This window comes from Scardinius erythrophthalmus (assembly GCF_964197995.2).
Source record: "Scardinius erythrophthalmus genome assembly, chromosome: 17".
Classification (NCBI taxonomy): Eukaryota; Metazoa; Chordata; class Actinopteri; order Cypriniformes; family Leuciscidae; genus Scardinius; species Scardinius erythrophthalmus.
In genome coordinates, this window is record NC_138237.1 from 3,412,371 (window position 1) to 3,484,459 (window position 72,089).

Sequence of the window (72,089 nt, forward strand, 5' to 3'; positions counted from 1 at the left end):
AACGACTGAAACCGCAGTTACAATAGCTTAATATGTGTGGGAGTGAGAGTGTTGCTATAGAGAGTGACGATATTGTACTGCAATGTGTAACACTTCAAAGTCAAAACCAAATCAAAACTAGTTAGCACATTAGTAATTCAAAGGTTTAATGACAAGATATGGTTATGGTTACACTTAAAATAGTTACAAAATAGATGTATGAGATGATGATAACTTATACCATTAATCTTACCCAGCATATGAGAGAGAGAGAGAGAGAGAGAGAGAGAGAGAGAGAGAGAGAGAGAGAGAGAGAGAGAGAGAGAGAGAGAGAGAGAGAGAGAGAGTAAGTAGTAAGAGACAAAGAAAAGAGGAGGTAAAGAGAGAGAGCCCCAAGAATAAGAAGTAGGAATGCAGTCTGGGAGCCCCTTTCACACAGTGCATTGATCCCGGGAAATTGCCAGAGTGCCTTCTGTGTGATCGCAAACACATCCTGGGATTGATGCCGGGATCGATCCCGGGTTGGAGACCTAGTAACATTGCCGGGATCAGTCCCGGAACGCACTCTGTGTGTGAACAAAAGCTATAATCAGTGCCGCAAGGGGTGTGTGATAGTGAAGACGCTGAAGCTGAGGTAGTTTGTCAGCTTAGTGGAACGGTGTGCAATGCGCTAGTTTAGTCATAGCACAATGACAGATTCAGTTAACAAATATTATTCATATTTATTTGTACATGAAGTGTAACCAATGTTATTCTTTCATTCGACAGTACAGATTCATTACAGTGAAATATATTCTGAAAAGTCATTCTAAAAAAAATCACTTCATTCCAGTTTATATTTCTGTATTTTATTAAACTTGTACTACATTGTGTTCTAATAATAAATAATTATTATCAGTGTTAAATCATAAGGATTTGTAAAACTTCATTCATAGAGAGAGAGAGTGCGAGTGTGTGTGTGTGAGAGAGAGAGAGAGAGAGAGAGAGAGAGAGAGAGAGAGAGAGAGAGAGAGAGAGAGAGAGAGAGAGAGAGAGAGAGAGCGAGTGTGTATGTGCACTTCGTTGTGAGGTGCACTTAGGCCATCCTTAAAAATATTCTTGTTTGTCGTAACCCGACCGACCCTGTCAATTTAGTACCGACCCAATTATTATTATTTTTTTCCCTTTTAGTCCGACCGACTTGCCGGTTGTAAACTTGCGTTAAGACCGACCGATTTTTTTTTAACTCTTCAAACAACTAATACAAATCCAATAAAATAATATTAGTTATTAAGTATTGTGAATATAAATTGCTTAGACATACATACAAACATAAGCTACGTTCTTTCTTTTAAATAAAAACTTGTGGCGCGTCATTATGTTTACACCATTGGTTTACGCATGTCTCACTACGGCCTGCAGGCTAAGATCGCTTCGTTTCATTCACTGTCAATGGTTCGCGCTTGGTAATGATGGCTGCGGCTTTACTCTAAAGATGATTTCATTTTTATATGTTGTTGAATATGGTTTATTAACCTAAAAAATAAACGTGTGAAAGCGTTATAGGCTATAGGCCAGGGGTGGGCAAACTACGGCCCGCGGGCCACATACGGCCCGTTAGGCTGTTTAATCCGGCCCGTCGAGTATTTAAAAAATTGTCTAAAGATCGCATTCATTTTGCCTTTTTCTTGCAATACTTTGCGTTATGCGTTGCATATATTTGACAATCGGAATATCAGATATTTCATGCCATAGCTAGCAAATGTAAAAAAGGAAAAATGACATAAAAGCAGATCATCATTCATTCAGCGCTGTTGTGGCTGCGGTGTGTCACGTAACAAGCTAGACGCGTCACCATGGAAACCAAACAGACAGCGCATAGACTTGGTGCACGTTAATGTTTATTTTTTTTTTTTTTAAACTCACAGAGAAAAAAATGTTCGGTAACCGCTTGCACACATGTTTAGTTTTTCCTTTGATTTGTCTGCTATTTAGTTTTGCTACTCTGGATTTGTGGATGTATCCTCCTTTATCGCCCGGCTTTCGACTAACGTTACGCTCCCCTGTCTGCCATGTACAACCCGGTTTTGTTCATTAAATGTTCTGATCTGCCTTTGCTTTTTATGTTTTATTTTATTATACTTAAAATAAATTTGTATAATCGTTTATTTCGTTTTTTTTTTTCACAAATGTATGACTTTTGGAAGTGCAAATTGATTGCCATGCAGTTTTAATAAAGTTGAATTAACGTAACCTTCTGTCATTTTTACTCTTCTAAGTGTACACTTAGGTTTTTTGTTTCTAATTTACGGTTAGGCCCATTAAATAATAATAAGGATAAAACATATTTAAAAAGTATAGGCTATAATTATCAAACATCTGACTAATTAAAAATTAACCTCAAAACATAACATATGCTAAATGGGGGATATCTAGCATAAAAAAAATGTATTGTCAGAATGTCGTCTCTCAGTTGTTGAATTTCGCGCAGACGTTGCCACAACGTAAATGTGTTTGCTCAGCCCGATCTCATGAAAGTTCGAATACCACGAATTGTATTTGTAGTTCTTATGAAACGCAGTTTTCGCGTGCATATGATACGCACTTAAAGGGATAGTTCGCCCAAAAATTAAAATACGGTCATCATTTACTCACCCTCAAGTTGTTTCAAACCTGTATGAATTTCTTTTTTCTGCTGAACACAAAAGAATATATTTTGAAAAATGTCGGTAACCAAACAGTTGATGGACCCCATTGACTTCCATAGTATTTTTTTTTTCCTACTATGGAAGTAAATGGGGTCCATCAACTGTTTGGTTACTGACATTTTTCAAAATATCTTTCAAATTATTTCAAATATTTTTTTAAAATTGCACTCCGCACCCCTAATCCTAACTAATGGGTTTACAGTGCGCAGCATATGCACGCAAAAAATATATATTTTTGGCGTATAAATGGTACGAGAAATTTAATTCGTGGTATATATACGCACTTTCATGAGATCGTGTTTCATAATCTGCTACTGAGCCGGCCCTCTGTCAAATTTTAAAACCCAGTGTGGCCCTTGAGCCAAAAAGTTTGCCCACCCCTGCTATAGGCTATGTCATGTTTTAGTCAGATATGACGACGCTAATGCAACACGCATCGCCGCAGATGAGAAGCTGAGCATCAACGTGCTATCGCAAATCAAAGTGAAAGTAAGTCGCAGATGCTTAACACACGATCATCTTCATTAAATGTAAAGAAACGAAACGATCTTACCAGGGCTGTTTCCGCTTTCTCTTTATTGCGGGCTTTTATTCAGAAATTTTAGCTGTTGATCAGTAAAATAATGTAGGCCTATCTCATAACTGTTGCTTTCGGTGCACTCCATTAAAGCCTGCATAGCCTATAGCGGGAATTGAAGATCGGTTATATCCGCAAAAAAACAACAACACACATTTTTAGCCTATAACCAGTTGTAAATGGAATTGTTTTGATAAATCAGATTGCAATCCGATCTGAGAAAACGCAAAGTGGCCTGGTGTAAACAGCCCCTACATCTGTGAAAAACGTCCGACCCCGATTTGTTGTTTTTTTTAAATAAAAAATATATACTTTTTTATATTATTTTTTTATATATATAAAAATATAGACCTACCTACCGACCCTTTTTTTTTTTTTTTTTTTTGCTGTTACTGCAAACCAAAATATTTTTAAGGATGGCCTTATAGTGAAAGATCGTGACATCCGGCTACTTTATGTGTGCTCACTATAGTTAAAAAGGCTTATACATTTATTTATTTTTTAAACCCTGCAATAAATCAATTTCTCAAAGAAAGAGCACAGGACATCATCGTGCACAAACTTTTCTCCTCGTTTATCTCTGCATCCCTCTCTCTCCCTCATCCCTTCCCTTTATGGGATGATTATAGTCTCAAAAAGATTAACACGTGTAAGCACACTTATTAATGAACTTGATACATGTTGCAGAAATGTTTTATCCATGCCTTTCAACTTGCGTGTGCAAAATTCTAAATTGAATGAATGTGAAGCAATTTGTACAAATAGAGACATTTTTGTGAATACAAATGTTTTCCTTTGTATTAGTGTATCATAGTTTGCGCATGCAACACAGAAGATGTGCATGTGTGGATCAGGTGACACGCGTGCATTCATTGACGTCTCCTCTGAGTCGATCTCATTTGATTCATTTGAATTTTGAGACTTTCTTTTCGCGGTTTTTAAGCATTTCACAACCCACACACAAACAACTACAAATGAATAGGCCTGGTGCTAATTATTAATGTGTGCACAACTACCCATCTATTTGACAAATTCACAAATGTGTGTCACTACATTTAAACTAATACAATACAACTTGTGTGTGCAAAATCCAAAATCACATGAATGTGCAGCATTTTGTACAAATAGAGACATAGTTGTTAATACAAAACCTCGATCTTGTATTAATGTAGGCCAGAATTTGTGCATGCAACAAGTAAGATGTGCATTTGTGGATCAGGTGACACGCGTGCATTCATTGACTCGTTTCTGAGTCGATCCTATTTGATTCATTTGGATTTTGAGACTTTCATTTCGCAGGTTTCGCTTGCACGATCCACACACAGCTGTCTGAGAAAACCTGCTACCACTAGATGGCAGTATTCTGCTAAAACAGACAACGGCAGCATAATAAAGCGTTCTTCCCCATTTAAGACGCTTAATGAGAGTGATATTGAAGCACCACATTTAGTACACAATATTGGCCTACCTTATTAATAAAGCATACTTTATAGAGGCAAACAGATTACATCAGATTATGAACAACACCCAAAGAAAACCACTATAAAACGCTTAACGTGCAATCGCGCGATGCATGTTCAATAAGGTGTATAAGGCTACTGAGTTTAAATATCACCGTCTTACTGCACTGACGTTAAGCTTTTTCTTTATAATATGCTCTATGGGAGGAAAACTATAGAGCCTACAGACAAGAGCAGGGCCGGTGCTAGCCATTTGGGTGCCCTAGGCACAAATGCTTGGTGGTACCCCCCCCCTCCCCCTCCCCCTCCCCCTCCCCCTCCCCCCTCGCGACACGAATGGACCAATTCTACAAATAAATAAATCTCCAGTTAACTGACAGAGCATTCATTTCGTTCGTTTTTTAAATAAGATACTAGCGCTGAAATGTGTTTTTTTAAATCAAGTGCTCGTTGCCGCCGCGATCAGTGGCACTATGGATACAGAGTTTTCTCGCGTGGCTCGCGCACACACCGCACTGTTTTCACTCGACGCGCGCTTCAATCGCAACGCAACGGATTGAAGCGCGCGTCGAGTGAAAACAACTTGCGAATACTCTCTATTCATTCTGTTGAAATCACAAAACATAATGCAAACGTTTGCTTGTCCCTGCTACAACCACTGATGAACATAATCGTTTTGATGAGAGAAAAAAAACTATACGAGAAAAAAAAAACCATACAAGATCGGACTCGAACCCACACCATCTGACACGGCTGGCGAAAGCTCTACCACTGGACCATTGAGATACAAGTTAACGTAGTTGGCGGATCTATATATTGGGACTGACAACATGTATTAGGCTACATCTCATTAAACGTCATATTAAACCCCATGTAACCTACTATTTAAATCGATTGCTGGACATCGTAATGTTATTTGCGTCCATCGTCATTGAATTTTGAAATCAGATAGAGCCGGCCAGAGCGCTGCATAATAAGTAGCCATGCCGGCTTATTCAGTGGAAATACACACCGACAATGACACGCCCCTACTGCGTGCTAGAATCTCCGAAAAACAAGCCGATTTCAAAATCAAAATGTACGCTTTTAAATATACCAATACTGCTATCTCAAACATGCAGAGGCTTCTTCGTGATCTCAACTAACAGATTCTGCAAAAAAACGAAAATCACCAAAAAAAAAAAACAACAACAAAAAAAAAAAAACGCTTCTTTTTTTTTCACGACCCAGATTTTTTGGTGCCCCCCCAAGCACTTGGTGCCCTACGCGCAGCGCGTGATGTGCGTGTGCGGAGCGCCGGCCCTGGACAAGAGCCTATATGAACGCGACGCGCGGCGTTTCATGTTAATGGCATTTCCCTTCCTGTTAAAAAAAAATGTTTCGCAGTTGCGTTCATATTATGCTTATTTTTTATCTGACTACACATAATATTCATAGTATGCAAGCTTTGGAATTTGAAAATGTCTGTTTTTAAATGTTATAGACGATTTTCACAGTACATTTGTTTTCCCTTGACCCTTAAGCCATTGTTATAGGCTAGTCTTACTATAGCACGATTAGTTTTAACAATATGCAACCATTGTATATCGACATGAAATATTAATTGAAAATCAACTGGCCCTACGTGTGTAGCTGCATATTTGTACATGAGAATGCTTTGACGCGCTAACCACGGCTCGTGATGCACAAGGGAACGTCGGCCAATTCCACTGCGTTAAAACGTATAATTTGTTTTCATTCAAATTACTTTTAATATTTAAAAACAGACATTTTCAAATTCCAAAGCTTGTAGAAGGTTCCTGTAAGACGGATTTACAAGTAAAATTTGGACAAGTCTTCCCTTCATTTTTAAATTGCTATTTTTAAATCTAAATTGAAAACTTATTTTTATTCCCTGGCATTTTAATGATCTCCTGATGCTGTTTCTGCCTGTTCTGTTTGGTTGTTTCTATGCTTTATTCTGTTTGTTTTTACTTTGTTCAGCACTTTGGATAGCCCTGCTATGTTTAAATGTGCTTTATAAATAAAATGTAGCTTAATTACTTTCTTACTTTACTTCATGTACTGTATGTAGCCTGTATTCTGCAGAAAAATACTGTAATTCACTAAAAGGGTTTTTTCATGTTCAAAATGGCTGTAGTAGGCTATGTTCCTAGTGACTAGACTGGCTTACTACAGGTGAAATTGTCCAAATACCGCCCTTGCCTATTTACAGTAAACAATATTTTTTTTAACAAAAATTACTGTAATTAACCAAACAGGTTTTTGGTGACTTACTAAAGGTGAATAATGCAACATTTCACCTGACTATCACTAACGTAATACAACCTTTGGAACATGAATAGAAAAACAATTTACAGTAGGCTAATTTAAAAAATCGTACTGTTCAATCGGGATATTGGCTGGACATACAGTAGGCTAAGTCAGTCTGCCCACTAGGCATTTACCACAACCTTGGAAGTATTCATTTGAATGAATGACTGGACGTTTATATTTTTTGACTGTGAGTGGAATTTGCAGATGGTCCCTTTAGAAAATGCGGCGAATATCAAACCTAAAACGTAGGCCTACTTCACTGCGCGGAAGTTAAACGCAACTGCAGAATTTCATGTTAAGCTTCTTTTAACAGGCTCAGGAAGGAAAATGCCATTAACATGAAACGCCGCGCGTCGCGTTCATATAGGCTCTTGTCTGTAGGCTCTATAGTTTTCCTCCCATAGAGCATATTATAAAGAAAAAGCTTAACGTCAGTGCAGTAAGACGGTGATATTTAAACTCAGTAGCCTTATACACCTTATTGAACATTCAACGCGCGATTGCACGTTAAGCGTTTTATAGTGGTTTTCTATGGGTGTTGTTCATAATCTGATGTAATCTGTTTGCCTCTATAAAGTATGCTTTATTAATAAGGTAGGCCAATATTGTGTACTAAATGTGGTGCTTCAATATCACTCTCATTAAGCGTCTTAAATGGGGAAGAACGCTTTATTATGCTGCCGTTGTCTGTTTTAGCAGAATACTGCCATCTAGTGGTAGCAGGTTTTCTCAGACAGCTGTGTGTGGATCGTGCAAGCGAAACCTGCGAAATGAAAGTCTCAAAATCCAAATGAATCAAATAGGATCGACTCAGAAACGAGTCAATGAATGCACGCGTGTCACCTGATCCACAAATGCACATCTTACTTGTTGCATGCACAAATTCTGGCCTACATTAATACAAGATCGAGGTTTTGTATTAACAACTATGTCTCTATTTGTACAAAATGCTGCACATTCATGTGATTTTGGATTTTGCACACACAAGTTGTATTGTATTAGTTTAAATGCAGTGACACACATTTGTGAATTTGTCAAATAGATGGGTAGTTGTGCACACATTAATAATTAGCACCAGGCCTTTTCATTTGTAGTTGTTTGTGTGTGGGTTGTGAAATGCTTAAAAACCGCGAAAAGAAAGTCTCAAAATTCAAATGAATCAAATGAGATCGACTCAGAGGAGACGTCAATGAATGCACGCGTGTCATCTGATCCACACATGCACATCTTCTGTGTTGCATGCGCAAACTATGATACACTAATACAAAGGAAAACATTTGTATTCACAAAAATGTCTCTATTTGTACAAATTGCTTCACATTCATTCAATTTAGAATTTTGCACACGCAAGTTGAAAGGCATGGATAAAACATTTCTGCAACATGTATCAAGTTCATTAATAAGTGTGCTTACACGTGTTAATCTTTTTGAGACTATAATCATCCCATACGTATCACCCTGAAGGAGTTTATTTTGTGATGAAAACTGACTGGATGTACATTACCTCAAAACAATTCCTGTTAAGCAGAACAAGACTCATCAGACAAAAACACATCAAACAAGACATAATGTACCACTTATTATATGGCTTTTCGCCAAATAAAAATATTGATTGTTGAAATCATCACTGTAAAAAAAAAAACTGTAAAAAAACGGTATTATTCCGGCAGCTGGGGCGCCAGAAAATTACCGTAAAATAACGGAAAAAAACAATCTCGTTAAAATACAGTAATTTTCCATAATTAAATAACAGATTATATCTTTAATATTACATTAAATCTTATGTAATTATTGGGATTTTTAATGTTTTAAAAAGTCATATACACCTTTAAAACAATTAAATACTGTAAATTTAAGGTTTTATAAAATTATTTTATATAATAATGCTGTCTATCTACAGTAATTTTCTTTTAATATAGTTTTTATGTGTAAAATAACAATGAAATTATGTATAAAAATGCACACAAGTACATAAATTCAAATACAAATGTTTGTAAATTTACAGTTTTAATTTTTATTTGTACAGATCCAATTTCACAACATCTCTAATTAAGTTCTTAATAATAGCAAATGTACAGTCAATTTCTTTTAAATTAACTAAATGTATGAGTACAAATTACCTGCATATTTACAGTATTAGTAATTGAACAAACACTAAACATCAAGATAAGTGATTGATAGGAAATAGAAGCTTAGTATATAATTTAGAACATGTAAAAATATCCACAATAAAAAGCAATTACCGTATACCTTTACAGTATAACTTATTTTAACATTTACAATTACATTTTATCCAAAGTGACTAACCAATTAAGATAATAATTAAAGATAATAAAAAGCAACAAGTGCAGTGACAAGTCCCAGTTAGTCTAGCACAGTACACATAGAAAGGTGTTTTTTTTTTTTTTAACAAAGATTTAGTATTATTGGGTGAAGTGTTTATGAAAAAGATGGATCTTTAGCAGTTTCTTGAAAATGTGTTGCGTTGCGCCGGTCATTCCACCACCAGGAAACAGTCCAGGTAAATGTCAGTGAAAGTGGTTTTGTGTCTCTTTGGGATGATGGCACCACAAGGCACCGTTCACTTGCAGAACACATGCTACTGGAGACACATAGATCGGAAGCAGTGAGTTTAGGCATAGGGCTACCTTTAAAGACAACTCTTGCTGCAGCATCTGGATCAGTTGCAGAGGTTTGACTGACACTGGAAGAGCTGCCAGGAGAGCATTACAATAGCCCAGTCTGGATAGAACAAGAGAGTTGTGTAGCTCCGATAGGAAGGGCCTGATCCTCCTAATGATAAGGCAAATCAGCAGGATCACAGCAAGTATGTTTTGGCTGAAAGCTGAACCATAAGCAGTTCTGTCTTGGCAAGGCTGATTTAAAGGTGAAGGTCATTCATCCAGCAAGAATTTTCCATCAGGTAGGCTGAGATGCGAGCAGCAACCGTCAGATCATCTAGCTGGATTAAAAGATATGTGTCATTAAGATAGTAGTGATAGGAAAAGTCATGTTTCTAAATGACAGAGCCCCACTAAGCAAAATGATGTCCGAAAGACGTCTTTTCAATGTCTTTGTTACAAAAATCGAAGGTTGAAATGCCGTCCACTGAGGAGCCTGAATGAAAGTTATGACGTCTTTTTTTGACGTGTTCTGCACGTCCGATATAGACGTTCATCGAACCTTCGTACAAGGTTAAAACTAGTTAAAATGTGGCCATTGTGGACATATTTCAACATCATTTATGGTCTCATTTAGACATAATTACTTTGATTAATGCTGTCAGATAATCTTAGTGAGAATGAACAGAGGTTTAGATGTTGATATTCGTTTAATTTGAAGTGTCACCATTGTGGCGATCCGTGTTTGCTTTAGTTGGGCTCTTGGTCCCTGTTCCTTTTATTTGAGCTTTTCTTTGGCTGCTGTAACAGTGTGTTTGTGTAACACAATTGTTGTGGCAGAGAAAGCCTAGAAAAAGTTTGAGGTGTTATCAGCTCAATGTTGATGACTCCATAATCATCACAAAATGGGCCTTTAATATTGTGTTTAAAGTTTTGTGTTTATATTTGCCATTAATAACCAACAACCTTGTGGAACTGCATTATTGGTGCCAAAAACATTAAAATGATCACTTATTTGAAGGTGTATAAAAAGCATGTGCACATGATGTTTTGAGCAAGAGTATCATACAGTCACACACAGACATCAAGATTGTGCATATGATTTCCAACAATGGTGACAATTTAAAAAAAAGCTTCATGCTGCAATGCATGATGGGTAGCTTTCATAGTACAAAACTCATCCTTAATTCCCAAGCTTTTTTTGGTTGTCACCGTTGTTGTGATTCATATCCAAAATCTTGATGTCTGTGTGTGACTGTATGATACTCTTGCTCAAAACATCATGTGCACATGCTTTTTACACACCTTCAAATAAATACACCTTCACCAATAATGCAGTTCCAAAAGGTTGGTGGTTATTAACGGCAAATATAAACACAAAACTTTAAACACAATATTAAAGGCCCATTTTTGTGATAATTATGTCATCATCAACATTGAACTGATAACACCTCATACTTTTTCTAGGCTTTCTCTGCCACAACAATTGTGTTACACAAACACACTGTTACAGCAGCCAAAGAAAAGTTAAAATAAAAGGAACAGGGACCAAGAGCCCAACTAAAGCAAACACGGATTGCCACAATGGTGACACTTCAAATTAAACGAGTATCAACATCTAAACCTCTGTTAATTCTCAGTAAGATCATAAGACAGCAATAGTCAAAGTAATTATGTCTAAATGAGACCATAAATGATGTTGAAATATGTCCACAATGGCCACATCTGAACTAGTTTTAACCTTGTACGAAGGTTCGATAAACGTCTATATCGGACGTGCAGAACACGTCAAAAAAAGACGTCATAACTTTCATTCTGGCTCCTCAGTGGACGGCATTTCAACGTCTGATTTTTGTAACAAAGACATTGAAAAGAAGTCTTTCGGACATCATTTTGCTTAGTGGGTAGTTAAAAAAAATGAAAAAAAGAAAGAAAGATGGGTGGAATCTAACACAATCGTAATCTTGCTGTAGCAAATCCAAACCTTGTGCATACTTTTAGTGCAATCATTTGGAATCAGAAGACTGTTATGAACATATGAAATCAGAACCGTTATGATTTTTATGTTTTAGTGAATTCTTCCCATACCTTGTTTGCCATGATCATCTGCTTTCCACGTGACCTGAAATCACACACACACACACACACACACACACACACACACACACACACACACAAGTTATTTTAAAACTCAGTATTAGATTTACACATGTCAGAATATGTTCCATTGGGACAATGCAAAAACTCAAATGACTATGATCTTGAAGCTGAGCTGGAAAGGCTAACAGTAATATTTTGAGCTGCCATGTGATTTTAGCTAAGTTACATTTATAGAAAGTAATGTTAAATGAATATGATTTACTGTGACCTAGCTGCACACCTAGGTCCTAGGGGTTCATCATGTTGTATTCATATTCTAGTCTTCCTGTTCTAGGCTTTCCTGTATCATCAACAAGTACGTTAAGTTACAGTATTTCGATTTCTTAACGGTCTTAATAAAGTTAGTCATGTTAACTATTACGAAATAAACCAAAGAAACACGGTAGGCCTATTTTTAGTAAAACTGTGGCTATTACAATGGTAAAAAATCAGCTAAAAACGTGTTTACTACAATTTTATTATAATAAAATAAAGTATGTTTTTTAAGTGAAAAGTTTTCAGCTTCCAGACAGTGTTTCAAAATATCCCGCCATTTATTGGTTTAATGTTACTGACTATCATAACGAAGATTTTATACACAATTATGGACTTTAATATGAATAACAAGTCTACAAAAGATTGTTTTAGGTCTTTAAGTTAACAAGTAGAGATGTGGGTTGGGTTCAACTGATCTTTCTTAACACAGATCGATAATTAAAAACGCATGCTGCATTTTCAGTGTTTTGCCCTGACCCAGTTATAACTGAACATCATTTAAGAATGCTAACGTTAGCATGGAAACTGTCTAACCACTTAACACAAATGTAATATAAAATATCGTACACACATGTAGTATGAGACTCTTACCTCAGCCGTTGATCGGTCGGGATGAGGTCCGCTGTGACGACGAACCAGGCTCACTGAAAAAGGGCGCGTTATTTCTGGACTGACACCCAGACTACAAACAACTAAGATGTGTTCAGCGCTCCTGCTCACGGCTGGCTGCTTCTGTCGAATACGGTTATAGCTTTGAACCACTGTGATCACAATCCACGACTACTTCACGAGCGTAGACTGAAACTTCAAATCTCCCGCTTGCCCTTGACACAGATCGACGACAGAGACAGACCTGTACAGTGTTGCCAACTAATTTTCAGGGGAAGTTGCTAAAGGCAGATCGATTTGTTGCTAAAAGTTGCTAAATGACGTTGTGACGTCATAGCGTTATGACGTCATTACGTAATCGCAACGCAAAACTACGCCATTATGAAATACATAGATATTATTGTTTGTTAAATAAATTATATATATATATATATATATATATATATATATATATTAGGGCTGTCAAAGTTAGCGCGTTAATAACGCGTTAACGCAAAATCATATTAACGGCACTAATTTTTTTAACGCGCGATTAACGCAGCGCGTATTTTCTGTTTGACCCGTGGCGGCCCAACCCCTAGTTGGAGAAATGGAGATACACAGTGTTGCCAACTTAGCGACATTGCAGACCCCTTTAGCGATTTTTTCCCTTCAACAAAGCGCCCAAACCTTATTTAGTTTCTGAGAATCTAACGTTACCGGTACCGCCGGGCGCCGGTACTGCTCTCTCAGCACGCGCGCGCGCCTCTCTCTCTCTCTCTCGCGCTCTCTCTCTCTCTTTCTCTCTCTCTCTCTCTCTCTGCGTCTCGCGCGGAGGAGCAGCGCTTTAATTCAGTTAAGCACAGATATTATGTTGCTTCTCTAATTTTACAAGTATAGCCGAAATCAGAGCACGGATATTGTCTTTATCTTATGTGTATTTGATTTCATCAGACGATGGCTCGATTATCAGAATTTTTGTGCAGATTAACTAAACATCTTGGAAGGGAGAGCTGGTTATGTCTTAATGGGTCGCGTTTCAGTCACCATTTCAAATTCATTCCGTTGTTTGACAACAGAAACAGTAAAATATACCAATGAAAACAGTTTTGAGAATTTAGCTTCATCAAAATGGGCACAGAGAGAGACAAACTACAATGTAATAATAAATAATAAATTTACATTTAGCATTTTCAGAAGAGCTACCCTGTCATGCAAAAATCTAAACATGTTTGTGTTAGTAAATTGCTCAGTGCAAAGAAAGAGAAGTAATGGTAACCTGGTATTTCTTTGTTCTTTCTACATGTGTCTAATAGACATGAACAAGTTCTTTGAAAAAAACTTCTATGACCTTTGAAACATGTCTCGTCCTTATGCTCTATAGCCTATTGACTATGGTTTCAATAATAAACATACATTTGCATAAAGCATCTATATTTATCCATGCCCACGTTGATTAGAGTATTAAAAACTTGAAAAGTATTAATTAAAGGTACATTTAGAACAAATAAAAAAATGTGCGATTAAATGCGATTAATCGCGAGTTAACTCATGACAATCATGCGATTAATCGCGATTAAAAATTTTAATCGATTGATAGCCCTAATATATATATATATATATATATATATATATATATATAAATAAACTTTTTTTTTTAGTTAAAGGTGGGGTATGTAATTCTCTTTTTTGGCCATTTGTTCAAAATCACTTGAAATCCTATTCCTAAACCACTTACAGCCACTGAGTTAGAAGCACTGAAATGAAAATTAAGCAATTTAATCATCTGTGGAACGGGCAGGACTCGAAAAACTCCAGCCAATCATTTCCAAGACCACCTAGAATCATTGGACTGTAAGTGCGTCAATCAAACGGTCGTACCATACACCCCTCCCCCTATCCATGTCCATGTTCTTCGAATGGGTGGAGTCAAAGGAAAGAAGGACCATTTGAGTTGTGTATTTTCAAAATGTGCCGGCCGTTTTGCAAATCACATACCCCACCTTTACAAAAAAAAAGACCTAAAACAACTTTTTTAGTTAATGATCTGTAAGACTGGGGCTTTATTAATGCTGTTCATTTATTCAAGTAATTTATTTGACATTTGGGTATAAAGTGTTTTAATTCTACAATATATGCTGTAAAAAGGCTGTTCAACCTCTTCAGGTAGAACGGTGACTACTGCAGTTCAAATTTCCTATTGGAAGTTGTGGTGCCCTTACCAGCTCACCACGCCCTTGCGAGTGTTGTTTGGAATAGAGTCACTTTCCAAAAGTTGCTAAAAGTTGCCTAATAAACTTTAAAAATTGCTAAATTTGTTGCTAGGTGCTTTTTGAAAAAAAAGTTGCTAGGGTAGTCTGAAAAGTTGCTAAATCTAGCAACAAAATTGCTAAGTTGGTAACACTGGACCTGTAGCTAACTGTTGTGGGCGGGACTAGCAGCAACGAAACGTAATGGCGGATAATTTGAATCTGCGCGCGCGCGGGCACACACACACACACACACACACATACAAACGCACACAAAGCCACGCAGATTTGGAAAAACGATTCATAAAAGACATAAAATATAGGCCTAAATGAAATTTACGGGCAAATACAAATGATGATCAAAATGAACATCTATTTGCAAGACAAAATTAAAAGACTATAAATAATTAAATAGGCTTGCCTAATGTGTGTACAAATCTTAAAACTCACTTTAACCCCCGCATGCTTAATAATCTTTAAGGAAAACATGTTAAGTGACTGCTGATTTCTGCAGTTATACCTTATTTTCTTTGTTTTCTAATTCCACAGAAATAATCTGTAAAATATTACTTAATTTTTTATGTAAAATTACACATAACCATATAAAATTACAGAGAATTTCCTTTAAAAAACGTAAAATTAATGTAAAACCAAAATAAAAGCAATTACCTGTAAATTTAATAGTGGACCTTTAAATTACAACAAATATCTGTAAAATAACAGGTATTCACTGTATAATGACAAAACGGCAGAATTCTGTAAAAAAATACAGACCGTTTCCTGTAAATTTACAGTTTTTTTTACAGTGATGATAAACTTTACACAGTTATTGAACTGAATTGAATCAACACTGAACTGACTTCAACTGAATAATGAAACCGTTGCCATTTAAACAATCTGTATTGTTGTTTATTTTCTTTTATCGGTCGGAACGCACATGGTGGAATTTCTAAACCGGGCAGAGTCTACAAAACCCGCGTCTAAGAGTCGTCTTCTTCTTCGGAGTTAAACTTCTTCTTCTTAAATTTCACTGTGTACTGTAAAATAGACGTACAATTTTGCACATCTGTGAATTTCACTTTAATTTCCTAAGAATTAAATGGTATAAATTACATTGTTCAAAACTAATTTTCTTTCTTTCTTATGACTTTAACTATACTTGTGTACATTTTTGCATATTTTAAAAATGATTTTGCATTCGCTGACTTTAAAATGAATTGTCTGTTGATTTCACTGCGTATATTTAGACCGTACACATGCAATAGTTAAACGTATAAATGTCATTGTTCAGAACTAATCTTCTTTCTTTCTTTAATTGTAGCCTATTTGACTATTTAATTCTTGATGTATTTTAAATGATTTTGCTGAATTTAAAATATAATTGTCAATGTCACTGTATTTAAACCGTTAAACATGTAATAGTTTTAGAACTAATCTTTATTTATTAAAACTGACAATATTGAACTACTTTGTCAGCACTAAATGATTTTTGCATTTAAATATAATGTGCAGTTTGTTGTCATTGTTGCCAATTTTAACACATTTGTGAATGTCAGTTGACAAGCATTCAAATTATTTTAACAGTCTAAACATGTTCTTCATTGTTTCGTAATTCAAAGTTTTACTGTAAAGCACAGGTGAAATAAGAAAAATAAAAATAACCCAGCAAAAATAACCCAGAATAGCAAATCCATTAATGGTAAAAAAAAATGACTAGCCTACATCTTGGGTTTCTAGACAACCCAACCTGCTGGGTTAAAAGGTCGCTGGTTTAATTTAACCCAGCATGTGTTCTGTCCAATATTTAGCCAGCACTGGGTTGCCAATTGGGTTGTTTTAACCCAGCCAATTTTAGAGTGTAATAAACAACAGCTAAATCATTTACGCATCTAAATTAATTAGACAAATTAACGTTGTTGTGGTTTAGCAGCATGGTTTTATTAGGCTAAATGCAATAAATTATAAATGTAAACAATATAATCATATAAATTATAAAATTTAGATTAAAAAAAATTATAAATTATAAATCATAAACCCTTACACTACAGTAACCATTGAGTAACTTGATCTGGTATTTTCTACCTCTTTTATGAAAAATAAAATAAAAGAAAAACAGTTGGGGAATCCAGGGAAAATATTCAGTGAGAGGAAAATAGAGCAGATCCCTAAAATTAAAATAAAAAACTTTTTTTTAAAAAATTAAATAAATTCAAATTAAATTAGATACATTATTTAATTTTATTTAATAAAAATAAAAATAAAAAACACCCAACAACAACAAAGCCACAGCATCTTAAAATGTATAAAAATAAACTGCACAACCAGACAATTTAACAGGTTTCTATTTATTGTGTTAATGTTGAAGTAAACGCCTTGTGGAAACAGATCTTTGTTGTACTTTTCGGTTTTAAAACAAAGAAATGCTTCTTTCTTATTCACAGCATTCTCAGTTCACCGTGAGAAACTAGTCATCTCCTGCAAATCCAAAAACAAAAAATTACACAAGTATCACAATATGAGCTTCTCTTTAGTTTTGATAAGATAAACGATATTAGAGAAAATAAAGAGTTGTAGTTTTCCCCCAGTGTAATGTGTGTGTCCTACCTCTTCTCATCATGACTCCGCAATTCTCCTCACACTCCTCCTGGCTGTAGAAGTTGTTGCCATTGCCCTTGCAGCCTCCATATGTGAAGGACACACACTTTCCCGCAGAAGAATCGAAGGCCCACCTGGGAATGCTTGCTTTACAAGGACCAGTCACTATAGGCAGTTTACAGGCAGCTAGATGGACAAAATACACTATATATTAGGACCACACCAAGATGAAGTGTGTGCTGGGTCACTATGGGCCACTCAGCTGGGCCGTAATCCATCTTTGAGTCACACACACAAAAACAGACTCACACACACCCACACCATTGTGAGGACTTTCCATAGATGAAATGAAACCTCACCCTACCCATCTCAGAAAACTTTCTGCATTTTTACATTTTTGATAAAACATTTAGTATGTTTAAGCCATTTTAATTACAAGGACTCAGGAAATGTCCTCTTTAACCATATTTATGCTGTAATACCAGTGTAATACCCATGTCATTATGCAAATGTGTGTCCTCAATCATATAAAGCACACACACACACCAACCTTCAGTGCGACAGCTCTCCAGACACTCCTTTTCTGTCACAAAGTTGTTCTGGTTCCCCTTACAGCCTCCATAGGTGAACGTCTGACAGGTCATGATGGACGAGTTGTAATGGAAACGCTCCATCATCCCGAAGCACGGACCGGAATCTGGCTCGGACTTACATGCTTCTACACACACACAGAGAGAGAAACACACAGACAGACACACTTAGTGCGACAGCTCTGCAGACACTCCTTTTTGATATGCTACAAATTCACAGCTTTTGGGTCTTCTTTTCCTGACAGGCCATGTCATGATGATACATAAACATTGCAAAAACAAACAAAAAAATTACACAAGTATCACAATATGAGCTTCTCTTTACAGTTTTGATAATAAGATAAACGATATTAAAGGGGGGGTACAATGGTGTTTCATGTATTAAGAGTTGTTTACAGTGTTAAAGAGATGGATTCTCATGCTTAAGATGGCCAAAGTTTTTTAAAAATATTTTGGACGAATAACAGAGAATTTCTGTGCCGAAAATCTTACTTCCGGGTTGGTACAAGTTTCGGCTGGGTTTTTTTTGACCGTGGATCTAATGACGTAGACCAGAGTGGAACTCCTTATATGAGCATTTCTCCCGGAAAAGCGCGACCGCGCACATCAACGCGCTTCAACAGGAAATCATCGGCAGCGCTGCATAGTGTCTCCAAAGTGTTTTTGGTGAGGGAAAGCTTACCAAAGAACCCAGCGTTAGGAACAGTGGATGCAGAAACAAGTTGTGTAGACTGTTTGTTCCCTGCATTTCGACGATGAATGTTTTATAAACAAAGCCCAGATCGACGGATTCTCTCTATGGCTCTGGCTTCGCCCACACGGCCCGCCTCCAGACGCTCGTTTTTTTCGGTACAGCCCATTTTCTCTTATAAATATAATAAAACTAAAGACTTTTTGGAGATATGAAGGATGCAATTCTACTCTATAGGTACTCAAGATTAACAGGAGATTGAGTGAAAATGAGCATTTCACCCCCCCTTTAAAGAAAATAAAGTGTTGTTTTCCCCCAGTGTAATGTGTGTGTCCAACCTCTTCTCATCATGACTCCGCAAAACCCCTCACACTCCTTCCGGCTGTAGAAGTTGTTGCCATTGTCCTCGCAGCCTCCATATGTGAAGGACACACACTTTCCCGAAGAAGAATTGAAGGCCCATCTGGGAATGTATGCTAAACAATGACCAGGCTCTATAGGCAGTCTACAGGCAGCTAGATGGACAAAATACACTATATATTAGGACCACACCAAGATGAAGTGTGTGCTCGCGCATGCGTACGCGCGCACACACACACACTTTCCACAGGTGAACATCAGGGTTAGGCATTAAATATGTATATTGGGGGAAATATACAGTCGGTGCAGCCTTACTCTGACATGTTCAGGGTTACATTACTGCCCTACAAAGGCAAAAGACCTTAAGTCGCTAGAGTGTGGAACTGAGAAAAATGGCTTTAAAGATTTTTAGCTGTCCCGCCAAATTAATTATAGGTAGGACACTGGAAATCTGGCAAATAGATGTTTAAGTAATGGAAATTATATACATAAAAGAAATCTTGAGCTCAAACTTGACTTCCGCGCTCCAAAACAAAGCCAAAGAGCGGTAACTGATGTTACGGTGTTCTGCCTTTGTTTCTCATGGGCTTTTGGAAGTTACTGTTAAGACAAATCATTATTTTTTTGAAAAAAAAACAACGGAATTGATTCAAGATACTTATCCACATGATAAAGAAGGTCTTGAATGTGCCAAAAATATAAATAACTCATTTTCGACCAAAAACGAAGTTACGGTCTTTTGCCTTTGCACGGCAGATTAGCTATAGGCTATTTAAATTTAGTTTAATGTTTTATTTCTTTCCAGTTCGTAAATTTAGAGATTCAGCTTAAACTTATTGCAGTTTATTGCAAGGTAACATTTTTTAATTTTCATAAATTTCAACGAATATTATAGGCCCATTTTATTTAGCCTAATTTCAGCTTTATTTCAGTCAACTTAAATGCTTAATGTTACAACTTATTTAGGCTAATGCCGGTCAGGGACACCATTAGGCCGCGAGTCACACACTCTGACAGGCCACCCCATAAAAATAAAGTTTGATTTGTTACAAATTCACAGCTTTTGGGTCTTCTTTTCCTGACAGGCCATGTCATGATGATACATTAACATTTCAAAAACAAACAAAAAAATAATAATTACACAAGTATCACAATATGAGCTTCTCTTTACAGTTTTGATAAGATAAACGATATTAGAGAAAATAAAGAGTTGTAGTTTTCCCCCAGTGTAATGTGTGTGTCCTACCTCTTCTCATCATGACTCCGCAAGACTCCTCACACTTCTTCCAGCTGTAGAAGTTGTTGCCATTGCCCTTGCAGCCTCCATATGTGAAGGACACACACTTTCCCGCAGAAGAATTGAAGGCCCACCTGGGCGTGTATAATTTACAAGGACCAGGCACTATAGGCAGTCTACAGGCAGCTAGATGGACAAAATACACTATATATTAGGACCACACCAAGATGAAGTGTGTGCTGGGTACCTATGGGCCACTCAGCTGGGCCAATCTCTCTCACACACACCCACACCATTGTGAGGACTTTCCATAGGTGAAATGAAACCTCACCCTACCCATCTCAGAAAACTTTCTGCATTTTTATATTTTTGATAAAACATTGTTTAGTATGTTTTTTAAGCCATTTTAATTACAAGGACTCAGGAAATGTCCTCTTTAACCAGGTTTATGCTGTAATACCAGTGTAATACCCATGTCATTATGCAAATTTGTGTCCTCATAAATCATATAAAGCACACACACACAGACACACACAGTGCGACAGCTCTGCAGACACTCCTTTTCTGCCACAAAGTTTTTCTGGTTCCCCATACAGCCTCCATGGGTTAGGCATTAAATATGTATATTGGGGGAAATATACAGTCGGTGCGTGTCACACACTCTGACAGGCCACCCCATAAAAATAAAAGTTTGATTTGCTTACAAATTCACAGCTTTTGGGTCTTCTTTTCCTGACAGGCCATGTCATGATGATACATAAACATTTCAGCACTTCGTGAAGACAGCGACATTACTAGCCTAGTTCTAAGGCAAATGGCCAACTCAATCCTATATGTCACTCAATGAGTTGATTAACTCATCCCGTGCTGATATGGTTGATTATCTGAACATGCTCCTCCCGAACTTTATTATATATTATTTAAATATAATTTAATGAATGAATTTAAGGGATCGCATAAAGGGAAATTAAGGGATATTTATGCGCAAATGAGCTGGGCATTTATGTGATCCCTAATCCCCGTTAGACATCTGAAATTATTTGACTCAGACATTTTTCTGGTCTCTGATAACGGGAGGGGCGAGCCAGACTACATCGCACCGGATCTTAAGCTAGACCTTTTAATTGTATTTATTCCTTTTTATTTTTTTCTTGAACAAAATGAATTTACACTTCACACTCAAAGTCATTTACAGTGTGTTTACTATGCAAATAAATCCTCTCCTTGCCATTTTCACGCTCTTCCAAACGAGATTGTCCTCTCCGACTTGCCATAGAGTCCACAAACTCAGTAGAGGAGGGGCCATGCAGAGGAGCTCATAAATCTGCATTTTGAGTGGCGTGGTATCAATTTAACATCTATCGCGAGTGCATGGAAGACGAACGGGGACAAAGTATTTTAACGAAACGCGTGATTTTTGACCGCGTCAACACGCACCGTTTGTTCGTGTTAACGCTACAACACGCACAGCAGCCAATGAAATTGTTGTATTTGAGACTACATTTGCATATGTGTGACGTGATGGTATGTTGGTATATATTGGTGCGTTCAAGTCATCTCGTATAGATCGTATTTACGAGTTGAACGCACATGAACGCCACCACAATGTCGTAAATACCAGTGGGGAGCTCGGGATTTTCTTTAAGCCCCGATCTGTACGAGTTGGGGGCGTGTCAGTGATTAACATGGCGGAATACACAATACGTAAAGGTATTTAGCTGTGATATTGTCAGGCTTTTCTATTTACAGAGCAGTTAGCTAATCGCCAACACATATGATAGTATTATAGGTATAGCCTAACAATCAATGCAACATAACGATGAGCTGGCAGTGGCTTCATAAATTAATTAAAAACATAAGAATACAAGTACACCTGATGCACATTTCTTTGTTCTTCATTTTCTAGAACAAGAGTTTATAAGAATCTTACTGTATTTTTGTGTAATTAATTAAGAGAAAGTACTCCGCCATCTTGCTCCGACGAAAGTGACTTGAACGCACATGCCGTTATAAGCACGACTTCCCACCTCGTACGTACGAACTTCCCAGGAGGACTTGAACGCACCAATATACAAACATCAGACGTCATGTTTATTCATGAACGATGTCGTAATGGTATACACATATGCAAACATCAGACGTTATATTTGTTCATGTGGGATGATGCATTGGTGAGTGATGTCAGTCTTTTGTCATGCCTTTTTAAGTTGTTCGCTTAATGTTTTTTCTCAAGGTAGAAAAGTCAACAGCTTAAACGATGGCTCTTAGAAAGGCTCTATTTTAGCAAACTGCCAAAAAACCTTTTCAGACTGCGTGCAGCTGAATCAAGAAAAGCTTAAGATTGCATTGAGCTGATAAGCATTAATCGCAGAAGAAAAAGATTGCAATTAAAAAAGAGAAAATTATTTTAACGCAAGCAATAAAACAAACTGCACCTTTGGAATAAAAGAAAAGAAATGCACAATTAACTATTAAGGCATACTCCTGTCTTAATGTAAACCCTGTCCACCACCCCCAAAGGTCGGTCATTCTTGTCTGAGTAAAAACATTTGTTTGAACAGGAAAAAAATGTGATTTTTTTTGTGCGTGTTGCAAATAATTTATTCCGAATCAGTATTCTGATCACTGTTCAGTCAGCTTTAACTTATATACATCGGCATATTCATGATATTTTCATCTTTATAAAGGGCATTTTTCCCTAATCATTTTAAATATATGCTTCATCTTTCATTTAAAATTCTTAAATGTGATCAATAATGGTAATGGTAAATGGACTGCATTTATATAGCGCTTTCACAGACCTATGGCCACCAAAGCGCTTTACATAGAGCCTCACATTCACCCATTCACTCACTCATTCATACACCGACGGCAGTGTCAGCCATGCAAGGCGCCATCCAGCTCGTCGGGAGCAGCTGGGGTTAGGTGTCTTGCTCATGGACACCTCGACACTTGGTCAGGTGGAACCGGGGATTGAACCACCAACGTTTCAGTTTGTAGACAACCTACATGAACCACTGAGCCACTAAATTTTACCAATCAATTTGTAACTTCAAATTTAATTTAATTTAACTGCATTAAATAATGCAGTAATATTTAAAATATTTTTTGAATGTACAAATAAGAAATATTATTTGTACATAAATAATATTTATAAACCACCAGTAGGAGAAGTGAGTCATTGAGTCATTTATTCAAACAATTCATTCAGACGGCTGATTCATTCAGGGATGAGGCAGCTGTGAATTAATAGGAATTCATTGAATCTTTGACTCAACCGATTTGTTCAAATCACTGAATCATTTGGTATTGAAACACGGTTGAGTTTTCCTTTGAGATGCGCTGTGGAACTATTTTCGCTGCTGAAAAAGAAAAAAAAAAAGCCAATATTGTGTCTAATATTCAACTGACTTAATATTAATTGCTTGTTTATTGAACTGTAACTGTATCATATGTTAGAAATATAAAAACACATTATGAATGTTTCATTTGTTTCCAGATTTGGCACGCTGAACCTTGTTATCGTCAGTAGCCTACATTATATATTAGGCTATATTAGGCTATTGTATTCACTATCAGTCGCCACTTCTAATTGAATGCAGAATAGTAATTTTTGTTATTGATGTTTTAATCAGGCTATTTGTCCGGTCGGGCAAGTAAAATTCTCTTTCACTTCAATTTGATTTCACATCAACCAATTGCCTGGATTTAATAAAGAAGAAGCAAATATAACAGACAATATAATCTATAATATAATATTATCATGTCTTGGAGGCGCCTGCGCGGTCACTTGCACTGCACGTTAACTGGAGCGCATCTCATCCTAACTTAACGAAACTCAGTGTATGCCTCACACAGACATGAGAAATACATCAAATACCCAAAGCTTGAAATGTCTTTAAATTTAAAACGAAAAGAAAAGGGCTACTCTCTGATGTAATCCATTATGTGCATTTCTCTCTATAGGCGCGTTCACTACGAATAAGGTGATCGTCAACTTCATCTTTGCAGCCGACACTGTCAGAAAACACTAGTTTAATAAAAATCAATGCACACGTCACTGGATTTACAAATGCACATCTTGCTTGTTGCACGCACACACATATGTCGAATTAACAAGATATTATGTTGAAATAACATTATTATTAATAATACATCTTTTAGAATATTTCATTGAATGCTGAATGTTGCGCTTGTTCAATTTAATAAAATGAAAACTTTAATTGTGATCATTAAAATAATTGAATATTAAATATTTAGTGGTCAAGTTTTGCTCATTTATTAATAGTGCATACATACACTTCTAGTGTGGAGTTTAAATGCTTTTATCATCAATGTATGGCTAAGCATTTGACTGATTCTCAATTCACCACCAGGTCTCCAGATTATCCTACAGCGTCAGTGGCAGAATGTAATGGCTACTGTGAACACTTGTATTTCTTTTCTGGCCTGCTTTCTGCCATCTTTCTCTCCCTGTAAGTCGAACGAGTTTCTTTGAAGACAGAACATTCAAGGAAAACTTACTTACCCTCTCTCTAGATATAACAGATAATTAGGGGCAATAAAGTGTATTTCATTCATTCATTCATTCATTCATTCATTCATTCAATTAAATGTTTTGTTGAATGCAATTGGTTGCCTTGTATATTTTTTTTTACTGTTGACCAAACTTTATGAGCAGCCTGATTTGATAGCCACTTGCTGTGCAGGTTTATGTGTATTATACCTTATGGGAGCAGTCCCCCTTTCCTCCAAAATTAAACGCACACAAAAAAAAAAAAAAAAAAAAAAAAAAAAAAAAAAAGTATTCAATTCAAAGGTGTCATGATTTCAAAAGATATGAGCTGCATTTTATTGATCATCAGCTAAAAATTTCTAAATCAAAGACCGCAATAAGAGAGAGCGGCAACAGCCCTGGTAAGATCATTTGAGTCATTCTACGAAACGGGTGCCATTTCCACTTTGCAATTTTCCAAATTTTCATTAAGAACAAACCTATTTTTGAAAAACTTACACCTTTAAAGATATGTTAATCCTCCAAAAAATTATATTTTCCCACCTCAGGCACAAAATCCTGAATAATATTATCCTTTTTATTCAGGCATGGGAGTCGTTCTTGTACCACCCCGTCACGGACAATATGTATGCCATTAGAGTAGTAAAACAAGACATATATTTTTAAAATCTAATGTTTTCCTAATAGTATAGTGTCCCTTTTTTGTAAACCATGAATTGAAAGTCTGTAATTTAATCCATTATTTTTTTCTTAGTTTTTTTAATCTTGAAATATGAATTCGACATTTCAATGGCCTCATTGTTTGTACTGAAAAAACAAATTCACTTAAAAAATACAAATAAAGTTACATTTATTTGATTAGTCCACACAACAAGAACATCATTCAACATTAATTTATGCAAAATTGTATTTCCTTTCCCTAAAATTTTAACAAAAATGACCCCGTGACGGGGTGGTAACTGATGTGACGGAGTGGTTCACTGTGACAGGGTGGTATGGACAAAGTGTTTCTCTATATGATCTGTTGGTTTTAAACTTTATAAAATTGGGGGAGGGGAAACATTATGATTATATAACATAATAATTAGAGATTTAATGGATAACTTTGGTCATGCTCTGAAAAACTGAAAAGAGCATCATATTAGTATTAGTAGACTGTCTGCTTAATATCTGCTAACACTTTATTGGTCTTTTACTTTTACAACTACTTGTCACTTTTACTAACCCGTACCCTAATCTAACAGTCTACTAACACTGTACTACAGTCTACTAATACTCAACTGAGAGTTAGTTGACATGTAGTTGAAAAATTACTTTTTATTTTGTAAAGTGTACAGTAGTGAAGTATTTTTTACTTTATCAGTGTTTTTCTTTGGAAAACTATGTTGTACTTTTTACTGCACTACATTTCATAAATAAGTCTATGGTCAAAAAAAAAAAAAAAAAAAAAGTTAACTTAAAATGTTGTACTTTATTAAAACTTTGAATTGCTATTACTCCAATGTAATTAAGTATTAAATGAAATTCAATATAAAATGTAGTGCAGTAAAAAGTACGACATTATGCTTTGGAATGTTGTGAAGTAAAAGTTTCCCAAAAGAAAAACACTCTGATAAAGTACAGACACTTGAAATATAGTGAGTGAGTGAGTGAGTGAGTGAGTGAGTGAGTGAGTGAGTGAGTGAGTGAGTGAGTGAGTGAGTGAGTGAGTGAGTGAGTGAGTGAGTGAGTGAGTGAGTGAGTGAGTGAGTGAGTGAGTGAGTGAGTGAGTGAGTGAGTGAGTGAGTGAGTGACATGGTGAGTGACATGGTGAGTGAGTGAGTGAGTGAAAGCGATAGTGAGTGAGTGACATGGTGAGTGAGTGAGAGCGATAGAGTGAGTGAGTGACATGGTGAGTGACATGGTGAGTGAGTGAGTGAGTGACATGGTGAGTGAGTGAGTGACGTGGTGAGTGAGTGACGTGGTGAGTGAGTGAGTGACGTGGTGAGTGAGTGAGTGACGTGGTGAGTGAGTGAGTGACGTGGTGAGTGAGTGAGTGACGTGGTGAGTGAGTGAGTGACGTGGTGAGTGAGTGAGTGACGTGGTGAGTGAGTGAGTGACATGGTGAGTGAGTGAGTGAGTGACATGGTGAGTGAGTGAGTGAGTGACATGGTGAGTGAGTGAGTGACATGGTGAGTGAGTGAGTGAGTGAGTGAGTGAGTGACATGGTGAGTGACATGGTGAGTGAGTGACATGGTGGGTGAGTGAGTGACATGGTGAGTGAGTGAGTGAGTGACATGGTGAGTGAGTGAGTGAGTGAGTGAGTGAGTGACATGGTGAGTGAGTGAGTGAGTGAGTGACATGGTGAGTGAGTGACATGGTGAGTGAGTGAGTGACATGGTGAGTGAGTGAGTGACATGGTGAGTGAGTGAGTGAGTGACATGGTGAGTGAGTGAGTGAGTGACATGGTGAGTGAGTGAGTGAGTGACATGGTGAGTGAGTGAGTGAGTGACATGGTGAGTGAGTGAGTGAGTGACATGGTGAGTGAGTGAGTGAGTGAGTGAGTGAGTGAGTGAGTGAGTGAGTGAGTGAGTGACATGGTGAGTGAGTGAGTGAGTGAGTGAGTGACATGGTGAGTGAGTGACATGGTGAGTGAGTGAGTGACATGGTGAGTGAGTGAGTGACATGGTGAGTGAGTGAGTGACATGGTGAGTGAGTGAGTGACATGGTGAGTGAGTGAGTGAGTGACATGGTGAGTGAGTGAGTGACATGGTGAGTGAGTGAGTGAGTGACATGGTGAGTGAGTGAGTGAGTGACATGGTGAGTGAGTGAGTGAGTGACATGGTGAGTGAGTGAGTGAGTGACATGGTGAGTGAGTGAGTGAGTGACATGGTGAGTGAGTGAGTGAGTGACATGGTGAGTGAGTGAGTGAGTGACATGGTGAGTGAGTGAGTGAGTGACATGGTGAGTGAGTGAGTGAGTGAGTGAGTGAGTGAGTGAGTGAGTGAGTGAGTGAGTGAGTGAGTGAGTGAGTGAGTGAGTGAGTGAGTGAAAGTGATATAGTGAGTGAGTGAGTGAGTGACATGGTGAGTGAGTGAAAGCGATATAGTGAGTGAGTGACATAGTGAGTGAGTGAGTGAGTGACATGGTGAGTGAGTGAAAGCGATATAGTGAGTGAGTGACATGGTGAGTGAGTGAGTGACATGGTGAGTGAGTGAGTGAGTGAGTGACATGGTGAGTGAGTGAGTGAGTGAGTGAGTGAGTGAGTGAGTGAGTGAGTGAGTGAGTGAGTGAGTGAGTGAGTGAGTGACATGGTGAGTGAGTGAGTGAGTGAGTGAGTGAGTGAGTGAGTGAGTGAAAGTGATATAGTGAGTGAGTGAGTGAGTGACATGGTGAGTGAGTGAAAGCGATATAGTGAGTGAGTGACATGGTGAGTGAGTGAGTGACATGTTGAGTGAGTGAGTGAGTGAGTGAGTGAGTGTGTGAGTGTGTGAGAGCGATATAGTGAGTGAGTGATATAGTGAGTGAGTGAAAGTGATATAGTGAGTGAGTGAGTAAAAGTGATATAGTAAGTGAGTGAGTGAGTAAAAGTGATTGAGTGAGTGAGTGAGTAAAAGTGATTGAGTGAGTGATATAGTGAGTGAGTGAAAGTGATATAGTGAGTGAGTGAGTGAGTAAAAGTGATATAGTGAGTGAGTGAGTGAGTAAAAGTGATATAGTGAGTGAGTGAGTGAGTAAAAGTGATATAGTGAGTGAGTGAGTGAGTAAAAGTGATATAGTGAGTGAGTGAGTGAGTAAAAGTGATATAGTGAGTGAGTGAGTGAGTAAAAGTGATATAGTGAGTGAGTGAGTGAGTAAAAGTGATATAGTGAGTGAGTGAGTGAGTAAAAGTGATATAGTGAGTGAGTGAGTGAGTAAAAGTGATATAGTGAGTGAGTGAGTGAGTAAAAGTGATAGAGTGAGTGAGTGAGTGAGTAAAAGTGATAGAGTGAGTGAGTGAGTGAGTAAAAGTGATAGAGTGAGTGAGTGAGTGAGTAAAAGTGATAGAGTGAGTGAGTGAGTAAAAGTGAGTGAGTGAGTGAGTGAGTGAGTGAGTGAGTGAGTGAGTGAGTGAGTGAGTGAGTGAGTGAGTGAGTGAGTGAGTGAGTGAGTGAGTGAGTGAGTGAGATATAGTGAGTGAGTGAGAGCGATATAGTGAGTGAGTGACATGGTGGGTGAGTGAGTGAGTGAGTGAGTGAGTGAGTGAGTGAGTGAGTGAGTGAGTGAGTGAGTGAGTGAGTGAGTGAGTGAGTGAGTGAGTGAGTGAGTGAGTGAGTGAGTGAGTGAGTGCGATATAGTGAGTGAGTGACGTGAGTGAGTGAGTGAGTGAAAGCGATAGAGTGAGTGAGTGAGTGAGTAAAAGTGAGTGAGTGAGTGAGATATAGTGAGTGAGTGACATGGTGAGTGAGTGAGTGAGTGAAAGCGATAGAGTGAGTGAGTGAGTGAGTAAAAGTGAGTGAGTGAGTGAGTGAGTGAGTGAGTGAGTGAGTGCGATATAGTGAGTGAGTGACATGGTGAGTGAGTGAGAGCGATATAGTGAGTGAGTGACATGGTGAGTGAGTGAGTGAGTGAGTGAGTGAGTGAGTGAGTGAGTGAGTGAGTGAGTGAGTGAGTGAGTGAGTGAGTGAGTGAGTGAGTGAGTGAGTGAGTGAGTGAGTGAGTGAGAGCGATATAGTGAGTGAGTGACATGGTGAGTGAGTGAGTGAGGGAGTGAGGGAGTGAGGGAGTGAGGGAGTGAGGGAGTGAGGGAGTGAGGGAGTGACATGGTGAGTGAATGAAAGTGATATAGTGAGTGAGTGACATGGTGAGTAAAAGTGATATAGTGAATGAGTGACATGTTGAGTGAGTGAGTGAGTGAGTGAGTGAGTGAGTGAGTGAGTGAGTGAAAGTGATATAGTGAGTGAGTGAGAGCGATAATGAGTGAGTGACTGAAAGAGATGGTGAGTAATAGGTGTGTGAGTGATATAGTGAGTGAGTGAATGGAAAAAAACAGAATTAAGTTAACAGTAAAACAACATTTTGATTATCCTATCTTAGAATTCTTGATTTCACACATCCTCACATTCAAATGGGAAGCAGAACCACCCCGTCACACCCCTTACCACCATGTCACAATAAAACATGTTACGGGGTGGTATGTGACGGGGTGGTAAATTTCATCCCAAAATGGCCACATATCTTGCATGTGGTCAAGTTCCTCACCTAGCATACATGCATTCAATCTGAAATACAATTTTCTTTGCATTAATAATGTAAAAAAATATATAAAAATCAGTTTTCTCTCTTTATTTTGCGTGACGGGGTGGTTGATTTGAGCTTGACGGAACCTGCCTAATATGAAAAAGGAACAAATAACTAATGTAAAAGAATGTCAGTACTTGCCTGCTTTTGTTCGTGGTGGCTACAGGGTTCAAATGATGTCACTTTCACTTTGTGATGTCATTTAAATCAACAGTCCATGATTTATAGATAAAACAAGTTAGTGTGACGGGGTGGTAAGTCAAACTGAGGGACGCACACATATCATAAAATATTTACAAAAAAAATAAGGTTTATTTTGAATAAATATATCTTATGTAAAAAGGGACACACATATAATCCTGAAAATAATAAATGTTTTATGAAAAACAACAACTTATTTGGTGATATTTTAGATACAAATGTCATGTTGGTCAACACGGACATGTGAAATTGGCTGTGTACGAAAGAAAAAATATAAAAAATAGTATGTTAATCTTTAAGAATAGTATTTTATCATATATCATGTTAACAAGAACACTTGAATTAATAACTTTAAGCTTTGGAAACACATTTTGGGACATTTTTGTGCCTTATGCATCTCATCAAATGTTGCGGACACAACCCAGCAAACATTGGTCCGACGGCAACGTCGTGTCCCTGGCCAAAAATAGTCGCGGTATGACGGCATAAATCGGTAAAAATATGTAACACAGAACATTTCCTAAAAATGCATTCAGATACATGTGTGCATGTCTACAGTTATCTGAGGTTGCATGTATAATTGTTATTTTGACTTTTAGCTACGTGTAGTTCAATATATACCATGTTGTGTTTCGGGTGAGAGAGGACGTCACCATGGCGACGTCTTTTACACGTGCTTTTATAGTCCATCATGACCCTCTATGAAATCAATTGTGATAAAGCTGTGCTTAATCCTTGCGTGGTTAATACTGCAATAATTAATTAAATTTTTTATTAAATTAAAGTTTTAATAAGTTTTGTGAATACGTCCACTGACGTCCTTTACACGTCTATAGTATCGGGTGAGAGGACGTCACCTGGCGACGTCTTTTACACGTGCATTTATAGTCCATCATGACCCCATCATGGAATCCTTGTGAAATATGCAAAAGCTGTGCTTAATCCTTGCATGGTTAATACTGCAAAAATTAATTTAATTGCCCAAGTAGTTTTTAAGAGGTGTGAAGACGTCCACTGACGTCCTTTACACGTCAAGGCTGTGAATACACGTCCACTGACGTCCTTTACACATCTAGTCAAGCAAGACAGAAAAAAAAACCCCAGAAATTATCTTTATGAAATACACGAATTGTATACAAAGTAAATATATTTACTTTATCTTGTTTAAATAAATTATAATCTCACAGTTCCCAGTGTGGTTAAGTGAATGCAAAGCCTCTGCATTTTAGTCATTATTTCAACCTGATACGTTGTGTTTTTTTTTTTTTTTTTTTTTTTTTTATGGAATGTATGCATGTAAAACAGAAATATATCTGGTCACCATTTATGTCTGAGTTGGATGTAATTGCCAAAACTGTGCTGCCAAGATGTAACAAAAGATCTCCCGACATTACCAAATCCCGCGATAGGTTAGATTATCTCACGAGATGTTAACGCGTTTTCCCCATAGACTCAGTCACTCCGGAACACTGAAGTTTGAACAACCACGAAGAGAGGAGGAATTGAGGCCCATATTATTAAAAATCTACTGTTGGGTACGTACATTTTGTATTATTAGATTCACGTGCTAGAGTTTTACTTGTTTGACATGAATGAACCGAAAGAAATGATGCCCACATTGTCAACTGAAATTGGCTAACGTTAACGTGAGTTTGGCTAAAATTAGCTAGTAGGCTAAAAGTTGCTTTGAACTTATACAACGGTACCATAGTATAAAGTACCATAGTATAAAGTATGTTTAATGATACAGTCAAAGTTATTACTGTAAATTATTAATGTAGCCTTTTGAGAGTTTCTTTCAGAAAGTAAATTATCTGAAGTAGAATGAAATGTTTAGCTGGATTTGAACATGTATGTTTTCAGTAACTGCTTTAAAAATATTTTGTAATTTTAGAATTGCTAAACATGTCTATTCAGGGGACATCACAGCCCACCTGTCTTTATCAGAAATGTCCTGTTCACTTTCTCACTGTTACACACCTAGTTAAGGGTCTTTCTCAAGGGCACCACAGTGGTATTGAAGAGGCAGGGGAGAAATGCTGTTTTGAATTTAGCTGAAGACCATACAAATATTTTGAAAATAAGTGCATGTCATTTACCTCAAATTTTTAATTTTCATTTATTTTAAAAAGAAATATATTCTCTTCCCTTAGATGCTGTGAAGAGGTGGAGCCCACATGCTACAGACACTGAAATTGATGCAGCAATGGCAGAACACCTGAAACACACTCCAGGAAGAGCTGGGGGTGGTGGATACAAAAATGAGCCAAACAATGTGTTTAAGGGATAGTTCACCCAAAAATGAAAATTGTCATCATTTACTCAACCTCATGTTTCAAACCTGTATACCTTTCTATGCTAAACACAAAGATGTTTAGAAGAATGTTTGTAACCAAGCAGATGTCGCTTCCCATTAATAATCATTTTTTCTCCAACAATGGTAGTCAGTGGATGCTCTATTTGCTTGGTTACAAACATTCTTCAAAATATCTTCTTTTGTGTTCAGCAGAAGAAAGAAACTCATACAGGTTTGGAATTTGGTGAGTAAATTACATAACTTTCATTTTTGGGTGAACTATCTTTATATAATAATTCAGTATTTTGCAATTTATAAGGTTCTATCTCCGTTTATTGTAGTTTATTGAGCATCAAAGTTTTTAAACTCGGTTTATGTTTTGTGAGATGGAACCTTTTATTTTATTAATAACTACTAACAATTTTTTTTTTTTTTTTACAAAAATAACACCACACAGGCATTAATAAACACCTAATGGATCAGATTGTCAAAAACTCAATTTCAACCAAAAGTGGAGATAGAACCTTATAATTCTAAGCTCACGAAATGTTAAACATTGAAAAAAAATAAAGAGAAATTTTGGCTGTTCAATATCAATAAAATGTTGTGCTTAATCAGAACATGCTTCTTTTTTGCTTATGTTTACAAATAGAGTGTTATTGTTTTTGATGTCCACGTGATTAAAACATTTATTGACGTTCAGGTCTGACTGGACCAATTTTGGACCTTTTTAGAACCTTTGTCAAGATGTGTAGGCTAAACCTCAAGACTTGATTGTCTTTCACGATGTTACACAATAGGTGTGTGATTATTTTATATGCAGGCTTATATATACACTTAAATTATGCAGCAACACATTTAAACACATATGACGACGCATTTAGACGTCCAGGGACGCGCAGAAGAGACGTGGAATTCACTGCCAGAAATGACGTCGGTTCAACTTCCATTTTGGAACTATTTTTCAACCATGACGGGACGTCTCGGACGGACGTCTTTTCAACGGTCATTAAACGTCCAAATGTTTGCTGGGAAATGGCACCCGTTTCGTAGAATGACTCATTTCATTTCTCTACTTTTAATGATGATGATTGTGTGTTAAGCGTCTGCGATTTACTTTCACTTTGATTTGCGATAGTTTGCACGTTGGCTTTATGAACTGCTTCTCATCTGCGGTGACGCGCGTGTTCCAGTAGCGTCGTCATATCTGGCTATAACATGACATATAGCCTATAACACGCTCTCACACGTTTATATTTTAGCATTTTTGGGAGGAGTACAATTTACATATGAGGTTTCAACAACCAGATGCATTTACACTTGTCCAGTTTCGTCTGGAATGCGGCCCAGACCTCCTCCTGAAGTGGTTTGAGCGATCGGATTCAAATCCGTCTCGAATCTGTTTCAGAAGGCATTTACACACTGGTCTTTTCACGATCTGATAGCTATCCGATCTGAGAAAACGCATGAAGCGGCCAGGTGTAAACAGCCCCTTAGATTTACATTTGATTTAACATTAATATTTAGATTTAACATTTAGATTTAGCATTTAGATGTAACATTTAATATTTAGATTTAAGTTAACTATTTAAAATGTCTAAGTTGACAAATATTGTTGTAAATGTGCTAAAAAGTGACCGACTCTATTGACTGACTCAGATAATATTACAATTTATTTATTTACAAAGTTCATCTTTCACTGGTCACCTGTTCTATTGTTCATGCATTTCTTCAGGCTTCGTAATGAAGTTAAAGAACATGGATCTCACCTGTGGTTCCTAGAGCAGCTTCTGTTGTGCTCAAGCATCCAGACAGACACAATAACACAGCGCAGTACACTCGAGCTGTCATCCTCTCCAGTTACGGTCATACAAGGAACTGCTGGAAAATCATACTTGTCTCAGGACGAGAGAATATTTAAGTTAGCGCTCGACCAATGGCGTGAGTTTGGGGCGGGATGATCTGATTTGGAGAACAATAGAACACGTCCGCATGTTTTAAAAAGTTCCAATGAGGTCAGAGAGTTATGATGCAAGACAAGCTCCAGGCTATGATGCCAATCGGGAGAGCTCTAGGCTATATGAATATGATGCCAAACGGGTTTTTTTTTTTCTTCCAGAATACACAAACCAGTTTTCAGTGGTCTCAAAGAAGTATAATACTTTTCCTATACACCAGGGGTGGGGGACGTTGATTCTGGAGGGCCACCTGGCCTGCAGAGTTTAGCTCCAACCCTAATCAAACACACCTGAAGCTATCACTCAACGTTCAACGTTCCCCACCCCTGCTACACAATAGTTTGATTTAGATTATATCCAATACAGGGCTGGACTGGTAATCTGGCATACCGGGCAAATGCCCGGTGGGCCGACGTGCTTTTGGGCCGATACATCTCATACTTTTTTTTTTTTTTTTTTTTTTTGACGGCCCATAAAACTCGTACATCGGCGGCCCATTCGTTTTGTTTTGTTTAATTGACAGCGCTGGGTTAGTGCCGGTGTAATGCATTGGTCAAAAAAAAAGTAAGCGTTAGTTTTTTTTTTTCCACTGACAGACCGGCCCATGAAACGCGTAGATCAGCGGCCCATTGGTTGTTATCTTGATTGACACTGGGCTGGCCCAATCACATCATTAAACACCTCCCCCTCTGGGCTCTGAGCGAGCGTGCAGTGTCAAGTGTGTGCTGTTAAAATAGTCTGAGAGATGGAGAGGAAACGCAAGGAATGTGCAGAGAAATAGCGTGAAAAATAGATACAGGCCCTTCAAGCAGACGCTGTAAAATGTGTCAAGATATATGTTTTCTGCAGCAGCAGGACCTTCATCAGCTCCAGTGGCTGATGATGAGGATAGTGAGGAGGATCAGGAGAGAGAGATGAGAAAGTGTAACGTAGAGTCCGCGGTAAGCAGAACTACTTTCAAAACACTTTGGCTATGAGTGTAGGAACCCATAACCCGGTTACAGATTATTTCCACATCTGCATAGTTGACAATTACAGCAATTAACTAGAAGTTTAATGAGACACGTTTGTATCCGTTTTCCGCCAAAATAAAAGCTTGATGCGTCAAAATAAAAGATCATTATTTTTTACAATATATAGGCTACTATCATGAGATTAATATTATAACTATTATTATGTAGTAGTGTAATATAGACAGACACTGTTATTAAAAGAGGTTTGATTTGTTTTCTTTGTTATACTTACTGAACTTACTTTGTTATACACACTGAACATGGGTTGGAGCTTTTAATTTTGAACCCTCAAACTGCACCAGATTGATGAATTTAACATTAAAATGCAAAAAAAATTCTTAGGGGGACCATGCCCCCAAACCCCCCTAGAGGTCCACCCACCACAGTTTTACCAAAATTCCTTTGAGAAACACTGCCAATGCAGCTTATAGCTTGTTTTTTGGATTCATCACTGTGGAGTATAGTTCGACTGTATTAATAAATTACAATTTTGTACTTATTTCATCTGTTAACTCTCACTCGTTTATACTCACTCATTACATGGCATTAGCGGTTTTAATGAATAGGAGTTAAACAAAAACATATTCAAAGGCGTGCAAAGATGGGTGGTGTTTATGATCATATGTATTGGGCCAGTCTAAGCCAAAATGCCAGGGCCGATTTTCTGTCCCAGTCCAGCCCTGATCCAATACAATCCCACCGGACAGTCTTTTATGACAGTGTGTGGGTTGGCCAGTTTGGGCACTACATTCAATCCTAAATCTGAAACTAATCTCTTGCGAAATGGTTATTTTCCCTAAAGTAAACTAAATGGAAACCCCTCATTTGTGCATGGAGTTTTAGAGGGCAATTTTCCCCCAAAGGAATTTTGAAAGAAAGAAAGAAAGTTTTTCGACTATTCCTTATTCGTTGAATTTAACCCTTAGTATATATATATATATATACTGGTCAAATGTTTTAGATCGGTAAGATTTTTTATGTTTTTAAAAGAATGAATTTTCAGCATCATTACTCCAGTCTTCAGTGTCACATGATCCTTCAGAAATCATTCTAATATGCTGATTTTATGCACATTCATTTTCAGTTTTATAAACATTCATTATTATTTTCAATGTTCAAAACAGTTGTGTACATTTTTTTTTTCAAAATTCTTTGATGAGTAGAAAGTTCAAAAGAACATTTTAGAATATTTTCTAACATTATAAATGTCTTTACTGTAATTTTTTATCAGTTTAACTCATCCTTGATGAATAAAAGTATTTATTTATTTTATTTCTTTCCCCAAAAATAAAATAAAAATTCTTACTGACCCCAAACTTTTGAAGGGTAGTGTTTAAAGCTTTCCATTTCAGATAAATGCTATTCTTTTGAGCTTTCTATTCATCATAGCATCATGAATTAAAAATATAAACTGTTTTAAACATTGATAATAATCATAAATGTTTCTTGATCATCAAATCATCATATTAGAATGATTTCTGAAGGATCATGTGACACTGAAGACTGGAGTAATGATGCTGAACATTCAGCTTTGATCACAGGAATAAATTACACTTCACTGTATATCCACATAAATATGGAAGGCATTTTCTGCCAAATTTAAATAAATAAATTAAATGATTAAAATGAAAATTAAAACCAGATTAACAATTTCATTACAGAAAACAGTATGCAAAAAATGTGACAAAATTGAGAATGAAATTAAATGATTTCATTTTCACAACATTATCCCTGTCAAATTGAAAAATAAAATGCAATTGGTTATTTCACATTTCATTTCCAATATTACCAACGACTGCCAATATTAAAATGAAAAGGGGAAAAACGTGAAAAAGAAACTACAAATACAGTTTTTACAATGCTCTTTAGTAACACTCACGCAATAATAGTGACACAATTCAAATACAAATGTAAATTTTCATTTTCATTTTAATTCCACTTTTATTTCACAGTTTTCATTTTCGTTTTCATTTTCAAAGACAACCTGCATGCAAATAATATGTTAATGAGTGGGTGTGGCTTATTCTAGTAACGGCGCTGAGACATCCTTCTACAGCGTAGAGGCTTCGGCGAAGGTCCGACGCAGAAGTATGAAACAGGCTTAAGTCATCGTACCGTGTGCATGAATTGAATGTGTGAAACGAAATTATTTAAATGTGATTATATTGTAATCGAGACGACGAGATATGGCGAAATCTGCTTTTGCGGGAAGCTGCCGCAGCATTAGAACATGGAAACACCCAGCCTGACCATATAAGTTATAGTGTTAGACTCAGACTAGACCATAATCGACGATGAGGTTCATTCATGTATTAGGCTGTTTTAGAAATTCAACTATTTGGGTGTACAGAAGTCTTAGTAACACAATTTCTACAACAATTATAGCAAGACATTAATACTGTTGTGTTTATGTACTTGTCAGGAGATGGCGCTGTAGTCCACATGTTGATACCTATAAAAGGTGTAGAGTAAGAATGGAGTTGTGCACCTGCTGCCTAATCATGTAAATGGCTGGCACTGTTATATTGCTTGTGGGTTTGAATAAACCTTGAAGAAATGAGAAACTTTCTTGTCTTCATGATTACCTGGACCTAGACATAACAAATTGGCGATGAGGATTTTGCTGTTCTACATGAAAGATGTCTGCTGTTGCTTCTTTTCCTACGCCATTCTTACCGTGTCCGGGTGAGCCGTCTATTCCTTTTGGCGTCTGGTTAAAGATGTTTGAGAATTACTTACTTGTCATAAATGCATCAGGAGATGACTGGCCAGTTGCAAGAAAGCGAGCTTTGTTTCTTCATTGCCTGGGAACAGAAGGGCAGAGACTATTCTATACTTTACCAAACCCAGGAGAAACAATGGAGGATGCTATTGAGACTTTGAAACTACACTTTATTCCTCGACGTAATGTTGTGGCTGAGCGTCATGCATTCAGAAAACGAATTCAAGCACCAGGTGAAACAATCTTGCAATATGTTGCTTCTCTTCGGGACTTAGCCACCACATGTGAGTTTGCATCTAATAATGATGAAATGTTGCGAGATCAATTAGTGGAGAATGTAAACAGTCATCGTATTAGAGAACGTCTGTTGTTAGAAACTGATTTAACGCTTAACAAGGCTATTACTATTGCTACACAAATGGAGGCTGCTGGTGAACAAGCTAAACTGTTTTCAAATCAGACTTCAGTACCAAGCAATACAAGCAACAAGTGTGCCTGCTGTTGATCGTTACAAAAGACAATCACCTTTGAAACCTCTGCCTGTGCCTTCAAAGTCTTTTGCTACTTCCTTGGCTCGTGCATGTTATCGATGTGGATCTACAAAACATCTTGCAAATGATTCCAGATGTCCTGCAGTTTCTGTAAAGTGCAATAATTGTCAAAAGTTGGGACATTTTTCAAGAGTATGTCGTTCACAACAAACACATTCTGTACATGAGATTGAACTTCCTGAGCTTCAGATTCTTTACATGCATGATTCAGTATTTAATAAGATAAAGTGTACTACTACTATCATGACTGCATCAGCCTCTGTACCTGTGGAGTTGATTGTGGATTGTGGATCTTCCGTTTCCATTCTGCCTAAATCTGTGTATGAAAAACACTTTAACCAAGACTCTTTGCTGCCTCCTGCTGTTAAATTGGTGACATATTCACGAGATCCAATACCTGTGCTTGGTTGTCTACCTGTTACTGTTACCAGAGATAATATGACCTGTAATACTTCAATCTTTATAGTTGAATGTGGCACTGCTCTTCTTGGAATGGATTTAATTAATGGATTGCATCTCAAGTTTGAAGGTTCTTCCATACTTCCAGGACCGACTCAGTCTTCAGCCTCTGTAATGCGACTTTCTGCTTCTGTGCCTGTTACTAAGCTGGGATGTGCAAAAGGATTTTTGCATAAGGTAAAAACTTCTTCAGTGGTGAAACCTGTACGTCAGAAACAGACGGTTGCCATTATCTGTTCGAAATGCTGTCAGTGATGAACTTCAACGCCTTCTTGACTTGGGTGTCATTGAACGAGTGGATGCATCACCGTGGATTTCTCCAATTGTAGTTGTTCAGAAGAAGACTGGTGGTATTCGCATGTGTGTAGACCTGCGAGAACCAAATAAAGCTGTTGTTGCGGACAGTTATCCTTTGCCTCATATTGATGAGATGATGTCTATGCTGCGTGGAGCAACTGTCTTTTCTCCAATTGATTTAGAGAATGCTTATTTCCAGCTTTTGTTACATGAAGAAAGTCGTGATCTGACTGCATTTATCACTCATGAAGGACTATTCAGATTCTGTCGAGTACCTTATGGCCTTGCTTCAGCTCCATCAGCATTTCAGAAAATGCTAGCAACTGTACTAAAAGGATTGCCAAACGTAGCCAATTATCTGGATGATGTCATTGTCTGGGGACACACAAAAAGTGACCATGACCACATGCTTAAAGTGGTTCTTCAGCGCATACATGATGCTGGCTTACAGTTGAATGATTCAAAATGTCACTTTAATAAAAGCAGTTTGTGCTTCCTTGGTCATACTGTATCTGCACAGGGTATTCACCCAGATGAGGATCATCTTAGTGCAATGCTTCATGCTCCAGTTCCTACAGATGCACATCAGCTCCGTTCCCTTCTTGGATTGTTGTCATGGTACAATAAATTCATTCCAAATTTGCTACAGTTGTAGAACCATTGCGTGCTTGCATCAGACAAGGTTCTGAGTTCAGCTGGTCAGATGAGGCTCAGAAGAGTTTCAGTACTGTAAAGGAGTTGTTACTCCAAAGCCCTGCTTTAGCATTGTTTGACCCTAACTTGCCCACTGTCGTTTCAACGGATGCATCAGATTATGGACTAGGTGCTGTATTCTCTCAAATTCATGAAAATAACACAGAACACATTGTTGCATTTGCTTCAAGAACATTGTCTACTGCAGAACGCAAATATTCAACGATTGAAAAGGAGGCTTTAGCATGTGTCTGGGCTGTTGAAAAATGGAGAACTTACCTCTGGGGTCGAAAATTTCTTCTACGTACGGATCATCAGGCCTTGACAGTGCTCCTCTCCTCTAAAGGCACAGATCGCGCTGGAATGAGGATCGCACGTTGGGCAGAGCGACTCTTGTGTTTTAACTATGAGGTGAATTATTATCCTGGCTCTCAAAACCAGGTTGCTGATTATCTTTCACGCCTACCCTTGCCTGCTTCTGATGAGGATTTTTCCGATACTGAGCCGGAGTTTGTTGCATTTTTGTCTTCTGAAATGTGTGCTGTGTCTCCAACTGAATTTGCTCTTGCCTCTGCATCATGCTCAGAAATGACTGCATTACGTGCTCAGATTGTTCGTGGATGGCCATCTTCATCAGCTGCTGTGGGGGTTGTTCTACGTCCATATTTTCAAATACATCATGAACTTGCTGTGCAAAAGGACTATGTGTTTAGAGGGTCACGTCTTGTTGTTCCTGTTGCATTGCAACGTGTTTTGGTGAATCTTGCCCATGAAGGTCATCAAGGAATAGTGCGTACGAAACAGCGCATTCGTGAACTTTACTGGTGGCCTGGTATTGACTGCTTGGTTAAGGAACAGATCAAGAATTGTGAAGTTTGCTTGTCTTCTGATAAGGTTACAACTTTTTGTGCTGCACCTTTACAACCTGTACCTTTTCCAACTATGCCATGGGAAAAAGTGGCTGTTGACATTGTTGGCCCATTTGAAACCGCTACCTGGGATTGTCGGTACATTATGACATTGATTGACTATCATAGTAAGTGGCATTCACTTCTTCAATCACAAGTAAAAATGTGATCAACTTCTTGACGTCAGTTTTCAGCAGATTTGGAAATCCTCATTACATTGTATCTGACAATGGATGTCAGTTCAAGTCAGTGGAGTTTGCTGCATTTCTGAAAGATCGAGACATTCAACACACACATACGTCAGTGTATCATCCAGCTGCAAATGGAGCTATTGAGCGATTTCATAGAGTACTGAAAAGTTCTGTTCAATCTGCTATTCTGTCTGGAAAGCCATGGAAATCAACAGTGACCGACTTTCTTCAAACTTACCGTGCTACTCCCCATGCTGTTACTGGACGGTCTCCTTCTGAGTTACTCTGTGGCAGAAAATTGCGTACTCATCTAAATGTTCTCCCTCTACCTATAACTTGTAAGGATCCTGCTGTGAGTCAGAAAGTGTCATTGTCTCAAAAGAAGATGAAAACATATACACAGACCTCAAACGAAGAGCTTGTACTCCTGAGTTCAAACCTGGAGACTGGGTGCGTATAAAAATTCCAGTTCATGTTCCAAAAGGACATCCTAGATTCTCAAAGCCTTTGAAAATTGTACATCAACTTGGTCCATGCACTTACCAGTTATCAGACGGGAAAAACTGGCATGCATCTCATCTTTCTCCAGCTTGTGCACCTGTGGAAAATGCCATTGAGAGTGAACTGGTGTCCTTGCCCCTCCAGTCTGTTCCTTCCTCTACAGTGTTGCCTAAAAATTAACTTGTGAACTTGTCTAATCAAATTGCTTCTTCATCTGTTCCTGTAAGGTCTTCATCAAGAGTGAAACACCCTCCGCGTTGGTTGCATGATTATGTTACTTAGTACAAAAGACATTGATTATTTTGTGCTAAATGAGAAATTAAGTCTAGTTCTAATATGTCTGGTTACAGAATGTAGAATATATTGTTAAACTAATTGAATTGGATGTACATTTTGTATAGGTTTTGCCTATTGCACCAACTATGTAATTTGGGTGGAATTTACAGTTTTGAGTAAAGGGGGAATGTTGTGTTTATGTACTTGTCAGGAGATGGCGCTGTAGTCCACATGTTGATACCTATAAAAGGTGTAGAGTAAGAATGGAGTTGTGCACCTGCTGCCTAATCATGTAAATGGCTGGCACTGTTATATTGCTTGTGGGTTTGAATAAACCTTTAAGAAATGAGAAACTTTCTTTTATATATTTCTTTTTTATTACGTTTTCTGCAGACATATAAAGGGTATTACAACAGATGTAAAATGAAACAAGGCGTCTGAAAGAAAAAGAAAAAATCAACAGAACAGTTCCATATAGAAATATAGACCCTCACTCATCCACCCTCCCACCCCGCCCCTCCGCCCCTAAGGCCACCTGTAGCACTCACAAATAGATAATAAAAAATAATAAATAAACCAGTAAATACATACACGAGAAGGTATGTGACAAGAAAGTATGTGAAGAAGAAGAAAAAAAAAAAAAAAAAAAAAGATAATAATTAAACAGTAAACAAAAGAAGAAAATCTCCCCCGTCCCCCACAGAAAACTAATCAGGAGGTTTTAAAATCCCAATAAGGCCTTCAATAGTAGTCAGTACAGGGCTCCAAGTTTTATGAAATGATCTCAGCGAGCCTTTAAGAGAATATCTAATTTTTTCAAGGTGGATGTATTGCAGTACATCTCTTATCCAGTCGTCATGTGATGGAGGAGAAGCATGCTTCCATTTAAGGAGGATTGCACGCCTGGCCAGCAAAGTAGTAAAGGCAATGACGCAGTGCGCTGTAGCTGGTATATATGTGATTGGGGAGAGGCCGAACAGAACAGTCAAGGAATTAGGGACAATAGTGTAATTGAGGGCCTGTGAGAGAGTTGTGAAAATGTCGGACCAATAATCTGATAGCACCGGGCATGACCAGAACATGTGAAGATGATCGGCTGGAGATTGTTTGCATCTATTACAGGCATCACTTCTGTTAGGAAACAATTTAGCCAGTCTAGCATTAGTGAAATGAGCTCTGTGGATCACTTTACATTGTATTAGGGCATGTCTAGCACAAATAGACGAAGAGTGAGCTAAACTGAGAATGTTTTTCCACTGGTCATCGGAAATGTCAATGCCCAAATCCTGCTCCCAGGTTAACTTAAGGGAGTCAATCGGAGAAGGAGTTAGGGAGATAATTTTACCATAAATAGCTGAAATCAGTCGTTTTTGACCAGGGTCGAAGGTAAGAATTGAATCAATTTCTGATTCGGGTGGGCGATTGGGAAAATGGGGAAATAGCTTTTGAATAAAATGCCTCACTTGAAAAAAACGAAAAAGATGACTATTAGGAAGGTTAAATTTTGCTGATAAGGAAGAGAAAGAGGAGAAGACTTCGTTTTCATACAGGTCGTTTAGAGTAGAGAGACCCTTAGCTGCCCAAATATCAAAGAAGCTATCTGAAAGGGACGGGGAAAATAAGTGATTATTTGAAATTGGCATATGAATCGACGCTCTATGAAGACCAAATTGTTTCCTGAATTGATGCCAAATCTTAATGGTATTAACAACTATTGGATTGCTCGAAATTTTGTGTACTCCAAGTGGAAGCTGGGAGCAGATATTAGAAAGTAAATAGCGAGAGGAAGATATCTCTACATGCACCCAGGGCGGACTAGAGGCACAACTTTTAAGGCCAACCCAATAAAGTAATTTATGAATATTACATGCCCAATAGTAATATCGAAAATTTGGCAGTGCTAAACCCCCTTCAGATTTGGGAAGCTGAAGAACTGACTTCCTGATGCGAGCTGGTTTGTTATTCCAAAGGAATCCATTCAAATGCTGATCTAAATGAGCGAAAAAGGATTTGTTAATGCAGACTGGAAGATGCTGGAAAAGATACAAAAACTTTGGCAGAACAACCATTTTAATAAGGTTTGCACGACCTATTTCAGAAAGGGAAAGGGAACTCCACCTAGCAATATCTGACTTGCATTTTTCCAGAAGTGGTGTAAAGTTCTTAAAAAACAAGTCTTTAAGCGAACCGGTGATAAATATCCCCAGATACTTGAACCCATCCAAGGCTAACTTAAAGGGAAATAAAGAATGAGGAAGAGATTTAGCCAATTGGTTAACAAAAAATAACTCACTTTTTTGAAAGTTTAACTTGTACCCTGATAGGCAGCCAAACTGTTCTAGAACAGATAGTATAGAGGGGAAAGAAGCTATGGGGTCGGAGACGTATAATAACAAATCGTCTGCATAAAGTGAAAGTTTATGGACCAAGCCATGACGTTTGATGCCTTTAAATGCATCGTGACTTCGGAGCCAAATGGCCAGGGGCTCAATAGCTATATTAAATAACAAAGGCGAGAGCGGGCAGCCTTGACGTGTCCCCCGTTGAAGTAAAAAGGGTGGCGATCGAACACCGTTGGTATATACCGATGCAGACGGGAAAGCATACAAAAGCCGTATCCAAGAAATGAGTTTGGGGTCAAACCCAAATTTTCCTAACACAAAAAACAGGTATTCCCACTCGACCCTATCGAAAGCTTTCTCTGCGTCCAATGAAACTATGACTTCAGGAGTATTAGATGAGGGTGAGAAAATAATATCAAGTAACCTCCGGGTATTGAAGAAGGAATGCCTATCCAATGTAAAGCCTGTTTGATCTAATGAAATAATGGATGGCATTATATTTTGGAGGCGGATAGACAGAATTTTGGCTAATATTTTGCAGTCTACATTTAACAGAGAAATCGGTCTGTAGTTACCGCAGGAAGTGGGATCCCTGTCTTTCTTCAAAAGCAAGGATATAGAAGCCATGTACAGTGTCGATGGGAGTTGGCCTTCTTGAAATGAATTATTGTACATCCTCACTAAAATTGGGACTAATAAAGTAGAATATGCCTTATAGAATTCAACTGTAAACCCATCGGGGCCTGGGGATTTCTTATTTTGCATTGAGTTAATCGCTTCTTTGACTTCTTGGGGGGAAATGTGGCTGCCCAATTCCTTAGCCAAATCTTCATCAATTCTAGGGAATATTAAAGAATCTAAGGGATTGGGGAACATTATTGAAGCTGAAGACTGCTCCGTAGTATAGAGGTTAGTGTAAAAGTCTAAAAAAACTCTGTTGATTTCAGCTGGGTCTGCAGTAAGATTACCACTAGGGGACATAATTTTTGGAATTAATCTAGAGGCACTGGCCGCACGGGCCTGTTGGGCTAGAAGTCGACCCGCCTTATCGCCATGTTCAAAAAAGCGTTGCTTGGATTGCTGCAGTTGTCTCTCTACAATATGAGTCATCAAGCAATCATATTCTGATTGTAGCAGAAGTCGTTTTTTGTAAAGGGCAGGTGAGGGAGAGACAGCGTAAATTTCATCAAGTATGCGGAGTTTGTCTAGTATATCCTGCCTTTTAGTCCTTCCAGCCTTACGCATGTACGAAGTGAAGGAAATAATCTGACCTCGAACAAAGGCTTTAAGGGCTTCCCATAGGAATCCACTGTTGACCTCAGGGGTATCATTGAATTCAATGTAATTACTAATTTGAATGGCTACAAAGTTCTCAAACTCATGGTGTGCTAATAAGTGAGAACTAAATGTCCAAAGTGATGGGGAGATAACACTAAGAGGAAGATTAATATCAAGCGAGGTGGGGGCATGATCCGAAACAACTATGGGGTGATAGTCACTAGCGGTAACCAGATGCAACAATTTGTTATCAATCAGGAAAAAGTCAATCCGGGAAAAGGTTTGGTGTGGCGGGGAGAAAAAAGAGAAAACTTTACTCTGGGGGTTTTTACACCTCCAGGGGTCCGAAATTCCTAGATGAGATGAGCAATTAAAAACTACCGAAATGAGAAACTTTCTTGTCTTCATGATTACCTGGACCTAGACATAACAAATACCCAATGGCTTTAACCGAAAACCTCGGCCAATGTTTCATATGCGTCGCGCCTAACAACGCCCTTCAGCCGTGACTTATTCAGATACAGTATCAGGACAGCCTGTATCTGTCCGCTGCTTAACTGTTACGTGTCTTTTGGTTATTTTAAGTTTGTGTACAAAAAGAATCACAATGTTGGTTTTCATTTCCAGTAACAACTTCTGGATGAGATCGAGAAAGCGAGTGTAGACCACCTGCATTTACAGTAGGCTAGATATAGCATTTTCCTTCAGGTCAGTCCTGTATTCATAATAAAAAATCTGTTTGAATGTCCAGTGTGATATCTTGTACTTTTAACAGTTAATAGGGGTTGTCCGTGCCTATAGTAATGTCAGTTGTGTGCGTCTTTCTTCTCCGTGGTCACAAGTTTGAGTCATTTCAAAAGTCTTCTCTGACTGACTCACTCATTAAGACAGTCTTTGTCTCCATCTAATAGAGAAATAATGTAACTTCTTCTGTTGCTTTATGGTCAGGGACTATTTTTTTTTTTTCTCCAGCGGATGGAATTGGCTTTTAGTGATTAATTTTACTTCATGAAAGTTGCATAGATACATGTTTCGGGATTAATATTTGTATTGCGTGGTAACCGTTTTATAAAAACAATAGCCTACTCTAGGCTAGTGCTGTATCATCTGAATAAGTCACGGCTGAAGGGCGTTGTTAGGCACGACGCGTATGAAACATTGGCCGAGGTTCTCGGTTAAAGCCATTGGGTATTAATGTCTTGCTATAATTGTTGTAGAAATTGTGTTACTAAGACTTCTGTACACCCAAATAGTTGAATTTCCAAAACAGCCTAATACATGAATGAACCTCATCGTCGATTATGGTCTAGTCTGAGTCTAACACTATAACTAATATGGTCAGGCTGGGTGTTTCCATGTTCTAATGCTGCGGCAGCTTCCCGCAAAAGCTCACTAACAGATTTCGCCATATCTCTTCGTCTCGATTACAATATAATCACATTTAAATAATTTTGTTTCACACATTCAACTCATGCATACGGGACGATGACTTAGCTTTACAGAAGGCGTGTCTCAGCGCTGTTACTAGAATAAGCCACACACACTCATTAACATAATATGCATGCAGGTTGTCTTTGAAAATGAAAACTGTGAAATAAAAGAGGAATTAAAATGAAAACGAAAATTTACATTTGTATTTTAATTGTGTCACTAATATTGCGTGAGCGTTACTAAAGAGCATTGTAAAAACTGTAGGCTATTTGTAGTTTCTTTTTCACGTTTGGCTTTTCATTTTAATATTGGCAGTCTTGCCTCGAGACTGTAGTGGAAATGAAATGTGAAATCACCAATTGCATTTTATTTTTCAATTTGACAGGGATAATGCTGTGAAAATGAAATCATTTTATTTCATTCTCAATTTTGTCACATTTTTTTGCATACTGTTTTCTGTAATGAAATTGTTAATCTGGTTTTAATTTTCATTTTAATCATTTAATTTATTTATTTAAATTTGGCAGAAAATGCCTTCTATACGGCTCAACTACGACGACTGAATCTGAAAACGCTTTATATCTGATGCTTTCACTTTTAAAGTTCACTCAGCGTTTATTCATATCCTCAGTAGAATCAGAAACCCATGAATGATCGCGAGATAAAGCACAAATACTCTGATCTCTCTAAAATATTGATTCTTCTGCTGCTCTGCAAGCCTGTTTTCTTTAAGAAATGGAAATCTGTGTTGCTGACTGACTGAAGTCACACACAATGTTAATTAAAGAAAACTAGTTTAAGTGCAAATGATCACAGTGATACCAGAGGCTGAAATACATAGTTGACTATATAAACTCACGGATGAGATGATCTTCCCTGGAATCATAATGAACATAAAACTACAACACAGATGATGAAGTTTATGAGCTGATCACATCATCATCAAATTAATCTCAAGAACCTGAAATGGGAAGTGGTTCCGACAGGACCTTAAAGAAAACTTCCAAACCTGCTTTAAACAATTCCATCTTAATTTCTTTAGTTTCTTCTACACATAATCAAGCACACTAGAGAGTCTACAAGCTGAACAACATGTGCTAATGTTTGAATAAAGGCTGAAACACAACGACACAATAAATCCCACATGAGACGACATGATCTTACCGGGAATCAGACGGAAGACTGAAGACGCTGCTCATCAGGAGATGCTGGTGTTTATGAGCTGCTCACGTTCTTTTATAGCCTGAATTAACTCCAGAAACACCAAACACAGATGCATTAAACATCATTTACAGTTAATGCACATGCAACTGCATCAGCAATCAGCCAAACTCCACAATATAAAACCATTTAAAAGCCACAAGTGTTATAGAAAGGAAAATGTGAATAGCCAGAAATACAGTGATATAATACTCAGATTCTGTCATACTGTAAGTTTATCAAATTATGATTAAGCAGTAAGGGCTAAATAAAAACATCAGTAAAGACAAAATATTATAACAACCTTTACTACTGAAAAACAAAATCACTACATGTTTATTTGCAGTTTCATTCCAGACACTGATGTTTGTGAATCACCGCATTAATCCGTGAGTAAACGTTGAGTTAGTTTGATTCTGCACTACGCTTTAATAATGTTCCACTATTGTGTGTGATGTAGTGATACATGTAAAGTATACTAACTGTATCCAAACGAGAAATAGGCATTTCTTTAAATATTTACAAATATTTTCAAAACGTGCGTTCCAAATGTTAAATTATGTTGTGTTATTGGTGAAAAGCTAATTCATGTTCATATATCGTGAACATTAGACTTTTCCACAATATGGTACACTTGAGGAACAATCAATCAGCATCTCAGCTTATGGTGAATAATGACAGTAATGAACACTTTCATCAACATGTTGATAGTGAACACAAAAGTGATGTTATGTATATATTTCACATATGATGAATTAAAAGATTATATAGCTAAAATTATCAACAATACAGTTTTTATGCATTCTGTTAAGTGTCAGTCATGAAGAATGTAACATGAAGCACTTCTACTGAGTATCATAATTGATTTGGTTTCTGCCATTAGAAAACACTTCCCTATTGAGTGGATGTGGGTGATTTTTTTCCCTCAATTTTCAAAAGCTTGTCAGTAAGAGATTCGGTATGATTGCACATTTTCCATTAGCATTAATTCATTATGAATGTCTCAAACCACCTCTAATATAACACTAATGTTAAAGGGATACTCCACTTTTTTGGAAATATGCTCATTTTACAACTCCCCCAGAGTTAAACAGTTGAGTTTTACCGTTTTCGAATCCATTCAGCCGATCTCCGTGTCTGGCGGTACCACTTTTAGCATAGCTTAGCATAGATCATTGAATCGGACGAGACCATTAGCATCTCTGTTAAAAAATGACCAAAGAGTTTTGATATTTTTCCTATTTAAAACTTGACTCTTCTGTAGTTACATCGTGTACTAAGACCGACGGAAAATGTAAAGTTGTGATTTTCTAGGCTAATATGACTAGGAACTACACTCTCATTCCTGCGTAATAATCAAGAAACTTTTCTGCCGTACCATGAGTCCAGCAGGCGTAATGATATGACGATGCTTGTGCTACACTGTATAGTGTTAAGAGCAAGCTAGGTGTTTTTTAGGAGAAATGAGTTCCGCCGGGAAGACTCAATTGTTACATCACTTATTACTTTCTCATCTTTCCAAACATGTTCTAATACTTGAAAGTATAAAAGATCAGTACTTACACATGTCTGAGTTCTGAGTATTACTATTTTTAATGTTTTCGAAAGAAGTTTATTATTATGCTCTACAAGCCTGCATTTATTTGATCAAAAATACAGAAATAACATGAATATTCAGCAAAGATGTGTTAAATATATAAAAAGTGATAGTGAAGACTTTTTTAAAATAACTTTTTAATAATCAAAAATCCTGAAAAAAAGTATCACAGGTTATAAAATAAATATTAAGCACCATTTCTAACATTTGATAAAAAAAATCAGAATATTATAAAGTTTTCTGAAGGATCACGTGACACTAAATTCAGCTTTGCATCACAGAAATATAAAGTATAGTAAAATAGATAACCATTATTTTAAATTTTAATAATATTTCACTATATTATTTTTCTGTATTTTTGATCAAATAAATCCAGGCTTGATGAACATAAGAGACTTTTTTCAAAAACATTAAAAATAGTAATGTGTCCAAACTTATGTACTGTGTAAGTAAAAATATACTGCTTTTAAAATTAAATGTTGTATAAATAAAAAGGTTAGGAATCATATTTGTTTCAAGTGTTTTTTTTATTGGGGGTTGGGGGCCTCCAACATGAATTTTGCCTAGGGCCTCCTGTCTAGAACCGGCCCTGGACCTAGACATTGCCCAGACTAGTGCAACAATAATTTTCGTTTTTTGCGTCCTGCATATGTGTCGATAATGGTCTCAGGTGAGAGCTTGGCCGTAATGTCGCTTTCGATGTGAAGGATCGCAAGAGAAGAAAACCTGGCTGCTCCCATCGTCAACCGCAGCCAGTTCCTTATCCTCCTCATTGCAGAGAAGCTTCTCTCAGAGGTAGATGACCCAATCGGCAGAGTGAGCGATAACTGTAAAAGTTTATAGAGATTTGGGTAGGTTGTTTTTTTTACAGCTTTTTTAAGATGCTCAATTGAAATTGGTCCGTTAGCAGAGGCTTTGACAAGCTTCATCTCGGCTGCAACAAGAAGGGGGTTAACTTTTAGTGCCAGAGGAGTGTATTTTTGTAATAGTGGATCAATTCCATTTTCGTCGCATGTCAAAACTGCGGCACACGCGCGTGCAAGCTCCATGGACTCTCCGGAGAACCTCCTTTCCAGCTCATTGATGAGAGTGTCCAGCACGGGGAAATATAGTTTCTGCTGCTGTTTCTTCTTGGGTTGTTTCCCTTTGCCCTAAAGTACTGGTAATCAAGAAACCATCAAGGGAGGTGGGTGGATTTGAAACACGTTTCATTTTGGGTGCGGCGGGGCCTGCGGAGACGTGCATCTGACGATCAGTGTTTTCTTCGGGCACGGCAATGTTGTTGTCCAGGCAGAACTGTTTGACTGACTTCCACACATCGCTCCAGGAGTCTGCCTGCCTTTTAGACACGAAGTGTGCTTTCAGGCTGTCAGTAAGGGCTGCAGCTTCGGACAGTGTGCAGTTGGATGACTGTAGTGCCTTGTGCGTAACTTGGATCACACGCAGTAGCTCCTCAAACACAACAAGGCTTGTAATGAATGACATTTTCGACATGAAGTCATGGATACCACTGGCTTGCGCTGACCACTTCTCTCCCTCTTAACTAATTTCTCTCAAACACTCCATAATCGCAGAGTAGTGACTTTTCACTGATTTCACACATCTCCACTTGCATGCCCATCTCGTGTCACTGGGCTGAACTACTTAAGTTACTTTCACGTTCAAGGATTTTTGGAGTTCAATAAATCTCTGGTGGTTTGACGGTTCCGAAAACAGTGAATACACATTGTCAATAATGCTCAGGAATGATTTCACACATCGGTTCACGGAACAGCACTCCACAAGCACTAAATTTAATTTGTGCGCTAAGCACAGTGTATGTAGGCTGCGAATGGGTAAGTCTCTTTGATGCGCTACTGCACACCAGACACATGACCTGACATGACGGACGCACCGTCATAACTCTGTGCCACGATAGGGATGTTTTTAACACCACACATATCAAGCCCTTTGTAGATGGCCTCCACAATCCCAGCCGCGTTGCGAGATGCAGAACAATCCATGAAACACAAAAAACGCTCCTTGATTTCCAATTCCTCGACATATCGTATGCACACTGACAGCTGCTCAGTTTTGGAGGACCTGGCCTCGTCCGCAATTATGGAGAAAAAGCCAGTTTCCTGCACTTTTTCAGAAATGTTGTTGTAAAGCATGTGTGCACAGATGTCAATTATTTCGTTTTGAAAATCTGGGCTTGTGGCATTAAAATAATTGGATTGCATGTTTTCAAAATCAGCATCATATTTCGATAACAAGCGGCAAACCTCGAGGAAATTGCCACGCGATTCTGACTCTTCTCCCTCCTTGTGTCCACGAAAGGGCAATCCAAGTTTAGACAGTAGCCTCACAACATCAACTACTTTGCATAGATAACCTCTGTTCTTTTCTACTGTAGTTTCATGGCTTTCAGAAAGTTTAGCTGCAATAGATCCATTTGAAGATGAGCTGGCTGCTTGGAAGTTATTCCACTTAATCATACAGTTCAGATGGGCCTGGCTTTTCCCATGTTTCTCTAGTTTACTGCTCAGTTTTTCCCAGTCACTCATGCCCTTTCTAAATGTGTCCTCAATGCAGCTTTCAGTCTGGAAATGGCGACAAGCAAAACAGTAGACTGAATCATTTCTAACGGAATACTCAAGCCAAGGGTAATTCTTCTAGAAGTAAGTGGAAAACGATCGTTTTGTACTTCCAAAACATTTTGAGGGGAATTGGGGCAGAGCAGGTTGCTTGGGACAGCCGTGTTTTTCTCCAAGATCATCTTTGTTGGTGTTAACGTTACCTGCAGCTAGCGCATCTGTGGCTGTGGAGTGAACGTCAGGACTGCTAACGGTTGCTGCTGCTGATCCAGAGCTGCTGGGTGTTCCCTCCAATTTCACAGCAGTGTCTGTTTGGATATCGTCATCATCGGTTACTGTTGTTTGTGTTGTAGATCCCGATGACTGAATATTTGTGTCATTTGGAGCTCGACGTTTTAAAAATCTTCTTATGTCCATATTTTGGTGTAAGATAACTACAACGCTACTACATGCTAGCTGAGAATCGACACTTGTCACGTGACCCAGAGCCCTGATTTTTTTTTTTTTTTTTTACTAAAGCAGTATATGAAATCAGATGTATTACCTACCACCATTTAATTGTTTTGCGTTATTTAAAATATTTATAATATATATATTTTTTAAACAATGCATTTAAAAAAATGCAATTACCCGTTTCAGCCACCAGGGGGGGCAATGCTCCCCCTGCCCCCCGCGCCTGATGATGATCCTCATTGAGCTACAGATCAGATTCTCTGATTTCTCTTCACTGTCTCTGATCCTGAAACTAAAGGCTTTTGAGTTTCACCTCAAATCTACTTCTGACATCTAGTGGACAAAGATGAAAACTTGTGACAGATGCTTCTAATTTTCCTTTTTGCATTGAAATTTAAATGCATTGCCTATTTTACCCTTAAATACTAAATTTATTGCAATTTAAAATAATACAAATATTAGGATTTTTTTTAAATTGATCATAATGATTGCACAAATATTATTTAGTACCATAAATTTTCAAAATAAAACATTTAATATATATTATTATATAAATACTCTTCTGATATGAAGAACACACACTGATTTGCTTTGTCACGTCTGAGACAGAAGGGAATGGGCATCATCCTGAACTATCTCGACGACTGGCTTGTTCTGAACTAAATTCCCACAGATCTGTGCTGGAAAGCCTGGGACTCAGAATCAATAGCACTGTTCCCCAGTCAGAGGATTTCCTTCCTGGGCGCAGGTATAGACTCAGCCCACATTAAAGTAGCCACTTCAAGCACTTGTGACTAGAGATCACTCCAGTTTCAGTTTGGATCAGCCTCTTATGAAGACTTCAGATGATAATTCTGAATCAACACATTATTATCTATATAGGCTACTGTAATCATCATCAGGATCAGTTCATGAAATCATTGCATTAATGAGATCATTGTTTCTGCCTAAATAAATGTGACGTTAACTGTATCTGCATGACGAGACACTTATCTCATGAGAACAAGATGACATGAGATTTTTGCACAATATTTTATAGAAATCCTCAGTGACAAAATTCATGACTGGAAAAATAGTTTTGAACATTTTTAAATGTTTTTTAACTAACGAATGTCATTTCAGTTCTACTTTAGACGACAATATACAAGCACTGTAAAATGTTTTGCTACAAATTCAAGTTACTGTAGGCTACATGAATTATGAGCTTCCAGAACTGATTGAGGCTGTGTGTGTGTGTGTGTGTGTGTGTGTGTGTGTGTGTGTGTGTGTGTGTGTGTGTGTGTGTGTGTGTGTGTGTGTGTGTGTGTGTGTGTGTGTGTGTGTGTGACCTTCTGATTAAACTCCTTTCCACAAATTGAACATAGATATAAATAACAAAAATAAATAGCTGTGTTTTCTTAGTCTTATTAAGTGAAAACAATAAGTGCACCCATGATCAAAGTACTCTCTTAATATTAAAAGTGCAAAAAGAGACCAGAGCCACATCTACACAGTCCAGAGATCAGAGATATTGATATTGGGACACAGGCTATTGTATGCAGTCTATTTGCACACATCAGGGCTTTTTACTTTTTACTTAAAAAAAAAAAAAAGAATCACAGCAGAGTTGAAGGATCTACAGATGAAAATGTGTTTTACAGCAACAAAATTAAAAACACTTACCAGATTAATAACTTTAATTCTTGGTGAACTTCCTGTTGTGGCTGAAATAAGGGATTGAAAATATTTTGATGTAGGATCTAATGCATGCACTTTCTCATAATACTTTTCATTATTTAAGTACACTGATTTTTTTTTTTTCTGTTAAAAATATAAATTTCCTAAACAAACAATTGAATCTAATCTCTATAGTCCTCTTAACGTTTATTGTTCAGATTCTGAGTAATCAGTCAGGGACTGAATAATGTCCCACAAAAGGACTGACTTGAACTTGTGGTAAAGGTGTAGACAGTGTTACAGTAGGGGTAAAATCTCTGCGTGGCAGGGGGAGCTGCCACTCGACCTGTCACTCAACCCGTCACCGCTAGAGGCAGCTGCCACTCGACCCGTCACTGTTAAATGCGCCTGCCACTCGACCAGTCACGGATATATGCGCCTGCCACTCGACCAGTCACCGTTATATGCGCCTGCCACTCGGACAGTCACGGATATAACCAGTCTCGGCACCTAAGAGTCGCACCTGCCACAAGATCTCTCACTGTTTTCATCAACTAGACATTCACGAGAGCACACAGACAGTGCAATCCTGCTCTTATTTACCTTTTTGTCATATTATCTTATATTTTATTCACTCTTTTTGCCCGTAATGGAGCGCGTTTCGTGGCTCTTACTATAAGCGTCGCTCCGGCCACTAAAGCGTCGCACCTGCCACAAGATCTCTCACTGTTTACATCTACTAGACACTACGATTGATTAACGAGAGCACACAGACAGTGCAATCCTGCTCTTATTTACCTTTTTGTCATATTATCTTATATTTTATTAACTTAAATTGTTATTGAGGCACATGCTGGAAATGAGTAACTCTTCAAAGACTGAAATGTGGGTGTTCAAAACCCCTGAACATTATTCAAACCGCACTGATACAGCTAAAACTAAGACTAAAACACTTATATTTAATTGTTTGTTATATAATTTTTATTTATTTAAATGTGAACATTGCTGATTTTATTTAATGCGACTAATATGCACAGCTAAACAGACTTTCCTCACACTCCTGTTGAGTGCAAGAGCAAGAAGTTCCTCAGATCAGGGCTCAAACACATAGACAGTAAAAGAAATGGACACATCGACCCCATTGGATTCAACGGAGAAAAGTCAAGTAAATTAGAAGCACTCACTTCCTGATTAGCTGAGCGATTGCGCAGACTCAAACTGAGCTTGACGATGTGGATGTGACGTGAGCAACCCGTCTGTCTTCTAGTAGCTGTGCCAAGAGAAATCTGAATCATTCCCTTCCGAATCTTGCAGAGACGGAGAGTGTGAGTAGGAGCTGTCCATGAGCTAGGAGCAGGAGCAACTTTTGCTAGGTATTCTGATTAATTATTTTGTCATTTTGTCTCCACGTTCCCCCGATTGCCCGCAAGCTTCTCCTCCTGTCCATACGGTAATCTCTCTACTGTGCGACAGAGAGTCGCGATTATGACGCAATCGTTAGCCTATTTTTACAAAAAAGTTTAAAAAATTTAATTGCACGTTTGAAGGAGTATTTCTGTGCCAAAAATTGTCCTTCCGGTTTGTCACAAGTTTCGGAAAGTTTTTTTCGAGTATGGGTATGTGTGACGTCAGATGTAACGGAATTTCCTTATATGGGTCCTAAGGGCACTTCTCCGGTAAGATCGCGGGCGCGCGCACACTCGTAGACCAGAGCAAGAGAGCGAAAGCAGTTCGCCATCAAAGCGCCCTGCCCGGCTTTTGGGAAGCCAATGTCACCAAAGAAGTGTGTTTTTGGTTGCCAGGGCAAGACAACCCTGCACAGATTCCCAAAGAACCCAGCGTTAAGGCACCAGTGGATGGAGTTTGTTTTTCCTGAACATAAACGGAGTTGTGTAGACTGTTTGTTCCCTGCATTTCGACGATGATTGTTTTATAAACAAAGCCCAGATTGACGGATTTGCAGATCGTCTAATGCTTAAGGATCGAGCAGTCACAATGATAAAGGTTCGGTGAGTAAAACTGCTTCTAATCTATTGTCTCTGTGTGTTGTAACTGGCTCGCGCGTTAGCACAGCTTTAGCTTCGCCCACACGGCCCGCCTCCAGCCGCTCGTTTTTTTCCGGAAAGACTCGGTACACCCTATCTTTCTTAATATAATATAATAAAACTAAAGACTTTTTGGAGATATGAAGGATGCAATACTACTCTATAGGTACTCAAGATTAACAGGAGATTGAGTGAAAATGAGCATTTCACCCCCCCCTTTAAGCTGCAATTCGTTGACTGGCCGCTTGAGGCTGTTGTCAAAAGTGAGTCAAATCTGTATCTCCCCCATGTTAAAATTACCAACTTTACAGCAGAAAAAAACATGTTTACTGCCTCTGCCTGGTGTCCGTATGTGCTTTGGTCTATACAGCTAACTTTGCCCTTCATGACAACTGTGAGGGGGGTGAATTTTTTTATAACTCTTCCGTTTAGTTGATTAATATTTAAAGTTCTACAAGGGTGTGGCCACTTGAGTGACAGGTGGATTGCCGCTGATCATGTCAATGCTAGCCGTTTGTCTGCTGTTACTAGCCATCACTTCACCTCAGCAAATGTTAGCTGCTGAACTTGCCACCTCTGCAGTGTTTTGTGCTTTTTTCGGGATTATTTCATACAATTTAATACACCCATTACTTCGCCCACGGCTTAGGATTCCGTCGTTGTCGTCGAGTATCATTCGAGAGAACAACCAGCGCTGTATTTCAGTTTTTTTCCTCTGTGAACATGCACTAATGGATGTCTGACAATTTCGTTGCTTTTTGGAGTTTTCAGATTTAAAAACGTCAATAAAGGCTCGTTCGTTCTGCTCTCCCAGAACAGATAAATTATAATATGCTTATGTACTGCATAAGGTACCCCCCCCCCCCATGTAGAAGTTGCAGTGGATGTTGAAGGAAAACTAGGTCTGCACTCTTTCACTTTCCTATTAACAGTTCTTACATTTGCAAAATAGACAAAATACAGAATCCTGCCAGAAGATATGTTTAGTCTGGTATCCAAAACCAGTCAATCCTGTAAACAGCGAGGGTTTTCTGATAACTATAAATAGCTATTCTATCATCCAGTGAGTTCGACTGAGAAAGCAGAAGCAGGAGCCGAAGTGATGTTAAAAATGAGTTGAGTTGGTTTATTGAATAATCTCAGTTGCGCATGTTTCGTCTGACCAGGACAAATACAAGTGTTATTCTACCAAAGCACAAGAAAAGGAAAAAACAATACACTGCTTCACAACTTTATCGACAGCACATTTAATTGTTTTTATTTTGTGTAGACATTCATTTCTTTGTACATTTAACTATTTTCATCCAGACTAGCATTTTCACTAAAGTCCTTGCAGTTAATGTAGCAGTTATGTTGTTGGTTGTCATGTTTGCTAGTTTCCCCAGCGATGTCCTTTCAGACGGCCACACTGTTGGGGATTCGGTCTGGACACAGATACCAGTACGGCACTTTCAGATTCTCATTTCGGCTCTTGATGATGTTGGTCACTTCAGCTAATTTCTTGCGGAAAGTCTTGGCGGCTTCCATGATCGGTTGTTCAGTGAAGTACATATCTGGATACTCGCCTAGAAACAGCTGGAGAAGATTTGCACACAATCAAAACAATGTTTCAACGAATTTGTAGGAGGCAAGTTTATGCAAACTAGTTCTGAAGAATCAGTCAAACCTCATTGTCCTGGAATTGACTGAGGGCCCAAACTATTCCTAGAACCAAAGAGGAACGCCCGCGGTCCGGCAGACTCTCCATGATGTACTTCACATCCACCTGGCCCTTCTGAGCGGGAGGGGGCTTCCGCATGGTGGAGGGGGCGTTGGGGATCCAGGAGAACCAGTCAAACTGGAACACAGGACAGACATACAGATATCAGCATATATATGGTTTATATTAATCCTGAAGAGTGTGTGTAAACGCACCTGTCCAAAGTTGACTGCAGCGTGTTGTGCTGAAGCTGTGAAGATCACAACGGTCAGGAACTTGACCAACTGCTCCCGAGTGTTCAGGGAATCCGGGAACTCTGTGAACATTGGCTACAGGTTTAGCACACGCATGCATTTAGGAGTGGTGTAAACACTGCATATGCTAGCATACAAACACTGCAAACAGGGCGTACCATTTTTCAAGTTCAAGTCCACAGACGTCAATCTGCTAACTCATGTCTGGTTTGTTTTTCCTGATAAAAATGGCAATTCGACCTTATGATTGATCAGATTGCCTATCAATCAAACTCCCTGCAAAAGGTGAATTACTAGATTTAACTCAGTTTTGTTAAGATCACTGGCACTTGAGGAGGGATTTAAATTTGAAACTGTTTACAATGTGATTGTTATTTTGGAAGCGGTGGGAAGGTGGATGCCATTGTGGTTAATGTCCATGATTTCTCTTGTCTTTGGTTAGAGAGGGAGTTGGGTATTTTCCCCCCATTTTGATAGTTTAGAAAGTACTTCCCTCAAAGTCAGAACTTTTGTTTGTTATTTTGGCCTGGTCCCCTCCTTGGGTATATTTGAAGATTCCTTTTTGTATTTTGAATATACCAAATAAACTTTCATTTGTAATGTTGTTTTTTTGTAATGCTGGGACAGGAGAGCTTTTTTTTCCTTCCATGAATTCCCTTGTTACGCCCTCCACGTGTGAGAATTGGGGGCTCGTCCGGGACTTCTCGCAGGGTCATTGCAGCGGTAAAGCATTCACACATTAACAGTCTAGTTAAATGATCCTGTACTCACCACAATTCTTCAGACCAGAGAAGCAAACATCCTGAACAAATGCTTGAATCTCCTTGTCTTCCTGAACCGTCTTATCACTGCCATAGCAGATCTTCACCACGTCAGAAACAAAACTGGAGGAAGATCAAGTTAAATGATGAATCAGCAAATGTAAAAATACACCTTGGTGTCAATGCTTTAATTTGTTTGTTTTTAATTCTCACCATTAGCATTTAAACTAGGGATGTAACGGTTTTCGGTAAAAAACAAACAAACAAAAAGTACCTTTTCCTACCCACTGTTAATCTCAAATCTGTCATTGCATCTACTATATGGTTTGGTGAAGAAGAAAAAGTGGGCCAGTGCTGCATTGTCAAAAAAAGTTCATCATTTTCACACGTTTTTAAGCCTTGCCAATTAAAACATTGAAGTGCAAGAAAACACGAAAGAGGACATGCACGCTAAAAGCTTAGTGCATGAATACTAAATGGAGTTCTTTCATGTCTTGTGCTTGAATGGACAAATTCACACAAAATTATCAAAATGCCCATCTTAGCGAGTATCCCAGTAAATATAGTCAGTTATGTCCTGAGTGAACGCAAACAGTCGAGAAAGACAGCACACGTGTACAGTATATTGATCCATGCATTATGTCTTAAAGTGACAGCAGCCTAATATATTTCTGCTGGTGTCTGTGTTTTTAAGGTTTATCAAACAAGAATAAGGGGAAAACCCTCTTGGCTGAATAACACATATACACATATTATTTGTTCTTATTTTATTACCGGATGTTTGCCTTTAATAATGTTTGAAATTTATATTATTTAGGCTAGTAGTTTTAGCTGTGGTAATGGTATCAAAACTGGAATAGAGAATTGTGAAATTTCACTGGTCTCTAAAATTTGTCATAACCTTGTTCATTACAATACAAGCACATAAAAATACAAAACCGTGACCCTAGAACCGAACCGGGAGTAATCCAAACCGTCACACCCCTAATTTGAACATCTGTAAATTATGTATTTTATCAAGTACCTTCTGATCGCCTTCCAGACCATCATGCCGTCGTCTCTGTAGTAGTAGTTGGGCAGATCTTCCACTCCTCGAGCTTTCATGGCCTCAGGGAAGCACATGGACTTATAGGTTAAAGTCTTCATGGCCTTTTGAATCACTTCCACAATTGCAGTTCCACCAATGGCAAGAGCCTTTGAAACACAAGGACACGAGTGAATCTTGTCTCAGACTACAATTTTGTAGACACTTCTTTAGAGAAGTGCAGTGAAGTCTACAAAACGGGAACCAGAGATTGATGATAAGATCACGTCAATGACTGTATGCCTCTTAAGAAAAACTGTTGTTCAAAGGAACTTTATCCAGGGTTTAAGATACCTTATCAAAGATCCCATCTTTAGAGATGAGTGTCTCTCGAGCCGCAGTGTTGATGGCGATGGTGTAACGGACATGAGGGATCAGCAACTGTGAGGAGAACATAAAGGCTGCAGTGATCGGCTTCAATAAAGCAGTAAGCCATGAGTTTCAAAACCTACCTTGTACACTGGATGGACGGCAGCGAGCTGTCTGTACATGGCTATGGCAAAAACCTCAGATGTCAGATGGGTCCTGAGAAAGTGTGTGACCAGCTGGTGTACATTAAAGTCGGAGGATTTCACCCACATCTTGGCTAGCATCCAGTCGTAGCGATCGTCGCTCGGGAGAAACACGGTGTTCGCCTCTCCAGCAGAGGTCTGACGACTGAGCTGTTTCAGATCAAGTAAACCAACAGAATATTTGGTAAAAACACTTTACTTTGAAGTAATATTTCACTAGATGATTTCTGTAGGCACCTGAATAGCGATCGGCATGATTTCATTCTGGCTGTTCCTGTACAGAAGGCAGAAGGGAGCAGACAGATACTGCTGGGTGTTTGGGTCGGTGGCATTGGCTCGCACTCCCTCCAGGATCGCATAGTCTGCGATGTAGACGTTTCCCTCCTGTAATAGAGAGGTGTTTAGAGTGAAAATCTCATTATCATTTATTCACGTCCAGAATTGACCACTGCAACTGTCCTGTCTACACCACTGAGGACCAAGCATTATCTCCTGACCTTTAACTCCTCCTGTAGTGTGAGACCTCGATCCAGGGAGTCTTTCACCATCTTCTGCGTGACTGCGAACCCGTCTGGAAGACTCGTGCACTTCCTGATCATCACAGGATTGCAGCCGTTTAAGAACTGATAGCCAAACATGAAGTCCTCTTCCCAGTTCTCCATCACATATTCTGTCAGAGGGAGAAAGCCAGTGAGTTTAAGGGAATGCAAACAATACGTGTCTCAGCCTGTTTATTTAACTTCCCCACACCAAGTTGGACAGCTCATTTTTATATTAGAAATAAAAAATAACATTTTAACAAAGGAAGAAACTGTTCAGACCTGACACAGTGTTCTTGATTGCCATATATATTTCTCGAAAATCTTCAATATCTGTCCAAGACGACTGGAACAAGCTCTTAAATTTGTTAAGACGAAGATTTTTGATCCTGAAAGAGATAAAAACACAAGCTCATTATCAGATTTTCTGGTTCAGTTTTAGCTTCACTTCTTTCTCATTTTATTTTGGGATATTCCCTGGTTAAAGAGAGTTCATCCAAAAAATCATTTACTCATGTTGCAAACATGTTTAGTTTAGTTCATTTAATGAATAGTTTAATGTTTAGTTCATTTAATCATTTAGTTCATTTGAACTGAAAGTATATATACACTGCAAAAAATGCTTTTCTTACTTAGTATTTTTGTTTTGTTTCCAGTCCAAATATCTAAAAATTCTTAAATCAAGAAGCATTTACTAGAGAAGTAAAAACAATATTTTTTGTTTTAAGATAAAAAGAAAGTAATTTAAGTAATTTTTGCTTAAAACAAGCAAAATAATCTTGTTTTCCATTTGAATTAAGATTTTTTTTCTTGTTTTCCATTCTTATTCAGATTTTTTGCTTACCCCATTGGCAGATAATTTTGCTTGTTTTAAGCAAAAAATACATAAATTACTTTCTTTTTGTCTAAAAACAAAATAGAATGTCTTATGTCATTTTACTTATCTAGTAAATGCTTCTTGATTTAAGAATTTTTAGATATTTGGACTGGAAACAAAAAATTACTAAGTAAGAAAAGCATTTTTTGCATTGTATATTTTGAAGAATGTTGGTAACCAGACGGTTGACGGTAACCATTGACGTCCATATATAGTAGAAAGAAAGAAAGAAAGAAAGAAAGAAAGAAAGAAAGAAAGAAAGAAAGAAAGAAAGAAAGAAAGAAAGAAAGAAAGAAAGAAAGAAAGAAAGAAAGACAGAAAGAAAGACAGAAAGAAAGAGCCAGTGGTTACCGTCAACTGTTTGTTTACCAACATTTTTCAAAATATATATTTTTAGTTCATTCAGGTTTGGATCAACATGAGTAAATGACAGAATTTTCATTTTGGGGTGAACTGTCACTTTCAGCAGTCAAACAGGGTCATTCATTGGAAATCAATAATAGCATATTTGTTAGGGACACAGGCGAAGGGATGAATGCAAACTGTGTAACCTACGCTTCATTGAAGTTTTCATCGAAGTCCACAGCTTTGTCAGCTTCAAACTGAACGTCCAGAGGGAGTTCACTGCGCAAGTTGGCATCTATGCTCATGGGGAAACCAGGCTGCCACTCCTTCCACCTTCAAGAAGAGGTAACACTCAGCTTTCAGTGAGTTATATTTGGTGCCACGAAGTATAAGTGAAATGGTGTAAGTGTGTTCAGAATTTTAAACTAAAACATCTGGGGTAAAATAAAGACATTTACACCACCAAATGATAGAATATAGTCCAGGATTGTAACAGTGTCCTCAAACCTGAACAGTTGTTTTCTGGATTCCAGTTCCGTGCGTCTGTGATCATTTAGCAAACCGGTTTTATCCTCGTGAGACAATCGAGCTAAAGGAACACAGAAATTACAGTATTAGTGAAGGGTTTGATTCAGGACTGGATAGTGATCAGAGTTGGGATAGGACTCACCCTTGCCATCGCGAAGAACCACTGCATTTTCGTTGGCGATCCAGCGATAACAGGGGAAGTCGAAGCGATCTCCGGAGGGAGACGTCACACTGATGACTCGACAGTACCACTGATCATCGAGCAAGTTCTTCTTCTCAAGCTTCACCAGCACGATGTCTCCCAGCTTCTCCTTCACATGGACGTCGATGGGCATCACCTTTAATGACAGCTTCTGTTAGACACAACCAGAGCCTTTGCAATTCGGTGGCCCGTTTTAAGCGCAACGGAGGGCCCTTCTGTTATGAGGCCCGTTTCCAGTAAAACCGGTCTCAACTGGACATCACAGGGTGTGTGCAAACATTAAAGAGTTTAATTGGGGAAAACTAATCAAATACCACACAGTGCACACACAATTTTCACTGCAGTCAGGATTATGGCAAGCCATTTTAATTTAAATTGTATCCAGCGTTACTTGTTGTAATTGCATTTTAGTAGTTTACTAGTAAGAATTCAATTAGAGAGCTCTACCATTCAATTCTTACTAGCAATTACAATTAGAGAGCTCTCTTATTCAAGTAACAATTCGAATTGGAGAGCTGAGCTCTCTAATTCAGTTGTTACTAGTAAGAATGCAATCGCAGAGCTCTTTAATTCAATTTAGTTTTTTTACTAGTAAAAAATTAATTAGAGAGCTCTCTAATTTTAATTGTTACTAGTAATAATTGAATTGTAGAGCTCTCTAATTGGAATTGTAACTAATAATAATTGAATAAGAGAGCTCTCTAATTGTAATTGCTAGTAAGAATTGAATTGTAGAGCTCTCTAATTGAATTCTTACTAGTAAAAATGCAATTACGATGAGTAACGCTGGGTACAATTTAAGCTAAAACGGCTTGCCATACAGGATGCTAGTTAATCTCATTAGGTTTTTTTGTTATACAATATAGTTTTTTTCTTTATGAAACATTATGAAAGATGGTTTCTGCCTCTGAATAAGAAAGGTTTGTGATCCTTTTTTTGTATCTCACATTTGACTTTTTTTCTCAGATTTGCCAGAAAAACATGCAGTTGCAAGAAAAAAGAAAAGAAAAAGAAGTCAGAATTGTGAGATATGAAGTCCAATTCAGGGGAAAAAAACACTGCTTTTTCCTCAGAATTGTGAATTAATATCGTGCATTTCGGACTTTAAAAAAAAAACTATAATCACCCAATTCTGAGAAAAAGAATGAGAATTGAAAGACAAAAAAAGGTCGCAATTAGCCTATCTTTTTAATTGTTAATCCTTGTTAAACTTTGGCAGAAGCTTCCATACATTTTCAAACATTGGATTACATATTGCTGGGAATAAACTGGACAAGTGAAAAAAAAAAATGTGGAAGCTTTGGTAGGGAAAAGTAGAGTTACAGAAATGCAGTTTGGAGAAACTTTAAACAGTCATACTAGACACTGTGATTTCTCACTTTTCGTGAGGAAACAAAAAAGGATTTAGTGATCTGATAAGTGAAACTATTTTCTATAAGCGCGTCAAGAAAAACACAAATCTTACCGTTCCTCTTGCAAAACGTTGAAAGAAGGATTTGTCCAGCAGAGTCCGATCACTGCATCTCTCCGAGCCGATCAGTGTTAGGTGAACATGATCTAATGTCCCAGCGAACTCCTGCTTTCCAGTGCTGACAGAGACTGTGTACGTGAACATTGTGCTCGGATGAGAAGAAGAGTACAGCTGACTCTCACTCCTGTGGCTTTTTAAAGATTAATTCAGGTTCTGCCCTTTGTATTGGGGTGGGTGGTGTGGACTATTGTCACGGGGTGACAAATAAGCCCGGGACGATCCCCGCTAGAGAAACGTCCCTGTTGAGATTTTGGAAATGAAACACCGTCCCAAAGCCGAGTGAGTGCCTGTCGCCATGGTAATTAGTGGCGGATTGGCAGCAGGTGTGGGTAATTTGCGCTGAGCGTTTGAATGAGGCCACGCTGGCTCATGAGAGTATAAAAAGTCAGAGGAAGAGAAGTTGGGGGTTGTTCCTCTCCTGCTTGTGGTGCTTTTGTTCCCGTTTGGAAGTGGCTGGCTCCTGTTGGGAAGTGTTCTCTGAAGTGTGTCGTTGAGGGCTCGTTGCGAGGAAAAAGGAACGTTGTGTGTATGAGGAATTGAAGACGGAGGGAGAGAGGATTTAAAGAGGGAAGTGCATCGTCTGGATGGAAGAGCGAAGATAAGTAACCGATTATTGAATCTCCTACCACATGTTTGATACCGAGATAGATGTGGGCTGAAGTGTTTGGAGTGGACCGTGTGAATATCACTGAGTGAATTAAACTGATTCTCTGCCATTCTTATCTTCTCTTCCTGTTCGGATGGTGAAGCAAAACCAGTCTATGTCTATGAAGAAGTGTTTAAAATCTCCTTCCTCTCACTGCCGATCCTTCGCTTTTTGAACCGAGACCCAGGGTGAGTGCTGGCCTTAAGTACACTTAATGAGTGGATTTGCAGTGTTTGAATTGCCGTTCCTTCTCTTCCCTCGTGCTGTATATTGGAGTGGAATTCCTGTGAGTGTGTGAAAGTTTGTTTTTAACTGCCGTGCGCTCGCCCAAGAGGCAGGCTGGTATATTGTACATCTTCAGAACTTGGAGAGATCGAGTACGTCCAACTGAGGAAAGGTTTGGGAAGGACAGCTGGCGTGAAATCCTGTTTCCTCCACGACATACGTAAGAACATTATATTGCTGTGTGAAGCATTGACTCTGTCTGCCCTAGAGAAAGCCCAGCCCAGTCTGTGACTGTGAGTTCGCTGCAGCCCAAAGCCCACCTGTATTGGAGTGAAGTTTCTGTCTTTTCCACGACACATGTGAGAACATTATATTGCTGTGTGAAGCATTGACTCTGTCTGCCCTAGAGAAAGCCCAGCCCAGTCTGTGACTGTGAGTTCGCTGCAGCCCAAAGCCCACCTGTTTGGAGTGAAGTTTCTGTCTTTCCCACGACATATGTAAGAACATTATATTGCTGTGTGAAGTATTGACTCTGTCTGCCCTAGAGAAAGCCCAGCCCAGTCTGTGACTGAGTTCGCTGCAGCCCCAAAGCCCACCTGTATGGCGTGAAGTTTCTGTCTTTTCGACAACACATGTGAGAACATTATATTGCTGTGTGAAGCATTGACTCTGTCTGCCCTAGAGAAAGCCCAGCCCAGTCTGTGACTGTGAGTTCGCTGCAGCCCAAAGCCCACCTGTATGGAGTGAAGTTTCTGTCTTTTCCACGACACATGTGAGAACATTATATTGCTGTGTGAAGCATTGACTCTGTCTGCCCTAGAGAAAGCCCAGCCCAGTCTGTGACTGTGAGTTCGCTGCAGCCCAAAGCCCACCTGTATGGAGTGAAGTTTCTGTCTTCTCCCACGACATATGTAAGAACATTATATTGTTGTGTGAAGTATTGACTCTGTCTGCCCTAGAGAAAGCCCAGCCCAGTCTGTGACTGTGAGTTCGCTGCAGCCCAAAGCCCACCTGTATGGCGTGAAGTTTCTGTCTTTTCCACGACACATGTGAGAACGTTATATTGCTGTGTGAAGTGTTGACTCCGTCTGCCCTAGAGAAAGCCCAGCCCAGTCTGTGAGTTCGCTGCAGCCCCAAAGTCCACCTGTAAGAGGAAGCTGTGGTCGTCCCTTCACTGGAGAACTCACCTGTCCGTCACCTCCCACTGTGTACCTGATACCAGCGTGGAGAAAGGAACCCAGTTAACCTACTTACCGTAAGACACCCACCTGAATCCTATCGACTGCTGTGAACGGTCCCCTACTTCAAAGAGAAGAGGAAGCTGTGGTCATCTACGCACTGGAGAACTCACCTGCCCGTCACCTCCCACGGCGTACCTGATACCAGCGTGGAGAAAGGAACCCAGTTAACCGACATACCGTAAGATACTTACTTGCATACTATTGACTGCTGTGAACTGTCTCCCACTTGAAAGGAGGAGAGGAAGCTGTGGCCATCCACTTACCGGAGAACTCACCTGTCCGTCACCTCCCATTGCGTACCTGATACCAGCTTGGAGAAAAGAACCCAGTTAACCTACATGCCGTAAGATACCTACTTGTATCCTATCAACTGCTGTGAACTGTCCCCTACTAGGAAGAGGAGAGGAAGCTGCGGCTGTCCACTCACCTGAGAACTCACCTGTTCATCACCTTCCATTGTGTACCTGATACCTGCTTGGAGAAAGGAACTCTGTTAACCTGCATACCGTGAGATACTTACCTGTCTGGTACTCCTTACTGGGAATCGCCGTCTGTGGGGAAGACTGTGTCCTCTTGCCGTCTTGGACTCCTCCCTGGACGAGGGAGAGAAGAAGACTTTTAGATTAGGATTACCAATTGTTTTATTCTTAATAAAATTTGTTACTCTTTATTCCTTGACTCTGGTCTCGTCTCTGGCACGCTCCTCAAAGTGTTCTGGGTCTAGGGGTGGGCATAGTCTGGTTCGGCCCATCCCGACCTGTGACACTATCAATGATGATACTTGTGGTCTTTATCAAGAAATTCAGGTGTTACGAGATTTTCGGTTTCAGTGGGCTTACATGAATATTCATGCGCGGAACTGAGAATCTAGCTCCTTGTATCACAGCAGGATTAATGGATTTTTTTTAATTTTTATTTTATTTTTTATTTTTTTTAAGGTACATTTACTGTAGTTTTCAATGCATAAACTGTAAAAAAAAAAGAAAGAAATGTGTTGGTTTAACTTAAAGTAAGTTATGGCTACCTGGTTGCCTAAAACATTTCAAACATTTAGCTCATTAAAATTTTAATTTTGAATTAATACAAAAATGTTATCTGAACCACATTGATTTGACAAGATAAAGCTGTGATAAATCATGAAAATATCATGTCGATATCACAATCACGAAAACATCACAATCGTAGTTTCGTAACCGTATAGCCTATCCTATGCTATATATAAATATTAGTTAGCAAGTTTTGCGCAGTTGTTTCTTTCCTGGATGATTGCAGGCATTCACTTTGTGCAGCTTTAGAATAAAGCACAGCAAACCTCAACTTGTATTGATTTCATTTTCCTTTGTACCTCACAATGCTTTAAAAATTAGTCTTTTACTAATTGGTCTCAACCGTTGAATAACTGAAATAAACTTGTATAAATGTATCGAGTTTTTAACAACACGATCTCATGAAAGTGCGTATCTATAGCACGCATGATATTTCTCTTATTATTTATACGCCAAAAAGAGTTTTTGCGTTCAAATGATACGCACTGTAAACCCCTTGGGATTAGGGGTGAGGAGTGCGTGTGTATTACACGCCATAAACTGCGTATCATATGTACGCAAAAACTCTTTTTGGCGTATAAATGATACGAGAAATATCATTCGTGCTATAGATACGCACTTTCATGAGATCGGGCTCATCTATCCTAGCGTGATTGTTCTGAACTTCTTGTTTATTTTATAAATATAAGAAAATCAAATAAAAACCACACAAAAGCATGAATGTGTTTAATACATAGCCTAAGTAAAAAGATCACGGAATCCAATCCTAGTTTTAATCTGGATCAAACCTTCAGTTTGTGTTGTTCAAAACTTGTCAGTATTTTGGATAACTTTGATCCAAAAAACAAAAAACAAAACAGGATTATCCTGATCCCAACAGGGGGTAGGATTTCTAGGAAGAAAATGTAGTAAAATTAAAATTGGTCAAAAATACAACATTTGTATCATGTAATATACACACACACTCACATTTTTATTTTGCTTTTGATTAGCTTAACTGTTAAAGTAATACATTAGAAGTAGACATTAGGCTACATATTAAGCCTTTCGGTATAGCCTACTGTAAGTAAAAAAGAGATTTTGGCACCATTAAATAATCCCCAAACAGCTGTAAAAATCAAACAAAAATATTATATTTAATTCAAAGTGTTTTAGCACTGTTTCTTAACTACACTGGCACAATCATAAAAGATGAACCAGTCAAAAGATCTTTGCAAGCGAACACAAAGTTTTTTTGGTGAACGGTATACGAAACTTTTCTGAGAGAACGCAAAAGCATTGAAAGATTTTTTTTTCCCTATCTCATATTTTTTACATGACCATGTCCCTTTGGGGGTTCCGTAGAGCACCAGTAATCCAGATTTGGTAATCGGAAAAAGTTTACATACAGATCAGGGTGATCCAATCCAGTTTTGCTTTGAAAAACCGGCACAAAAGATAGATAGATTACCTGATCCTGGATAGCAAAACATGGGATTTCCAAATCCAGATCATTCTGATCCAGATTAAACTTTTTGAACAACTGGCCCCAGAGGATATGTGTCATAAAAATGTGGATCGGGTTCGATTTTCTGTGTGTTTCGCATCCGTAGCAAGCATTTTGAATGGTGATTTTACAATTCAGAGCCGCTGAATCACGTATTGAAAAACTGCATACGATAATTTCAGCCTCAGTGTGCAAAAGCCCTTTAATGTGGGCTGAGTCTATACCTGCGCCCAGGAAGGAAATCCTCTGACTGGGGAACAGTGCTATGTTGATTCTGACTCCCAGGCTTTCTAGCACAGGTCTGTGGGAATTTAGTTCAGAACAAGCCAGTCGTCGAGGTAGGATGTGCATTCCCTTCTGTCTCATGGGGAAAGTGCGCGGGGCCAGGAACAGTCCGGATGGTAGGACCGTATACTGGTGGGCCACCCCTTCCAATGCAAATCTCAAAGACGATCTGTGATTTGGAAATGAAAGGATGCATCTTTCAGGTCCACTGAGATAAATCAATCCCCCAGGGCGTACAAGCATGAGGATTTGTTTCAGGGTTTTGTTTTCATAAGGCCCTATTCAGATGTCTGAGGTCTAGCATGGACCATCCTTTTTGGGAACGAGGATGTAGCGACTGTAGAAGCCTGACTCGCTGTTACTGTTTCCACCGCCCCTTTTGCCAATAAGCTCATTACTTTGGTGCGGAGGTAGAGAGATTACCGTATGGACGGGAGGAGAAGCTCACGCGCAATCGGGGAGACGGGGAGGCAAAATAATTAATCAGAATACCTAGCAAAAGTTTATCCTGCTCCTAGCTCATGGACAGCTCCTACTCACACTCTCCGTCTCTGCAAGATTCGGAAGGGAATGATTCAGATTTCTCTCTGCACAGCTACTAGAAGACACGCGGGTTGCTTACGTCACATCTACGTCGCCAAGCTCAGTTTGAGTCGGTTTGAGTCTGCGCGTCAGGAACGGAAGTCCTAAAAAAAAAAAAAAAAAGCTAAAAATGGGCTTCACTTGTCTCAATTGAGTTCCAATGAGATGGCTCTGTCTTATACTGTCTATGCGTAGACTCAAACTGAGCTTGATGACGTAGATGTGACGTGAGCAACCCGTCTGTCTTCTAGTCGCTGTGCCGAGAGAAATCTGAATCATTCCCTTCCGAAACTTGCAGAGATGGAGAGAGTGTGAGTAGGAGCTGTCCATGAGCTAGGAGCAGGATAAACTTTTGCTAAGTATTCTGATCAATTATTTTGTCATTTTGCCTCCACATCCCCCCGATTGCCCGCGAGACCTCTCTACTGTGCGACAGAGTCACGCGATTATGACGCAATCGTTAGCCTATTTTCACAAAAACTGCTTCTACGGGGCCATAATGTAAGATAGAAGGTAATGGAGCCTTTTATACATTTTCGTATTTCTTTAGAAATAATGGACAAATGGAGTCTTTAAACGCCTCAGATGTAAAGTTATTCACTGTCAAAGTGACACCAAGATGAATGGGAGTCAATGGGATGCTAACAGCAGGTGATGGTCTGCTAATCAATGGCGGCGCCCGGGGAAGCTTCAGTTTACGGCTGATAGATTACCCCCGTTTGTAACGCGTCTGTTTGCCTGTCGCTCGGTTATGACGCACTGAAGCGCCTGTGATATTCTCCTGTGCAAGCGCACACCTAGTGGAGAGAAGTGGTAATTACAGCATATTGTAAAGTTTGGACAGTCACAGACTGAATTGAATTTTCTCATATTCCTCAGTAAATCAACAGGTATCTGCCTAAATTCTTTAAATTAATTTTGTAGACAAACAAATTATACCTATACAACTTAAAGTTTCCCATGTAGAAGTTGCAGTGGATGTTGAAGGAAAACTAAGTCTACACATTCTTTTTCACTTTCCTATTATCAGATCTAACATTTGCAAAATAGACAAAATACAGAATCCTGCCAGAATATATATATGTTTTGTCTGGTATCCAAAACCAGTCAATCCTGTGAACAGCGAGTGATTTCTGATAACTATAAATAGCTAATCTTCTATCATCCAGTGAGTTCGACTGAGAAAGCCAGGAAGAGCTAGCCTGGGAAAACCCAGACAACTTCTAGCAAATTCAGATTTGCTTGAGAAGTAGTCTGGGAAAGAGCTCATTCAAGCCCAGTTCCATGGCCGAGAAATCGAGGCACCAATCAGAAACGTTGAGGCGGGCTTTACACGATCGCTCTGATTGGTTTTAGGTCTATCCAATTGCGCACAGAGGCATTTGAGCGACGTCCGTTCAACTTTTAAATGCATTATTATATTCAAATTGCAAACACATGAGGACAGTCTCCATGAAAGACC

The 72,089-nt window shown here is 38.5% G+C and overlaps 2 protein-coding genes across 2 annotated transcripts; both read right to left on the bottom strand.

Moving 5' to 3' along the window:
• Positions 1 to 17,218: 17,218 nt before the first annotated feature.
• Positions 17,219 to 34,923, bottom strand: LOC308705770 (carboxypeptidase inhibitor SmCI-like). Its single transcript, XM_081390959.1, has 6 exons — positions 34,407 to 34,923; positions 20,375 to 20,551; positions 19,107 to 19,283; positions 18,038 to 18,205; positions 17,497 to 17,673; positions 17,219 to 17,367 (listed from the first exon to the last, which is right to left on the bottom strand). Exons 1-6 carry the CDS (start codon positions 34,486 to 34,488, stop codon positions 17,357 to 17,359), a joined length of 792 nt encoding a protein of 263 aa, XP_081247085.1. The 5' UTR covers positions 34,489 to 34,923; the 3' UTR covers positions 17,219 to 17,356.
• Positions 34,924 to 57,884: 22,961 nt separating this feature from the next.
• On the bottom strand, positions 57,885 to 65,387 carry LOC308705488 (polyunsaturated fatty acid 5-lipoxygenase-like). Its single transcript, XM_081390512.1, has 14 exons — positions 65,051 to 65,387; positions 63,526 to 63,721; positions 63,363 to 63,444; positions 63,066 to 63,188; positions 61,916 to 62,022; positions 61,592 to 61,764; positions 61,332 to 61,478; positions 61,035 to 61,244; positions 60,877 to 60,963; positions 60,523 to 60,692; positions 59,509 to 59,621; positions 58,699 to 58,799; positions 58,451 to 58,621; positions 57,885 to 58,359 (listed from the first exon to the last, which is right to left on the bottom strand). The coding sequence occupies exons 1-14, from the start codon at positions 65,198 to 65,200 to the stop codon at positions 58,180 to 58,182; spliced, it is 2,010 nt and encodes a 669-aa protein (XP_081246638.1). The 5' UTR covers positions 65,201 to 65,387; the 3' UTR covers positions 57,885 to 58,179.
• Positions 65,388 to 72,089: the final 6,702 nt, after the last annotated feature.

Coding starts and splice junctions, on each gene's coding strand:
- LOC308705488 (XM_081390512.1), bottom strand. CDS start 65,200: ATGTTCACGTACACAGTCTCTGTCAGCACTGGAAAGCAGGAGTTCGCT. Junction 63,189..63,362: donor TCCAGAAAACAACTGTTCAG/GTTTGAGGACAC, acceptor CTCTTCTTGAAG/GTGGAAGGAGTGGCAGCCTG. Junction 61,479..61,591: donor CACTACAGGAGGAGTTAAAG/GTCAGGAGATAA, acceptor TCTCTATTACAG/GAGGGAAACGTCTACATCGC.
- LOC308705770 (XM_081390959.1), bottom strand. CDS start 34,488: ATGACAGCTCGAGTGTACTGCGCTGTGTTATTGTGTCTGTCTGGATGC. Junction 20,552..34,406: donor AGCTGCTCTAGGAACCACAG/GTGAGATCCATG, acceptor TTGTCCATCTAG/CTGCCTGTAGACTGCCTATA. Junction 19,284..20,374: donor CGGAGTCATGATGAGAAGAG/GTAGGACACACA, acceptor TTGTCCATCTAG/CTGCCTGTAGACTGCCTATA.